Source organism: Ornithodoros turicata, chromosome 1, assembly GCF_037126465.1.
Source record: "Ornithodoros turicata isolate Travis chromosome 1, ASM3712646v1, whole genome shotgun sequence".
NCBI classification, from domain to species: Eukaryota; Metazoa; Arthropoda; class Arachnida; order Ixodida; family Argasidae; genus Ornithodoros; species Ornithodoros turicata.
Genome location: NC_088201.1, coordinates 74,756,199 through 74,828,287, shown reverse-complemented (window position 1 = coordinate 74,828,287; position 72,089 = coordinate 74,756,199). Strand labels below are relative to the sequence as shown.

At 46.4% G+C, this 72,089-nt stretch overlaps 1 protein-coding gene across 1 annotated transcript; it reads right to left on the bottom strand.

Moving 5' to 3' along the window:
- Positions 1–51,586: 51,586 nt before the first annotated feature.
- On the bottom strand, positions 51,587–57,903 carry LOC135373976 (uncharacterized). The gene is made up of 4 exons (XM_064607025.1): positions 57,822–57,903; positions 57,417–57,758; positions 54,640–54,811; positions 51,587–51,935 (listed from the first exon to the last, which is right to left on the bottom strand). The coding sequence occupies exons 1-4, from the start codon at positions 57,901–57,903 to the stop codon at positions 51,758–51,760; spliced, it is 774 nt and encodes a 257-aa protein (XP_064463095.1). The 3' UTR covers positions 51,587–51,757.
- Positions 57,904–72,089: the final 14,186 nt, after the last annotated feature.

The window sequence follows — 72,089 nt, the reverse complement described above, 5'->3', positions numbered from 1 at the left end:
GACATCATGCAATATCTGTGGGATGTCCCAGAACGACATTCGCGTTTCTATTTTATCGAGTAAATCACAGATGTCCTAGGTACGTCTGCAGGATATCGCGCTTTGGACATTTGAATGGAGGAAAAGCCTGGAGATCTCTTGGATACCCATGAAAGATCCAGTACACGAGATTTCGGGCACTGGTTGAACGTCACAGGAACGTCGCCAGGACGTTGACTGAAGATATGACATCTTGTTCCGACACCCGCATTTTTGTTCTGCTTAGAGCAAGCAAAAACCTCTGTAAACGTTAACTGGATGGGGGGAGCAAGCAAAATTGTTATATATTTCTATCGTTCGCGTGCTGCTAGCCGTGAAAGTATTTATCTATATTCGTAACGATCGCCAAGCAACAGTGGAATTTGATCAATTTTATAGCTCCACTCAGCAGCTAATCCCATTTTAGACAATAGCTTGAATTAAAAACACAGTATCTGGCATGAAGGAATGTGAGAAACGTCATTGGTTATACCATGTCTCTGCAGATTCACGGGTTAATTGCAGAGAAGCACATCCTGACCGTCACAGGTGTATCACGGCCCAAATACGTAACGAACTTGTCCCAACGGCCTTTGTTTCAGTATAAGCTCTGGGCATTGTCAGCATAAACTGTTGTGAATGCTCCCTTCAAATTCGCGTACGCGGTGGAGGGGACAAAAAGGGAGCCTGCTCTTCTTTTCAGGGTGGAAGCACGTGTGGTAGCATGGTCAGCCTTGGTGGACCGTACGTCAGAGTTTGGTCGAACGCTGGCCGGGCTTACTACATTCCCTGAATTTTTTACTTGTTGTTGATGTTCGAGGCATTTATTTCAACACGCTCACGTAAAAATTAACGTTGTACATAATACGTATGCAAATACATATATATTTACATACATATCAGAGTGGTGTTGTCATGTCAGATATGTACAACTAAAAGCAAGTGCATGTTTGGACCTGCTTGCATGATGTCCCACGTACGTCCATATATCCTAAAAAGACGTTCCCGGGATATTCGCAGGATCTACAAATGACAAAGAAGTGCTAGTCCACAGAACGTCTCGGGGATGTAGATGGGCTCTGTGGCAAAGTCCGTGGGATATCCTGTAGACGTTTTCTGGATATATATGGTTTGCTGGGAAACGACATGACAGAAATATCGCTTTGGTATTTGCATTCAGAGCAATTGGTACAAAGGCTTCGGAACACAGACGAGCAACGATATCTCGCAGCATGACGCACGGATTTGGATTGTTTCTGCATTTCTTTGTTCTTGTTGCACAATGATAGAAAGTACGCATGGTGAGACGTCTACATCAACATGGCATGAGCAGCATTGCACACTGCGAGAGGTGAAATAACTGAGCCGAAATTAACATTACTTTCATAACTGTGCGCTGAGAATAACGCTGACATATGCAGTGCTAGTGGCATGTTCGCAATTTACGTGGCATTTTTGTTACAGTAAATCAAGCAAAGATACAAACACTTCAGTTGCAGTTTCCATGTTTATTATCTGTGTTCATGAAAATCTGATTGTGCACTTCTGATGAACTAAAATAAAGACACCTTCTTCCTGTACTTGACAGGATTAAAAATATCAAGGAATTGTTAAGTCTCTTGTGAATGTAGGCAGAATCCATGACAGAGGTCATGATTGTGAATGGGCATCAACAAGAGAAGCTGCAGAAGTAGAGACTGACTTTAAAGGAACGCGAATTACAATGGATGCTGATAACTCAGTGTAGACAAAACATACTATGGAGCTGTAACATAATGCACTGTCTACTTGAACTCAAAATACAAGTAACACTTCCAGCAGAATAGTACAGTCAGAATAAACGTAAACAATATGTGTATTGTAAAATATGCACATCAAACGTTTCTAAGGAGAATCGCAAAGACAAGTACAATAAATACAACTGTCATTCTTTTCTAATTCTTTAAAATGTTTCCTGTGCGGTATAATGAACAGTGTTGAAATATGGCCTTTCAAGAAACTTAGCAAAATGTGGCATAATAGGGACAGGCAGATAATTACTGATATTGTGCACATCTCCCACGTCAAACAGTGGTAACAGCCAAGGGAAGGTACACAAAGTGAGAAATTTAAATAAGCCATCAGAACAACAAGAAGAGCAGGTGCACATCCCCTGACTTTACATGTGATGAGGCATTAAGCAAGTTAAGTTGAACTGAATCTAACTGTATGCCATAATTTGTGGAGTAGCAGCATAGCACACAGGCAAGTAAAGCACCTGTATATCGATATGTTGGCTGCATAAATGGTATGCTTAGCAGACACACGTTGTAAGAGATATATAGTCATGCCTCGTTAATATGGACACTTTCTTACCGGACGAAAGCCATCCATAAAGCAAATTCTCCATGTTATCGAATACCAAGGAAATAACAAAAACAACGATTGAGACTTATTGAAAAAATTCTAGGAAGGAGTGCCTGCTTGCAGGTATACTTGATTGCACATCGATTTTAGCTTAGCAAAACATCAGTAACACAAAGAGTCTGCTGCTCATCACCATGGTCCTCAAAGAAATGAACAACCATTTTCAGTCCTGTTTGAGCCAGAGCCTGACAACTTGCCTTCACAGCTGTACCAACTCTGTTCTCATAAGCTGCAAAGCTGCTGCACTATGCTTAAAGGTCAGCTACGCCGATTTCCCGATGTGTTGAAACGGTTGTGATATTCAGAACGAGCACATCCAACTGCCCCCGAAACGCACCTTCGTTTCTGAATTTTGTCTTCCTATTACGAAAATTAATTCATCAAAGAAACCAAAACAAGCCATGGGCGCAGCCATTTTTGTGACGTAGATGGGATAAACCTGCTCCATCTACGTAGATAGAGAATCGTGCGTCCGATTGGATGAAAGCTGAGGCTTTCTCTGACTTCCCTGGCGTCTTCTCCCGTTTGCGAGGTAATCCAGTTATGGCCGCCGGCTACGATGAGCGTTTCGTCCGAGGTAATCCCGAGAACTATTGAACGATGGAAACAACAACCGCGAACTCACCTCAACATCATTTTCGGCGTGATTATGTGCTCGAGAACTTCGCAGTTCAACCGTTCAGCTGCCATTCACGCCAACCCGTTTGCTGCTTTTACTACAAGTGCAGGAATGGGAGCTATTGAGCAACAACGTGAGACTTGGTGATCGTTTGAGCATATACCTGCAGAGGACTGGTCTTCAAAGAAAGAAGGCCGTATTTCTGCCCATGCACATCGTGCGATTGCCAGGCTTGTTACACGAGATACATATATTGTGCAGCATCATAGCGCGACTGCAATGAACGACTTAGGAATGTATCGTGACCACTCGAACTGCACTCGTTGAACCATTCGTCGGTTATATGAAAGTGCTCATTAGAGTTGCCCCGCGCAAAAAGTGTTGGATGTAGTTTTGTAGTGTGTTGTTTATCTCGTAGAGCGCATCGCGGCATGTAGGTCGAGAGCCCTTATACGTATTTTTTGCATGTTTACTTGAGTGTGCGCATTGTTCTATACCACACAGGCCATATTTCATTCATAATAGTTTCGGAAATCAACACGTACGGGTCGATCTCATATTGCTTTTGAGTTAGGCATAGTGTCTTCAGATCAGGGTATGTGTACCCTGTTTGCTGGGCCCAGCAGATGTTATTAAGGGTAGTGCAACATTTCCCACTTCTTGAACCATGCTAACATTGCCAGAATAAGGAACATTACACTGTGCTGTGTATTCCACACTCAGTTGTCTCGCGACGTAAACCCCCAATTATTATATTGGGTACTCCACATGTTCAACCAGTCAGCACTTCCCATATCCTATTTTTTTTAAACATGTGGTTAAAATTGCACAACTGCCACTCAAGTAACTTTGCCACGAAATTAGTCAGTGACAAAAGGTATATGTACTTTATCACAAATTTAATAACCTTAGTGGAAATGGTTGATGGTGTCCTCTGCCTTGTACGGTGTACTTCATAGCAAAATACACAATAGTCCAAATGTTTTCCTTGTCCACAAATGCCCTGTCAAAGCTGAAAGACTCTTATCAAAATGGGGAAGCGGGCTTGCTTGTCCAGAGAAACAAATATGAAACTGCAGTGCTCAACGTAAATAACTGCATGCTCAGCAACTAAGGCTGGTGATGCCGAAGACCTAATATTTCTAGGTCAAAAGGAACAAAGGAGAAAAGACCACTGCGGCATATTAGTGTTTTTCAAAGTATAACACCACAAAATTTGTGAGATTCAGTTGGTGTATTTAGTTATGTTGGTCACCTCCTGCACCAATTTTTAATAAGATTCAAATGCGTTGCTACCAACCAGGACCTAAGCCTGACCTATGATCTAATACTACTAATAGTATCTATCTATGACCTATATGGACCTTCACCATTAGTTTGGTCTAGGTTTCACACGTGGCTTCTAGTGAAATTCGAAGCTGCTCTGTAGAGCTGACAGGAGACTTGCAGAGTAGAGAATTTTTTATTTATATTTTCCAAAGAACATGTAAAAAACAATGTGCTGTACCAACTGTATTCAAAGAAATACAAATATACTTTGTTTTAGCTATGTGCATATTAGCAGATTACAGGTGACCGATGACAAACAATGGGCGTCAAGGGTGAGAACACAATACTACTACCACTGCAGGCACTGTCCTGAAATTCTAAGTCACCATTTGTCAGAAAGCAATGACCACGCACAGCCTAAGGATCATATTGAGCTCCTTCCATTATTCTTTTTATTGACAGCATGTTGGCTGCCATCCAGTGCATGAAAGTGACCCTTATCGTTGAAAGAACGGTTCAACGGCAAGCGAGCTGGTGATAGTGTCCATCATGGCGAGACCTGAAGAGGAGATACAAGAAGGGACATAAACACGCTATGTTGAGACATTGTGTATGTCCCTTCCTATCCCTCGTCAGGGTTTTTCGCTATGGACCTTCATGATGTTTCCTTCGGCAAACTTTACATATTTTTATGTAGAATTGTGAAGGTACAGCCAGGCGCTGTTAGCAAATCACACAGTACTTTTCTTGAATCAAGAATCCATAGAAGGTACACAGTCATCTTCAGCATTGCACACATCTATGGGACATGTTAATCACTTTGGAATGTCACAGACATGTCATGGAGGCCGGCACATGATTAGTGGTGCTGAACAGACAACTATTTGTCATAGTTTAGGCATAAAAAGCAGTTTTGTCACCTGCATGTTGAGACAGATGTATCTCTACATACTTTGCCATGACACAAATATATGAAGCAACAAATGTACCCTCTACTTTATTATGGTTATTAGTAAACACTGCCAAGAATGTGGGAACACAGTCTTGTACCGCCTACACTCTTCAAAATGACCTTCACACACGACACATTGTAGGTCAACGAGACTCCAGAATGATGTCCTCTCCCTCCCCATTGGCTGAAAACATTTTTATACTACTTTGCATAAGGGGAAGTTAGCACAAGAAACGTACACATTCCTTTTTTGAGCAAATCAGTATTCAGCGCGTTACCATACTGTGGTAGGCCTGCAGTGCATTACTTGGTACAGCACACACTGTAAAAAATTTCACCATAGAACATGTCCCCCATTCTAATGACAGTCTTCTCCAGTTTTTCAAACTGCCATTTCCCATAGTGCTTTATGGTATGACGCAGTATTTCTAAATCTTTGCTGTAGTTTACTGGTTGTAGCAGAAAAAGACACCACTGTTTCCGGTCACAGGACGCAAGCCATAAGTGCTATACAGAAACAGTACATGCTGCTCTCTAGCGGTTGTTAGTGTTTGGACATGGTATGGTGCATGCAGGGTAAATTCCATGGTTAAAATATCCGAACGTGAACAACTGTTAGATTACATGATGTAGAATGCTCTATAGTACAGTAAAACCTCCAAAGTCGGATACCTCCCTACCTCGGACAACCCCCATGATTTCATTGCACGGGCAGGCTCCCATTGAAACTACATGGGGACGAAATTCTCTATGTCGGACACCTCCCTATCTTGGAAGTAGGATAGGGTTTTCCCTGCAAAGTCGGACAAAACCCTGGCCCATTTACCTCAATGTCGGCCCATCTTTGCACCAAAAAGACCTAAAATGAGCCAGTGGCCTTGACTTTTTCCCCTTTTTCCCCCTATACTGGTCTCAGCATTTTGTTGCTGTAGTTTTTAGAGTCCAAAAACAAGTGCTGTCAGTCTACATTGTAATTCTTTACGTGAGCACTTGTCTTCAGTTTGTCTAGAGCCTTTGAACGAGTACTGCACCAAAGCTATGAGAAGTAGGCTGACGCTTCAGAGACAAGTCCTTGCTGCTCGAAAAGCTCCAGAGGTAATGCCATTGAGTAGAATCTGAACGGAATTGAATATACTAAAATCAGTAATATTTATCAGTGAAGAGTGGGTAGAGGTACCACTACCAGGCACCACCACCAGGTACCACTAACGACCTTAAATTGAAGAAGGGGGACATTTCTCACAGCTGTGATCTCTTTAATTTTTTGTTGCCGTCATATTCTGTAACTCGGACATCTATAAGTAGGAGACGCTTCGGCTGCACCGCGAGTGTCCAACATAGGAACGTTTCACTGTATTTATGTTCCGTGTCATGTGACCACAAACAATATATGCTTTTGCTCATGCTGCACAGCACAGGCGAATTGAGCTGCATGTGAGGATAATAACATGAAACCCGAGGCGCGGAGGAAAAGGCATGACTTTACGGTCTCTGTGTCAGTTGTTTCATGTTGTAATTGCGTACCACCTGGTCTGTACCTGAGAATAGGTTTGATGCATTGTACACGCACCATAGACATGCAGTATGTGGTGTGTTGTGATGGTAATGCCACTGCTAATCGAAGAATAATGCTCCAGGTGGATTGTTTCGGTACGATCTTGAACTATGCATACCAAGGGGTAGGGCATCTGCGTGACAGGTTTACCTGGAAATAAGAATGTAAATGTTAGCTGAAGTCATTGAATAATTAACATTATCAATATACTGCTGCAGATCATACCAACAATAGCACACAAGATGCTCCGATATGTTATGCAGGAATGTCTCTGTACTCACAATATTAGTACAGCAGCTACAGAAAGGCATAAAACAAGTTTTTGTATACATGATACCACTTGAATGCAACATAAGCTTCTGCTGCACCTGAGAAAAAGTATGTGCTGTTGCACACGTCAAACTGCTTGAACTGCCCTTGAGCGCTCTGGAAGAACACCTTATTTGTGACCAAAATACAACAGCTGAGCGAACATTGAATTTATACCTTACTCAAAATACACAAGATGTGCTGCCGTGCATATGATACGATGATACTGCTTTAATGTACTCTGAAAGCGCTGGTACCTCAGGCATGGTTGCTCTAAGCTAGCGAGCAACAGCAAGGGTATACGAACACAAGAAGTCGAGCACAAGTGATGGAATGCACTTGATTAATCAGAAAATGAAATGAAATGTCTCAGTACCAGGTGTAACTGTTCCGTCAACAAAAACAGATGAACTTTGAAGGGGCGTCTGGTTGGCACTGGTGACAGCCTTCAGCTTGAAACCCAGACGGTGATAGTTGAGACGTGGAGTGCAAGCTTTTCGGTGGTGCCAGAATGCCTGCGAAATCATTTAACAAATAAGGCAATTCCAAATCTGTACTGAGAATACACCCGCTGGGGCGTAATCTCTAAAGGATGAAGCAGTAACTGACAGATAGCGTATTTTTCTCTTCTACGTGATGCAATTTGCACCGCATGACTGACTTGTCTAACATTACGCGTCTTACCTTTATCTGCTGCCTAGTCCTGCCCCTGCAATCTCCTGCTGCAGATAAGGTTGGCACAGCATCCCGGACGAGACATCTTCGGCTTCTTGTGAAACAAGTTGCGCATTGCTTCCGTAACATTCGTATGAGCCAGATGAACAGCACTGCTTTCGAAGGTGGCACCGAGTCAGAGTTGTAACCGATTGTTGCAGTCAATAGATTTCTCTTTCGCCTTTCGGAAAATTGTGGTTTGAAACATTGGAACTGCATGCTAAAGTGTTCTTGCAGACGGGAGCAAAACGCTCACGCATTCTCGGCACGCAGCACAGAACACGAATCACACCAGGAAGTCTGTACTGGCCTAGCAAATGCTTTGCAGTCGAAGGAAGCAAAACCCACGTTCCTCGTGGGTTTAGTGAAGTCCAGAAATATACTGGCTCCCTAATAGCGAACTGTTGATCACTTCCCCAATGTGAATCTGCGCAGCAGACGGCTCGGCAGAAGAAACTGGCCGGCTTGGCGGAAGAAACCAAGCCAAAAGTCATGCCAAGCCGGAGCGCGGGCAGACCACAAATGTGTCGTCCACACAGGGTTTGCGGGCCACAAGACGGGATGTCAGTGAAACTAAAAATTCACTTTTTCGGAAAACCGTGACGAGTTTGGGATAACTATTTTGCATACATAATCAGTGTTCCCTTATGAACACATCGTGTGAGTCCATTCTGCAACACTCGAAAATCGGCGTAGCTGACCTTTAACTAAAGGCACAGCCTATTGCCAGTGGGTGAATCACTCGTGGATGTGTTAGGAACAGTTATGACGTTGTACTGGATTTTCCGGGCCCTTATTTTCACAAATAACCCTCATTCCTTTTACAGCCCTTGTGGACAGCTAAGAAGGAGAGGGCATACCTCCCTTTGTGCAACGGAACGTTCTACTTTCAACATTTCTCCTGTAGAATGCGCGTAGAGGCTTGTCCTCCATACCGATACCGTACATAATAATGTGACAAAAATACATGGACTACATAATGTTTGTACCTTGCTGGACTGTTCATTGTCCGAAAAGCGAGTTACCATATTAACGAGACAAAAATGCTTCGAAAAAAGTTCGGTCTTCACAAACATCGTCCATAAACAGATAAAATGGTTAAAAAGCAAGCGAGCTGGTGGCTAAGATCCATGACGAAAACCCGAGACTGGGAAAAAGACGAATCTTTTTTTTTTTTTTTGATTGCGTGTTAGCGCCGCGAAGCAACTGTGGCTATGAGCGACGTACAGATGTGGACAGACTTAGAGAGGACAGCAGGAAGGAGTGGGGGACAGGGGGGACATACATTAGTATGCGTCCTGGGCCGACTTCAGGGGGAACTGTGCCGACATTCGTCTGGAAAGTCTTCGGAAAACCCAGGGAAAACCTCAGACAGCACAGCCGGCGGTAGGATTCGAACCCACCACCTTCCAGTCTACAGCACGACCTTGGTTACCACCAACGAGCGGACGCCAAAGACGAATCACAGACGACACAACACAGTCTCTGACACAACACAAAGCTGTGTTTGAGACTTTGTGTTGTGTCGGTCTGTTTTTCGTCTTTTTCCCAGTCTCGGGTTTTCGTCATGGATCGTCCATAATTCGAGTTGTCTATATTAATCAGGCATGACTGTACATTACCAGGTGCAGAGAAGAATGGCATAAAAAATTTAGCTGATACTAATGAAATTATGGCTACTGCAGTGTCATGACCACAATTTTGACACCCACTGCAAAAAATGTACGTGTGTACAGGCATAATATTCTTAAAGTCCTAAAAGGCTGTTTTGCCCTTTTCTTGATGTATCAAGGAGCTGCTCGTGTGCACTTCCATTCCAGTACCTTGTATTATACTTCCAAGTACTGTACAGTTCAGCATTCAGTCATCTACGAAATTCATGATTGAAATACAAAACCTGAAAAATAGCAATAATTATCCTTGCATTTTAGAAGGAGCATGATAACGTGGCAGTCAATGCATGCGTAATTTCTCAATTTAGCTATCACGAGATGTTGACATGTAAATACAAGGTATATTTGTGATTATATATACATATATATTTGTGATATATTGTGATGTGCTTTGTGAGGTACTTGGCAGGTGCATACCATTGTAAAGGTTTGTTGAAGTACACAGCTACGCTCTTTACTTAATGGGCATTTGGAATAAATGCAGTGTCGCTGTAATTAAATTCACGTGGATAATTTCTTTCTTTGTATCGAACATTTCATTGTACTTTAAGGGGAAGTTGCAGGAAGAAGCTAAACAAAAGTGACATTAGTAAGTGTGACGGCAGTACTACCTTGGTCACACTGTGCTGGGAATTCAAATTATACAGGGCTGCTTTAAGTGGTGTACGTTGCCTATCATGGCAAATGAAAATAAGCACTTTGGTACAGAAGCTGGAAGTGACACTTGCACATATATGGCATGTATAAGACGTTTCAAGGGGGAATACACACTGTCGAAAAAATAAAAACAGAAACTTCACCATGGTAATGTAAGGTGGCCTACTTATGGAGGCTTTTACGTAGATTGAGTGACTGACATTTAGTGAACGTTCCGGTACATCGCTGTCGGGACTGTGCATGCTGTTCTACAACCTTTCTGTTCTGTGCCCTTACATAAAGTTCAATTCTTGCATTCGCAAACATTGTCCTAAACCTTCCAGCACAATGCAGACTACAGAAAGGCTCCTGCACAACATCCCCGAGCTCACTGAGCAAGAGTGCCCTTACACCACGTTTATAAATTATATTTTGAACACAACGTTGAAACTTTCCTTCAAGGTGCTTGTAGAAACTAAAAAATGCGTCTGAGGGCATGCACTTCGCTGGGGCAGTTGCATCCTTCTCCCTTAGATAAGAGAATATGCTGCTGGGACCAAGTTCTGCTCCTGCAGCCTTCAGCAAATTTGGGCAATTTTGACATTTCATTGCAGTTATAAAGGACTGAACCAGGCTTCCAGCAAATTCATACTGTGCATTCATCTCCGTAAGGTCTGCAGGCTCTTCAGGATGCTGCAGAATAGGCTCAGGACCAGTGTCTGCTTCTGAATGAGAGGTGGAACTTCCTGAAGGGCCTGCAGGAACCTCATGCGAGATTATGGAACGCACAGGAATGCGTCTGAGTTCGTTCAAAAGGGTTGTAGTGTCTGCCTCACAGTTCCCCCTGCCAGGAAGCTTGAGGAGCCTGCCAGATAGAGCACGCTTAAGCCCAGCAACGAACTGAAATGCATTTGGTGTCTCATTGCACCCACGAATTTGCCGGAATTCTCCAAACGAATTCTCTAAGGGGGTCCTGGTTCAGCCGCCTCGTTAACAGAAATTCAAATTCAAAGTTTGCCTGAGGGTCACCCACAGGCACAGTACGGCAGCGATAGTGATTTGCCATCCATTTACTGTTGGTGGCTGCCTATCACTATCAAACTTCCACCCAGCGATGCGCGTTGCAGCTGCCTCTAGGATCTGCTTGTGACCAGATGTAGCTCACAGTGCATATCGCATCTTTTTGTCATCACCCTATACAGTTGAAGAGCTGTTCGGGAGTCAAACAAAATGTCCATCTCCAGGAGGAAGTCTGATGTTGCAGCAGCTTCAGGGGACAGTGCTCCCATGCAAATGAAGGCTGCCATACCTGCAGATACGCTATCACTCAGAACTTGTGTTGCAAGCTTTACTCGCATGCGTTGAAAGACGGTGGGGTGAATGTGGCTGTGTGTGAATTTAGGTGCCAGCCTTAGTCTTAATGGGTTGGTGTTCTCATAGAACTCCCTGATGAAAGACCAACTAATCTTCTGCTTGTCATTCCCGATCTGGAGGTCATAACGAAGCAGAAGATTCCTTGTGGTCTTCATCAGGTGGGGGGGATCAAACATAAAGTATACTTTAGACTGATCAACACACACACACACACACAAAAAAAAAGGGTTTGTTGGTGAAACTTCCAACTTTCTAGCTAATGCACAGTTGCTCCAACCCTGGTCACACACAACCGCCTTCACAAAGATTTCTGCCGGATGGAGTCTGCGAATTACATCAAAAAGCAATGTTTCCAACGCCGCAGCAGGCGCTGTTGTCTTAGACAGGATGTATGAAAGGGGCTGCAACCAAGATTTTGAAATGCCAGCAAGCACATCCACAAGTGCTGAGTGTGCCAACTCATGCGATCTCTCTGTCCCAGTATCAGCATAGCCGTATACCATGTCGGAGCCTCTGTCATACAGGGGATGCTGCGTAATACTCATCTCATCAAACATTACAATGCAGGCTCGCTCCTTCAGTGTCGTGCCCTGGAGCCGTGTCTGCAGGGAGTCCAGGATTGCAGGCATAACTCCAGGTTGCACGGCTATATCCTGAAGCCAGTACTGGAGAGTCCGCTCAGTTGGCAACAGCAAGTACTTGCTAAAGTATCGGTATGTCTTTGGGCCTGCAAAATGTAGCTTCAGGGCAAAGCTCCTGTACTCAGGGGGGCCACCTCCTGCCAAATTTGCGCAAAGGCTGCAGGTACAGCACTGTGCAGAATATCTCAAGGGTCTCCTTTGGCAGATACCTTGAAGCAGCTTGGATTATTTGTGTGCGGAAGAGATCGCCGCACTGGTGTGATGTTCGGCGCTGCACTCTAAAGAGGCTCCTCCTTAAGCTCTGCCAGAGTCCTCGGTGTACGCTTACTGGGTGGCCTACCACCTTTATATAGGTGCGGAGGTGTGGACTCTGCAAGGAAACGTAGGACGGTGAAAGAATGTTCTAGTTTTATTGCATTAGGGACACATTTTTCAGTTGTTTCGAGCGAAGGAACAGGTATCACGAGGACATGCCTACAATCACTACATGACAAGCTTGATTTGGAAAATGAGTAATTTGGAGAGTTTATACAAAAACAACTAAGTGTTTCGAAGTGTATCAAGGGCATGCTTCCACTGAACCAAGCAAGAGTCAACTACAACGTGGCCACTTTCATCACTGTATTTCTTTTTAAATTCCGTGTTAGCACTGTGCTGACTTGAATGGGAACATTTCTCTGGGAAGTCTTCGGGAAAAACAGGGAAAACCTGAGACAGCACAGCCGGTGGTAAGATTCGGAGCCACCACATCCCAGTCTTCAACACGACCTCATCAGTGTACTGAAGGACACATTTGCCGCAAGGAGCTTTGAGCTTGCCCTAAGTTGCCTTGACAAAGTGAAATAAATAGGAAAGAGTTCCTCAAGACATTACTGCAGCTCAAAATGCAATGAGCAAACTTAAAATTTACCGGAAACAGTAAGTTAGTTACAGTAACGAGTAGAGATGGGACAAACTCCGAATTTTATGAATCCAAGGAAAGTTCTGCGAATCCATGCATCTCATGAATCTTTCAAATCCTTTCCTTAAAAGAGTTTAAAAAGAAAGAGAAACACCATGACGAAAAACCCGAGACTGGGAAAAAGACGAAAAACAGACGACACAACACAAAGTCTCAACACAGCTAAAGTTTAATCGACAACCGCACACTTTTAACACATCAGGTGGGGGAGGAGGGACAGTGCAAAACGCTCACCAAAGCAGGGCCGAAGGTCACAGACGCTTTTCTGACACAGTTCCCAGCCCCCAAAATTGACAACGTTTCTCTCAAAAGCCTCCGGCTGTGGTCGGTCTCCCTGGCCTTGACAGAGGTCTCATCCCATATGGGAGAACAATTAAAGCAAACTTTGAGATGCTTTGCCAATTCCGACGACTGGTCCTCATTTTTCACCTTCAAAGCGTGCTCCGGAGCCTGTCATTCAAGCAATGTTTCGTTTGGCCGATATAGCAAAAACTGCAAGCAAGAGGTATCTGATACACCACATTTGACTGGCATTGTACATAGCTATTTTTATGCGATTTACAGACTTTGTCACGCTTCTGGAAAGGACAGAGAGCATCAAGTCTCAAAACAGTTTTTAAACACAACCTGGACACCAAACTTTTTTGCTACAGCAAGGATGTTATGTGAGACAATGTGAAAATATGGGATCGCAACACGAATCTCATTATCAGTGACAAGTGGGACACAAGGGGAAATTAATCTAATGAAAACAGACTCAAAGGCGCGAAAAAGCATTGCATTAGAATAGCCTGCGAGCCGCAGACGATCACAGTGAAAGTTTAAAGAAATACACAACTGATGTACACATGACTTCCTCAAAGCGCTAGACAGGAGGCCCGTGACAACACCACATTTTACATTCTTTGAATGACAACTGCTAGCGGGTAAAAGTGGCTTAGGAACCAATTTTCCATACGACCAACACAAAGAAGGCGTTAGCAAGAGCCTCACATCAAGGAACTGTAGCACAGCATTGGTCGGGTGTTCAACAGTGAAGAACAACTCAGGGGATGTTGCTCTTATCAAACGCTCACAGGCGAAAATATCATCTTCGAAAGTAGAAAGCAACAGCAAATCGTCTACAAAGGGCTTAACAAGCAGTTGAGCACGGGGAACTGTCGCCAGATATGACGTAACAGCATTATCAATAGTAGACAAGTAAATCTCTGATAACACAGGTGCGATGGCCGAACCATTGCAAACCCCCGTTTTTTGAATGAACAGACCCTTATCAATGCGTACAGCAGTCGATCTCAGATAAAGTTCTAAAACACGTATGAAATCTGACACAGCAATGCCTGCTTTTGATTGGAAACGGACCAACTTGGATTCAATATATTTTTCCACATGTCACTTGGAGTATGGCTTTGGACGGCAGAGGCAGCGATCATCTCCCCATATTCCTCTCGTATTCCAAGTACGCGCCCGGAGCAGGCCACAGGATCGCTCGGTTGACCAATTGGCAGTCCTTTCGCAACCTGAGCAAGAAAGATGTGCAGGCGGGAATGACAGCAGAGAAAATTACTGATCTCATTGTGCGGTGCATAACGTCGTCCACCACGACTGCTAAGGTTGCTGCTGGTCGTGCAGGTACGAATCCAGTAGTGGAGCGTTTGCGTGCTTATAGGAGACGGGCGGAGCGAAAGGCTCGGCGATCTGGCCAACTCATGGATGTTCAGGATGCACGTCGTGCGAACGTAATGCTACAAAAGGCCCTGAAGGCCGTGGACGTACGTAGATGGCGGCAGTTCTGTGCGTCTCTGACCTCTTTTACCAGTACTGCGAAGGTATGGCGCGTTGCTCGAAGTCTCCGGGAAGCTCCTCCGGCGAAGAACCCCCTGCGATCTCTGTGTCTCTCGATTTCCAAGCCCGAGAAGGAAGTTGCATACGAATTTTGCAAGACCATAGCAGCGAGCTCCGAGGCAGCGAAATGCTCAGGCTTTCAGGAACATGTTGTGCAGCTACAGCACGCTATTAGCCAAGCTCCTCCATCATCGGACCCCGACATGGATGCAGACTTCACGATTGCAGAACTCAAGGCGGCCCTGGCGTTTTCTCGGAAAAAGTCGTCACCTGGTCCGGACTTGGTCACCTATGCTGCGCTCCGTAACCTGAATGACACCTGCCTTCTGGTTCTCTTAGAGATCTACAATAAATCATGGAGAGATGGACAAGTCCCTGCTCGGTGGAAGGAAGCCCTAGTGGTTCCCATACTGAAACCTGGAAAACACCCCTTGGACCTGACGTCTTTTCGGCCTGTCAGCCTTACCAGCTGCCTAGGCAAAGTCCTGGAGCGCATGGTGCTGCACAGGCTCGAGTGGTGGCTTGAGAGGAGATGTGTTTTCCCCCAGGAAATGTCAGGCTTCCGTAGGCATCGTAGTTCAATGGATTCGGTGATGGATTTGGTCTCTGCTGTTGAGGAAGCGAAAGCCCGGAGGCAAATCGTGATGGCTGTCTTCCTGGACGTCAAGCGGGCGTATGACACCGTAAGTCACCCCGGTGTTCTTCATGCGTTACTCCGGTCGCAAGTGCCTGGGAAAGCGCTTGCATGGCTTTCCGACTTCCTGAGCCAAAGGAAAATTTTTGTCAGAACAGGCGAGGGTGACACAGAAAAGACTGCTGTTCCGCAGGGTGTCCCGCAAGGAAGTGTCCTAAGCCCGTTGCTATTTAATATTGTCATGGTTGATCTCAAGGAATGCCTACCGAGGAGAGTAAATCTCTCCATATATGCGGACGATGTGTGCATCTGGACTGTCGGAAAGTCCCGGCCGGCAATTCAACACCGGTTGCAAAGAGCACTGGATGCCATCAACAACTTCTTCTTGAACGCGGGGATGGATATCTCCACCGAAAAAAGCGCTGTCCTTCCTTTTACTCGAAGAGAGATGCGGAGGTTCCAACTGCGGATTGAGGATTGCCCCCTCATACAAGTCAAGTTTCACAGGTTCCTGGGTGTTATCCTGGACCGCAACCTGTCGTGGCGAAGGCACATTGACTTCATCATCTCAAAGGCTCAGCGCTGGGGGAATGTGATTCGCCACTTTGCCGGCGTGCTCTGGGGCTGCACTGAGCGGGATCTTCTTGTGCTCCACAAAACTCTGGTTCGCGGCTCCCTGCTATACAGCTTGCCCGTATTGCACGGTATATCAGCCACGTCTGAACACAAGCTTCGGTGTACACTGGCACGCAGCCTGCGGACGTGCCTTGGTGTCCCGCGCAGCGCTGAGTCACGGATGGTGATAGCCGACGCCGGGGAAATACCCATCGATGTCCTCCGCCGAAGAGAAACCATCCGACACTACCTACGGTTGCTCGCTCACGACCGGCGTCATCCTCTGGTTCAAAAGCTACGTAGGCGGAAGAACAGTAAACGCTCGCTATGTGTTACAGCAACATCTGGAAACATACCTGGCTTCACTGTTGCCCCGACCGCCCCTTCAGTGGCACCATGGACACTGCCGAGCCCATCCCTCTCACACATCCCTGGCCTCCTGGGGCCGAAGAGCCAGATTCCCGTTTCGGTTCTCAAGCAGTCTACTTTGGAAATGATTGATACAAAGTACAGAGGCCGCACGGCTGTGTTCACAGATGGTTCGTCTACGTCGGATGGGTCCTCCGCTGCCTTTGTCATACCGGAGGAGTCACTATCATGTGGGTTCCGCCTGTCACATCGCACTTCGTCGACCTCTGTGGAGCTGTATGCCATCTTGTTATCTCTAAAATCTGTCTCCAAATACCCTCCCCGCTCCTGGGTGATATACACTGACTCAAAATCAGCCCTGCAATGTGTAGGAACCATGGGCATCCGCGGCTCGTTGGCCCCGGTGGTTGTTAGTATCCTGACGGCGCTCAAGGTTCTCGGCGAACAGGGACACCGGGTGACCCTACAGTGGGTCCCCGGTCACACCGGCATTCAGGGCAACGAAGAGGCAGATTTGGCGGCTGCTGCGGCCCACCGTATCTCCAGAGCCGTGCCCATTATCCTCTCCAACAGGGATAGGCGTTCCTACTTGTCTGCGTTGGTGTCACCCTTGGCCCGCCAGCAATGGCTGCATGACATCACTCAATGGTCGCTCCTCCATGCAGTGGACCCGTCATTATCATTTAGGATGCCAGGTGGCTTCCCTCGCAGCTTTACGACACTCGTGCGGCTTCTACGACTCAACGTCGCCTTCACCCCTCTGTTCCGTGTTAAGCTGGGTTACAGTAACACGGCCCTGTGCCTAGCTTGCCGCACCCCAGCTACGATCCCCCATATCATCGAGGACTGTGAGCGGTACACGTGTGAACGCCGGGTACTTCGACGCCAACTTGAACTCCTCGACCATAGACCATTCAGCCTGTCCAAAGTACTTGGCCCATGGAGCTCCCCTGCGCATCAGTGCCGGGATCTTCGCTCCCTTTTTGCTTTCATGCAAGCCACTGGACTCCTCGAAGAGCTCTAAACAGAACTCCGACCTGTCGTCGCTTCAATCTCACCATAATTCATCCTCTCATATTAACCACTGTGAAGTGGGGTAGGGTCCCGTGGCTACCACGGGGAAACATCCCATGTCATCATCACTTCTTAATTTATTGTTGTTGTTGTTGTTGTTGTTGTTGGATTCAAGAAGATCTCTTACTCTAGACAACAGAATGCCTTCATCTAGTGAATAGTAAAGGTCCTTAATATCCAGGGAGGCAGCAAAACATTTCTTCCCGTGAAATGACTTGAGGCTTTCAATGAGACATTCAGAATTCTTTAACACAATGCTGTTCCGCTCATGAACTAGAGACAAACAGTCCTGAATGAAACGAGACACTACCTTCTGCCAGGTACCATTTTCATTTACCACCAAACGTAGCGGCATGTCGATCTTATGATCCTTCAGCAAAAATTTCACAGATAGACTTCCAAGTTGAACAGCGCGAAGACTTTTAGCAGGGCGGTCATTTCATTCTCTCGGAAAATCTTACAAATAGAGTTCTTATTTTTCTCTAAGTCACCTGCAAACGGTTTCAGCAACTTATCAACCACTTGTAATTTCTTGGATTGAAATGACTCGGACGGAAGAACAGCAAATCTAGAAGACTTGTCAGTTTGTAGCAAACACAAATTCTTACTTTCCAACTCTCGGACGACTCCACTCACAGGCAAGGCACTACGTTTCAAAACATAAGAAGAAGGAGTGAGAACGTGAGAAAGTCGTTTTACAGCCTGGTCAGTGAAAGAGGAAACTCTCTGAGGGTCGTTAAGGACCGTAGACACCTTTAGGATGGACGCGGCAACGTCAAAGCGCGAAGGTTTCAAGTTTAAACAGAGCTTGGGACATTTCGACAAAACGCCAACTGCCGTAGAAGACAATTCACTATCACTAAGATTTACAATTGAATCCGCAGCTGGACGGCTTGGTCTCGAACAGCAATTATTGGCAACCAAGGTGTTCCGTAAAGAGGCAAACTTCCGAGAAAAGACAGAGTCTTTTAGGGTCACCCAACACGTATACAAAGGATTAAGACGATAGTTCATACCTAGCAATAAGGTCCACAAACTATCCGCTGAATCCCGCAGAAACTTCTCTTGCTCACTCAGAACAGTGCGATGCGAGGTAAGCGGGAACCGGAAAAAATGTTCCCGGAAAAAATGTCCCCGGAAGAAATGTCCCCGGAAAAAATGTTCCTGGAAGAAATGTCCCCTGGAAAAAATGTCCCCAGGAAAAAATGTCCCCTCGAGAAACATCCACTTTTAGTACGCCTGGAATTTTTGCGAAATCCCCGGTTGCGATATTGCAGGTCTTGAAGTCCTCGGGCTAAAAATAAATACTAAAATTCCTAACCACTTACTAAGTGTTTTTACTTGGAAAGCTCGACCTACCTTCACTTACGATTTCTCGTAGCGAATACACTACAATCAATTGTCACGTTCGTTGATACAACGTGCACACTTCGCTGGGATATTCTTATTTTGTTTCTTTCTTATACTAAGACGTATATCCTGCGTGACGTCGTACTGACTGAGGTGCAATCAGAAGGCCGGGATTTTGAGACTAGATTTTAGGCCTGATGACACAGCTATCTTTTCAGGTTTGAGGGAATTAACGTCTCCCTAGTATTTTTCTTCATCAACACCAACATCAACATATAAGCGGGACGTACTTTTATCTGTACCAGCCAGACTTGTGCCCGTTACTCGAAAAATGTAATTGATTACCGTTACCGTTACTTCTGTGGAAAAAGTAATTGATTACCATTACCAATTACTCAACTTCAAATGTAATTGAGTAACGAGTAGAAAAGTAACGCGTTACTTCGGTCGTTACTCTGCATTCACGCAAATTATAACCGTCTTTGTGTGCCTCAGAAAAAAAAAAAAAAAAGGTTTAACAGCGGAACAGCTGAAATAACAAGACAAACAAAAACACATAGGACAAGGAGATCTGACTGTACGCTCGGGAAGACGTTGACCCGATTGTGGAAGAGCATTGCTTGGAACTTCCCCATGACTCACTACACCCCCAAAACTTCAGGTACTATCACACTGGTGTAGGAAGAGATTAGGTAGAGAGACTCTGAAATTCCAGAGCGTTATTACAATGACCTCCGCTTGCTATAGTAGAACAGCCCAACAAAGGCTGATGGCACCAGAGGCTTGACTTGGGGCAGAACATCTGAAAGATAAGCTAATCTCGACCGGAAAAGTAATCAATTACTGAGTAATCGATTACTCAGAAAAGTAATTGATTACTCGAAAAATTACTTTGACACTAAAGTAACTGATTACTCGAAAAATTACTCGAAAAGGTAATTGATTACAAGTAACGCAATTACTAGGAACGCGTTACGCACAAGTCTGGTACCAGCTCGCGTGGAGTAGCGGTTTGGATGATCGCCTTTCACGTCGAGACTGGGAGGTGACACGGGTTCGAATCCTGTCACCAGGTGTGCTCTCTGAGGTTTTCCCTGGGTTTTCCGTCGGACTTTCCTGACGAATATTGGCACGCTTATCCCTAAAGTCGGTGCAAGACGCATACTAACTCCCTATCACCCTCCCTCCTGCTGTCCTCTGTCCACGCCTGTACACCGCGTACAGCAACAGTTGCTTCGCGGCGCTAACACGGAAAAACATTTTCTCTGCTAATTAGCACAAAAGTGAAGTGTCACACAAAGTAGTACGCCGTCCAGTTTCAACAAATCAGGAGAGAAGATGTCATTCGGAATGGCCAGGAGCATGTCAAGTTCTGTTTTAGAAGTGCGCAGATCGACGTGCAGGGTGATGTGTAAAAATAAAAATAAAATGTGTGTGTGTGTGAGGGGGAGCAACAAAATTGACAGGCAAAAATGTATTTCAATATGTCTAGCGGTGTTACATCTCGGGAGCCCCATGACTGTACAGGCCGCTTTGTTGCAAGACACAACGAAGTAAATTCACAAAAACTGACCCACAGCGACTCCCTAGGCAAAGAAATGCTATGTGTGAGTAATTTTAAAATGGAATTGAATACGAATAAATTAAGCGCCTCGTTTAATAACCGTAATTGGATACATATACAACATATATTGGAATACAAACATGTACGGTATATGTATGCCTAAATATAGCGCTTACTCTTTTTTCCCTACATGTGCCGGGGGGGGGGGTATATGTTTATTCACACAAAAAGGAGATGCCGGCCTTGCATGTGCAGCTTAATCGGGACTATTCAAATATATTCGGTTTAGTAGAAGCATCAATTCGACTTGGAACTCGAACATTGAATTCCATATTTGATTCGGAAATGGAATAGTATATACGATTACTTGATTTGGTGCTCAAAAATCCAACCGTTCACACCGTCCTAGTAGAAAATCAACGTCCGAAGTCAACCAGTCCACGCCTACCAAAAGTGAATTTTCCTCCGGGGACATTTTTTCCGGGGACATTTCTTCGAGGGAACATTTTTTCCGGGAACAATTTTTCCGGGGGCATTTTTTCCGGGGACATTTTTTCCGGGGACATTTCTTCCTGGACCCGAGGTAAGCAGCTTGCGTTGTCTATTCCAAGGCAGATCTTGAGACCTGTGTTATCAGAGATTTACTTGTCTACTGTTGATAATGCTGTTATGTCATATCTGGCGACAGTTCCCCGTGCTCAACTGCTTGTTAAGCGCTTTGTAGACGATTTGCTGTTGCTTTCTACTTTTGAAGATGATATTTCCGCCTGTGAGCGCTTGATAAGAGCAACATCTCCTGAGTTGTCCTTCACTGTTGACCACCCGACCAATGCTGTGCTACAGTTCCTTGATGTGAGGCTCTTGCTAACACCTTCTTTGTGTTGGTCGTATGGAAAATTGGTTCCTAAGCCACTTTTACCCGCTAGCAGTTGTCATTCAAAGAATGTAAAACGTGGTGTTGTCACGGGCCTCCTGTCTAGCGCTTTGAGGAAGTCATGTGTACATCAGTTGTGTATTTCTTTAAACTTTCAGTGTGGCCGTCTGCGGCTCGCAGGCTATTCTAACGCAATGCTTTTTCGCGCCTTTGAGTCTGTTTTCATTAGATTAATTTCCCCTTGTGTCCCACTTGTCACTGATAATGAGATTCGCGTTGCGATCCCATATTTTCACATTGTCTCACATAACATCCTTGCTGTAGCAAAAAAGTTTGGTGTCCAGGTTGTGTTTAAAAACTGTTTTAGGCTTGATGCTCTCTGTAAATAAAGTCTGTAAATCGCTTAAAAATAGCTATGTACAATGCCAGTCAAATGTGGTGTATCAGATACCTCTTGCTTGCGGTTTTTGCTATATCGGCCAAATGAAACGTTGCTTGAATGACAGGCTCCGGGAGCACGCTTTGAAGGTGAAAAATGAGGACCAGTCGTCGGAATTGGCAAAGCATCTCAAAGTTTGCTTTAATTGTTCTCCCATATGGGATGAGACCTTTTGTCAAGGCCAGGGAGACCGACCTCAGCCGGAGGCTTTTGAGAGAAACGTTGTTAATTTTGGGGGCTGGGAACTGTGTCAGCAAAGCGTCTGTGACCTTCGGCCCTGCTTTGGTGAGCCTTTTGCACTGTCCCTCCTCCCCGACCTGATGTGTTAAAAGTGTGCGGTTGTCGATTAAACTTTAGCTGTGTTTGAGACTTGGTGTTGTGTCGGTCTGTTTTTCGTCTTTTTCCCAGTCTCGGGTTTTTCGTCATGGATCTTAGCCACCAGCTCGCTTGCTTTTTAAGGGACGGTCTCGTACCCCCTGCCCCTTTCATAAAGTGCACCATTCGATTGCCCTTTGTTGAAAATGGAATACTGCTAATTTACCCGACAAAACACGCCGCAGTTATTAAATAACCGAATTAAATTGATAAATATTGCAGAGCACGCCACGATCTGTGTTGGCAACAATAAGAACGGCCACCTCGCCCTGCGGGTAAGTCCGTGATAGGATACAGAAATCGTCTGCTTTTGCGCGTGCTAGTGCATCGGCGTGAGCAGACGACTCTCAGAAGTTACTGGGCACCGCGGCAACTCTCGTACATTTTGTTTCAGTTCTCAGGTAAAAAACGCGCATTCAAAGTAGTGGCAAGCATGGTGGTTCAGAACAACTATGTTAATCCTCAGAAACAAGTTAAAAGTCGCAGAACAACCCCATCCACAATCACAAATCTGAAGTCGCTGGCCATCGGCGCTCGCGGTCGCATTACAGCTCCGACCAAAAATATATTACCCGCGCTTCCATTACACTCCCCGTTGTACACTAATCATGATTCTAAATGAAGTGTCGCTGACGACGTACATGGAGAAGGAGTACGTGTTTATTTAAAAACCGCATTAAATACTCGCGGAAAGAAAACACGTGACTTAGCTTCCACGTATCCGATTGTGCGCCACATTATGGGAGACCCCACAGTCAATGCTCGGACTACATTCTCCGCTTGCGGAGGTATACGCCTGAGTGTCCCTATTTCGAGAGCAAAAGGGATTACTCAAACCAAGGTGCTTCTGCAAGTTACAATTACCATGACAACGACGACGCACCCGCGGGCCGACGTCATACGTGACGTATGCATGAGAGAGGCGCAGCTTTCGTCGTCTGCTCCTACGGCACGTTTCGACAAATTCCTCGAAAACGACTTGGTTATTCCGAATGAAACTTTGACGGTTGTATGTGTACAGTACTCGTGAAACTAGTTTTGGCTAAGTTTCGGAATCGCCCCGGCTGCACGAGACCGTCCCTTTAACCATTTTATCTGTAAGAGAAACACTTCTACTGAAAACTGTTTTCAAACTGAATTTAATATATTTCTTTAATGGGGAAACAAAATTAAAAAGTTCACTTTCTGGTGAAAACATGCCCATATAGTTCCTAAAAGTAGCTTATGAAATATTTTACTGGTTTATTTAGTTTTCTTCTTTAGTCTCGGGCGTTTAAGCTATAAACAAGAAAACACTGCTGCATGTTTGAAATGGTTGCACATTTTTGTCCAAAAACATGAGCATTCTCACCTGCTCCTACTGCATTTTTCCCTATCAGCTATGACACATGATGTGATGAAGAGTTCACATGATGTGAAGAGAACGTTACTGTCGATGGGGGAGTATACAGACACAGGCTTTTGGCGGGCTCCGGAGGTGCCAAATTTAAAAACAAACAAACATGGTTGATGGATTTGAAAGATTCAGTACGGCGTTTTGGGCAGTGGGACTCTCATTCCGTAATCTCAAAATTCCTGACTAAGGTTTGCGGATTCTGTTAGCCCGTCCCTAGTGACGAGTCACCCCAACACTGGTTGCTTTGACATCTGAACCACTTTATACAATATGAAATCCACCCATGAATGTGACTATAACCGTAACATTGAACTCAAATCCCTATACCTCGAAGGTACCTCTGTGCAACGATCCACAGCTTATGAGCTATCCTATGGAGAATTATGACCTTCGACATAGCCATTAGACGGGGATACGTCTGGGGAGGCCTTAGAAACTCATCTGAGGAGGGACCAGCCACGGCAAAGGGGCCAAGGGAGGAGCCTGAGGGCGTCGGACTCCCTGGGGCCTGGAATGGGGGACTGTCACGCAGGAGCTGCTGGGGCTCGGGGGCTGCATGATTAGAATTAGGGTCAGACATACATCTCACCAAGGTGAAAGTTACGTGAAGAGAAAGGAAATAGGGGAAATGGCGTTCTAACGTGGCCGAGGCGAACCAGAGTTGCAATAGAAACTTACCTGAGGAGGGACTAGCCACGGCAAAGGGGCCAAGGGAGGAGCCTGAGGCTGTCGGACTCCCTGGGGCTGCATGATTACAAGTGGGATCAGATATATATCTCACCAAGGTAAAAGTTACTTTACCAAAGTGCGGCATGATTAAGGATGTATAGGCAGATATTTAATGTGTAAAGAAAAAGGGTTGTGGTGTGTTGGTTACGGGTGCACTAGTGTAACCTGTGAGCAGCTTGCAGTGGTCACATGTGTTAAGTGACTCTAGGAGTGTACAACAAGTTACCTCGTACCTCGTCTGAATGGTCTGGAGGCTGGCTGTGGAACAGTTGGGCAATCTAACTTTTTCAGCCATGTCCTCTGCTTGTTAGAAAATTCCTTATCCTCAAAGTGATCACTGCACAGACGCTTGTTGTGCAACTGATGTGGTGGCAGATGCAGGAATTCCAGTCTTTCGGAATAGTGTATCAACACTGATGCCCTGAAGTGAAAATAAATAAGTAGATAGATGAGTGATTTCATTTATGTTGCCTTTTGCGATTTCATTTACACATTTAGTGTACATCAATCACTTTTCTTATCTATCTTCTACCCATCAAAGTACCCGCCTTTGTAGAGGAGTGATACCTGAGTAATATCAGTCATTTACAGTTTTGGTTCAACTTCATACCAATCGGTTGGAAATGGAGGAGCAAAAAAGTGCGCACAGCTAGGTCACAAACAAGAGGTGTAAAAACAAGAAGTAGCTTCCTCCGCATTGTCTTGTAATGCGCTCGCCTCACATAATAGACCTTTTATTAGTGTTTTAACATTGAAGAGTATTAATACCCGACAACATTGGTTTTGTATCTACTGGGAGAGGTACTAAAAGCAAGGTCGAATTAAACTTGTGAATCTCCAATCACCCACGATTGCAGAACTAGATTGCAGTATCATGCCATTTCACGTCAACGCCGTGGACAGAAATGCAGTCACACTTGAAAATAGTTGTGTATTTTGAAACGAAATAAGAAATAAAAATCTAGCATCGCAGTTGCAAAATTATCCTGTTGCAGATTTACTCCGACTGTTTTGGGTTTCCGTTACAAAACACAACGACAAGCAAAAGTATACCACAAAATAAATGGAAACCTGTGCATTCTACTAAGCTGTCGGATGCACGGTGCTGTAAGGCAAGAAGTAATAGCAAATTACTTACCTGTCGAAAGACGGCCCTGTATGTATTTGTCCCTTCTGTGTTGTTCCAGCCTCAGAACATCAGTTCTTTCATGTACTTACCTGTCGTCTACCGGGAATCGGAAAAACGAGACTTTCGAGCATGTTGTATCATTCCTACACCACGAAGCTGAGCAGGATCGCCGCCCAGGCATAGTCCTTGGCGGCTGCGACTTTCGGAATACCCTGACAGAATCCGGCTGGCGATATTAAACCATCAATACATGAAACATGCTAATTGATAGACACCATAAAGTACCGTAAACCTCCCAAGAGCGACACGGCACAGTCGACGCGCCGTCGGACCGTCGGCGCCGTCGCCCGTTTGTGCGCGAACGCGCAAATTTGAAAACGGCCAATCGTCGCTCAGAAAACGGACTCATCATCTAGGGAACCAATCAGCAAGCACTAGCCACCGGATGTCGCCGTGACGTGAACTTTGTGACGTTCTCTAACGTACGATGACGCGAAACGCATGAAGCGCCTCATTTTATCCCGCAAACGAACTTCCGAGTTTCGGGCCCTTGGTTTCGGGCCTTTGCTGCGGCGGAGCGGGAGAGAGGGTTGAGTCAGACTCTCGAGCGCCACCAGATCATACCGGATGCTGTAAGAACTAGAGGAGGCACTCACTAGCAGTACGCACACTAGAGGGAGGCACCGTGACTCCTCACATCCCACCCGGCTGTGAAAGGCCAAGTCCTCTTGGTAAAGTCATTGTTAAAGGCAAAATACGAAAAAGGCAAAAAATGTTACAACTTTCTTAGTTTTGGCCTAAATAATTAGGAATTATCACAAGAGTTCATAGTCAGTTATAGGTGCAAAGGCATTCTGTGCACAGGAGTTGGGCGACGTGCCGGAACTGGCTGAGGATCGTCCTGCACTTGAGGACTTTGGATTACTTGCGATTCCTCTTCGTCTGCATTGAAATTGTCGTCTGTAGTTGGGTACTTGACGGACTTGGCATTGAAGAGTCATAGCTCACGAGAGGAACTGGGGGGAACATATTGTTTGAGTTCAGACACATGAACTGTTCTCGGCTGGCCCAAAGTGCGATTAGTGTTGCTGGATATTCGAAGGGCCCTAAACACGGTCTCTGTAGGTTGTTCAATCAGACGGTATATGCCCTTAAATCTTGGAGCTAACGTTTCGTTAGGAACAGGCTCCTGACCTGGGATCCACACGAAGTCTCCTATCGAAAATTGTGTGTGCGGTGGGACCTGTCGTAGATCTTCTTACGTGTCTGTTGAGCTACCTCTGTATTCGATGCAGTTTCGGATCTCTCAGACTATAGATCGATAAGGCGATCTGTTAGGGCCGGCTGCTGTGGCGTTCGATGTTGCTGTAGAGGGATCTTTGGGATGTAGCCAAACAGAAGTTCAAACGGGGAGAACTTTGTGCTTGCATTCGTTGCAGTGTTAACAGTGAAGGCAGCCTCGTGTAGTTTGGTGTCCCATGGTGTGGGCTGTAGAGCACATATCTTGCGAAGGGTTGTGACTAGCGTCGCGTTACTTCTTACTACAAGGTCATTTCCTTCGAGTCTGTAGGCAGTAGAATAATAGAGCTCAACACCATGAAGGTGCATAAATCTTCTGAACTGTGAAGACTCGAAACATGACCCATGATCAGACAAACAGTGGTCGGGGGTACCATAAGTGTAGAAGATGTGGTGTAGATGTCTGATGACTTCACTCGTTGCTGTAGAAGCTACTGCTGCTGGCACAGTGTAACGTGTAGCAAAATCAATAACGTTGCGAATGTAACGTACAACTCCTGAAGGAGGCATGGTGATGTGATCCATAGCTATACTTGAAAAAGCAATGTCCGTGATCGGCATTTGTCCTAAGAGTCCAACGTTGCGTGACGTGGGCCGGTTGAATTGTTGGCAGATCTTGCAAGACTGAACGTAGCCATGCACTGCAAGTGACATGTTAGGCCACCAATAGCGGTCTTGGATTTTTGTAAGCGTTCGTTGAACACCAAAATGTCCTGCATTGTCATGCATAGCTTGGAGGGTGGAGGGCCGCATTGCAATGAGAACGACAAGGGTTAGCTGCCCGGAAGAAGTGCGTCGATAAAGGATATCGTTGAGTACCACAAAGGTGCTTGGGCATCATCCTCTGAGGCCTGCTGAATGTGTTCAAGGCATTCGGAGTCTTCATGTTGGAAGTCTCGCAACGATTGCTCCGACTGTGTTATGGCACATGAAACTCGCGGAAGATGATCAGCCACGACGTTTTGACGACCTGGGCGATGCTGGACATTAAAATCAAATTCGACAAGATCCATAAGGATTGTCGTGAAACGACGAGACGGTCTCACATTCTTCGTAAGGCAAGCAACAGTCCAGTTATCAGTGATGAGCGTGAATTTCTTGCCAAGAAGATAATGACGAAATTTGACGGTGATGGTCCAGTGAACAGCTATGCACTCCCAAACGTTGCTGTGCAACTTGCGTTCGTCTGGGGTAAGACTTCTGCTGGCGTACTCGATTACGACTTCCTTGTTATTCTGTGTCTGTGACAAAACTGCACCAACTGCGGTTCCTGAGGCGTCAGTTGTGACAGCTGTAGGCGCATCTGTTTGGAAGTGTCCCAAGAGTGGACCTTGAGTGGGGGCAGAACGGAGGGTCTGGTATGCGTGTTTACACTCTTCTGTCCAGATGGAGTCTTTGGATTTGACTAAGGCTTGAAGGGGTGCAGCAATCTTAGAAAAGCCAGGTATAGGAGGGGTGCATTGACGTGCGCTGGTTCACCAGAAAGAAGGAAAAAGCACGGGTAAAACTATGGTGTGACGTCATATGCACGCCACCTATAAACCTGCGATAAAAATTTGCTGTCTGAACCCAGGAAAGAACTTCTTTCTGGTTCCGTGGAGGCGGAATTCGTAGCATTGCTTGTACTCGGTCGGGATCTGGTTGTTTTCCGTCACTGGAGATAACGAATCTCAAAAACGTGATGCTGGGCAGGGCGAAGTAGCACTTGTGTAGTGATACTTTCAGTCCGTTGGTGTGAAGAAGAGAAAGGGCTTCGTTGAACAAACTCTTAAACGCATTGAAGGTGTCTGCATAAACAAGGATATCATCCAAGTAAGTGCGGATCCCATATTTGCCTACTTGTGGCTGAAAGTCGTTAAAAATGGTCTACATGATACGTTGAAAGGTTGCAGGGGCATTCTTTAGTCCAAATGGCATACGCGTCCACATAAATGTGCCGTGATGAGTGATGAAGGCAGTTTTCTCGTAATCTTCGGGGCGGAGGCTCACTTGCCAATAAGCACTTTTTAGATCCAATGTAGCGAAGAAATCACAGCAAGCGATATCCTGGATGATGTCGTCTGCATGCGGTAGAGGTTGAACAACGGTAATTGTGCATTTGTTCAATGGGACATAGTTACCACAGAGGCACTTTTTGCTCCCTTTAGTGACAACCACGACCGGTAATGCCCATGGTCCTGCGGCGTGTCCTATGATTCTTTGCTGTAGTAGTTTCTTAGTCTGGACCTCCAGAAATCTTCTTTCCACGGGAGCATACCTGTAAGGCCTGCGGCTATACAGTGTAGTATGGGGCAACAGGTCAATGCGGTGCTGTATGCCTTTGTAATGGGCAATGTCGTCTTCATGGCGGGCGAAGACAGAGTGGTGCGTTGCCACGATTGAATTACTTCAGACCTTTCGCTCTGTGACACCTGCGGTTCTGGTGGCTGGTGGAAGTTCTTCGTGTATTGTGACTGGGATAACACTGTTGGGTAATACTGGCTGTAGAAGATCAATGTTACTCTCAGGATGGCATGGAGGGGGCTCTTGGTGAAAGACTCGCCAAGGTGGCTCCTGGTCAGAAGGCACTGGGTCGACTTGGGGGCAGTCCTTGGGCATGGGATTGTCAACAGCATAAGCTAGGCGTGAACCTACAAGGACGACAGCATTCGCCATGCGAGGTGTAATCTTACAAGAAGCTTGGACGGTGACACCGGAGAAGGTGTGTTGCAAATACGTGCACCTTGGTGGTTGGAAGACCAAACGTGTTTTGGCAGCTTCAAACCAGTTTTCACCTATTATAAGTGGCAGAATGTTGTTGATGAGCACAGGAGCTTTGACTAGAGCAGAGACAGTTCCAATAGCTATCTCAAGATGCGCCGTGCCTACTGGTAGGACTGAAGAACCGCCAACTGCGTTGAGTGGTGGCTGTTCCCATGGGTGAATCACATATGGCGGGAGAATAGACTGGGAAACTATAGTCAGCTTGGAGCCAGTGTCTGGGAAGGCATCGTATTTTCCAACGCCGGTGATGTTTGCTTCAAAAAAAGTTGAGAGCCGTCAAGGGTATTAGGTGTGCTGTGGAGAGCTACAGGGTTTGACGGGTATGATTGGCTTACTGGCGGCTGTGCTTGTGATGATTGACTGACACGCATTGGGCACTTGGATGCCAAATGTCCAAGTCTTTTACATTTGTAACACATGGCCTCTGTGAGGTCTTGTCCACTTCGAATTGCTGGGGCACCATACTGTTCAGATATTTGTCGGTATCTGTCCTCTTGCTGAGGTGTCGGCAAGTCAGATATACGCTGACGACGGTTGGCCGTATTGTTGGACTTGGGCGTATGTGTTGATCCAAACGCAGGTGAAGTGCTACGTTGAGCAGTGTTATACGTGGCAGTGGGAGTTACTTGTGGTTGTGCTGCATTTGGCGGTGACTGGAATGCAGTGCTGTCTACTCGCTTATGAGACGATGGGCGGTCACTTTAGCTTGCCACTCAATGAGGGTCAAGCCGTCTCTGAATTGTGTTTGGAATGCGGACTTCCACGACTGCCAGTCATGATACCTTTTTCCCAGGGCATCATTCCAATTACGAGCAGTTCCACGTAACTTGCTGATGCGAACTTGTAACTTGCGAACTTGTAACTTGCTTCGAGGAGTGTTTGCGGTTGTCGTCAAAGAAAGCAATGCACTGTGAGAGGTCTGGCAGGGTGGTTACTTGAAGTGCCGTTAGCATTAGGTGTCAGTAAGGACTGGGAGGACATTGATGGCGTGTGTGATGCAACTTGTTCCTCGAACATACCCGAATCAGCTGCGTAGGGCTGCAATGCAGACTGACGTGTGGGTGTCATCGTCTTTTCAGGTTGAGTGGATGCTGCGGGGGCTGGGCTTTGGGAAATCCAACCTGTGCGATGTTGTTGGATGTGCTCAAATAGTCGATGTGTGGGTGCACTTCGGCGCCCACGATGGCATAGTCCCCTACGACGAAGGTCTTGTCGCAACGCTTCGTCTGCGAGTTCATCCAGCTGAGCGATATCTGTCACGGCGTCCCAATTAAAAAGGGATGCCATTGTGATGCGGGGAAAGGCGATGGCAAAAGAGCGCCGGCTGGAGTTTTGCAGAGGAGTAGCACGTACAGGCGCCTAACAGCGGCAGTGCTCCGTTACTACCCTCCTCCGGTGAGGAGGGTGCGAGGAAGCCAGGAGACAAGGAGGGGGCAACGGTGGGAGCTAAAGCCGTTGAGACTCCATCTTGAGCATCGGCTAAAGAGATGTTTTCCTGGTCCCAGTTACTTCTGATGGAAGGCTTGCTTGAAATGCTTGCTTGGCGATCATTCTTGGTGAATGCCACGCTTGAACAGGGCTGGGCTGAGCTTGGCAATCAGTCAGAAAGCTCGAGTTGCTGGGGCAACAGAATTAGGATGGTCGACTGCGCCATGTGAATGATGTATGGGATGGGAAGGGATGAGGTGATGATGGAGATGATGATGGAATGAAGAGGCAGCGTGGACAAGGATGGATTACATGATGGATTACGTTTATTATGAGAAGATACAACCGTCGGCAGTGGTGCCGGGTGATCAACTAACTAGCGGCCAGCGGAGCGGGAGAGAGGGTTGAGTCAGACTCTCGAGCGCCACCAGATCATACCGGATGCTGTAAGAACTAGAGGAGGCACTGACTACCAGTACGCACACTAGAGGGAGGCACCATGACTCCTCACATTGCAACAGGCGAAGAAGCAAGCGGGAACCTAGACTCGTCTTCCATTTTGAGACGCCGCTGCGCCATCTATATTTCACTGGAGTCGCGAATATGTATCTCGTGTAACAAGCCTGGCAATCGCACGATGTGCATGGGCAGAAATGCGGTCTTCTTTCTTTGAAGACCAGTCCTCTGCAGGTATATGCTCAAACGACCACCAAGTCTCACGTTGTTGCTCAATCACTCCCATTCCTGCACTTATAGTAAAAGCAGCAAACGGATCGACATGAATGGCAGCTGAACGGTAGAACTGTGAAGTTCTCGAGCACATAATCAGAATTTCACGCCGAAAATGTTGTTGAGGTGAGTTCGCAGTTGTTGTTTCCATCGTTCAATAGTTCTCGGGATTACCTCTGACGAAACGCTCATCGTAGCCGGCGGCCATAACTGGATTTCCTCGCAAACGAGAAAAGACGCCAGGGAAGTCGGAGAAAGCCTCAGCCTCCAATCAGAAGCACGATTATCTATCTACGTAGATGAAGCAGGTTTTTCCCATCTACGTCACAAAAATGGCTGCGCCAATGGCTTGTTTTGGTTTCTTTGATTAATTAATTTTCGAAATACGAAGACAAAATTGCGAAGCGAAAGTGCGTTTCGGGGGCAGTTGGATGTGCTTGTTCTGAATATCACAACCGTTTTAACACATCGGGAAATCGACGTCGCTGACCTTTAATGATAGTGCGTTTGGTTTGTTGACTGTCGTTAAACTTGGCTGCAGAGTTAATGCGTCTGGGAACGAGACGCTGCGCTCTCAGCCAATTGCGAAGCAGGAGGAGAATCATGTGGAATGCCGCTTGTTTTGGAAGCAGACGACGAGGCGTTGACGATGGAGAAAATGTATCGCGCTTCTCGGCCCAGCATGACCGATATGAAATGATGTTGCAGTTCATGATCGAGCGATTTATTCAGGGACATTTTGTCGCCGTCCCACACGCAATTAAACAGGCAAAAGGAGTCGACAGAATTAGTCGCGATATTAAATTCCAGCGAAGGAGTTCTCAGGACAGTTGACAAGTGGAGAAATGTAAACTTTAGGCAGACCTTTGTCTATTGAGCTGATAACCTGTATCTGCAATATGATAGTGAAGTGTAGCCTCCGCTGTGAAGCAGTTTCACGAAAGACGTCTCATTCGATACAAACGCGATCTCAACACCGGTGCCAACTGTGGTGGTGTTCATAGAAGCCACGCGAAGTAACTTGCAGCTATCGTCGTTCCCGCGAGTGACACTGTCGCCTACGGGCGGCGCGTTTGGAGCGAAGGGAATACGAAATTGTCATCGCTAGCGTTACGTTGCGTCACATACCCGTGCGCTCGCTCCCGAACGACACCTTCGCGCTACCGACAGGGGTCGGAATAATGTCCCTGGGCCGGAAAGCGGTCTATCTGGCCAGCAGATGAGCGTTTATTCTAGTGGGCTCGTTCGCTACCAAAACACGAGGCCCTCCGGCGCGGATGCCTCTTCCCCCTTTTTGCGCTCACGAAGTGCGTAGTTCTGGTTTCGCTTCATTTGCATTCCAAAGTTTGGCAATCTACATATATATCAAAGTGCGTGCTCGTTTCACAATTTTTGAGAAAGAGGGTGCATTCAAATAATGGTCGCCTCCAGTTCTGCTGTCTCGCATTTTCGCGAAAACATCTAATTAAAAAGTTAAGTAACGGATTCCAGTAATTAGTCGTCCAGTAGTTACATGCTCTTTCCCATATAACATCCGCATGGGCGCTTAACCCGCCCGTAAAAATGGCATCAGTGCTGCACTCACAGCTTTTTAAAAATCTGTACTGAATAAAAAAAGCACCCTATATAAATTCTGCTGGCAGCCATAGATCTCTCTTGGTGTAGCCCGTCCTTGTGTGCTTGTACCGAGCGAACCTACTAATCTTCAAACTAGAGGAAACAATTTAGACACACATTCACCTTGGAAGTTATCACAGGCAGACTGGAATTTCTTTCATCAGGAGAAAACAGGTCTCTTGCAGTCTTCCTCTCAGGGCATGGGTGTCGGTGCCAGCAATTTTATTACAGACACAGTGTGCCATCCAGTCCATTCCAGAAACGTCCCATCGTATCCCCAAGCGTCCTAAACCTTGGTGGACGAATGACTGCGAGGGGACACGCAAAGAACAAAACAGGGTATGAGGTATCTTCCGAAAGTTAGACACACCAACGAATTTTCTTGCCTTCACAAAGCAGGCGCCAAGGCTATGTGGACAAGGCGACAGGCAAAATGAGACCTCGGAGTAACGTCGTTTATAATAATCATGATACTTTTATTTACACACATTGGTACTGGCAAAAAGCTGCCAAAAAAGTGGCACGGTATAACTTCGCCAGTCATCCTGGCGGTTACCGGGTACAGGTAAGCATCCCAATGAAGGCTACTGAGGGATGCTTGCATGTTGTCTGTGGTGGGTAGTTCTCTTAGACTGCCCAAATCCCAGAGCAAGAAGGACTGCACAGCCCTCCCTCTCCTGGGCCACCATCATCTCCTCCTCCCTCTTTCACCTTTCCCTCTTCTCTCTCCCCGGGTGCACTGAGCCGTCTATCCCGAGCAGGCTCACCGCACCTTCCCCCCTTGACGAGGCCAGGCACCCTTGGTGCATGCGACAATAAATCGGAAGTACAAAGTACTTCTTCTACATGATGTACTTCTCCAGTACTCCTCAGTCTGCATAGGTAGTTGCCCTACTTGTTGACAGTCTGTTTTGCGCAGCCAATTATCAACAATCCAAATCCTAGTCCAAGGACCGGCGCACGTGGCAGAGTTCCGCTCGTTGACAACCTAGCCAGTGGAGACACCACGAAGACTGAACGTCCATATTTCTGCAAAGTATGCAGCATGATCTCTTGCAGTTCTGTAAATAACGCTAAACCTATCAGGATATTTCGCCGATATTTCAGTGTTGACTACTGACACTAACCTAATATGGCGGCAACAATACACATCATCACAAATACAAAATGCAGAATAGTATCACATTGGATTTTAGGGCGAGGCCAATCCTCTTTTTGAAGCGTGATGTGGGCAAACATTGCGCATGTCCCATCCTACAGTTGGCAATAAAATAGTATCGCAAGCCGAAACTACTGATGGCGGTGGCGCTTCTGAAAGAGCTCGCTGTTGTCGGCCTCACAGAAGTGGGCAACGTCACGACCAACGCTCTTGAGGAATGTGCGTCCTTTGCCGACTTCTAAGGCAATTGTGCTGACATATGTTTGACGGCGCCGAAACTACTGATTTTTTGGCGTAATATATCGTAGACCAATCAGCATTGAGAGTGATATTGGACGGTATAGCTATGAGTCAGTCAGTGGTGTCGACACCATCACCCCTACAACGTACACGAAATATCATATATTGTTCCTGGTGTACCGTCCATGTCAGCATCCCAGACAGAACAAATCGATCCCGTGGGCGTCCCCTGGAAGTCCTGAGTCTGATGCTTGGACGTCCCATGAATGGGGTCTAGCGGGGGAGATAAATTTCATGTTCAATAAATTTCTTCAAACTACAAAATTGATTTGGCACAGCGAGTACGATATGTACGTAAATGCTGCAGTAGCAAACAAATTAACTTTTTGCTGGGTCCCAGGCCATGTTTGGCACACCCGGCAATCTCAGCGAGCAGACAGAGCTGCTGATCGCGGCTCTTGACTATGACGTTAGGCCTTTCGAGGTCCCGTGTAAAGATTTAAGATCGCAGCTAAAAAAATTAATTAATGGGAGTGTGGCAAAACCCATGGGAGATGGGTCGGATGTGGCCAGGGATCAAGCAATGTTGTGAGAGAGAGGGGGCGCATTTACAATTTCCTTCCGAGCTGTGTTTTTTTTTTCTGTTCTTTTTTTCTTGCGGGGCAGGGGTCGGATTCACAAACGCGATCGTAAGTTACGCTAAGATGCGCTAAGACGTCGTAGCCTGCGACGCGCGTACGACGGCGTCGTAAGCGCGATTCACAAAGCTATCGTAGTGGAGAGGGTACCCCCTTTGACGAGGAAGAGGAAGTTGCTCGCTTCCTGTCACGTGCATCTCCGAGAGAAACCACTGATCTCTATCTATAAAGGCTGGATGGCGCATGGGAGAGGGGCTCGCGGGGGAGAGGCGTGCATTCGGGCCGCCATGTTGGGAGGCCCTAAAGCGCAGTGTGCGCCCATAGAAAACAATGGGAGGCAACGGAGATTGTGAGTATTTATAGCGCTGCAGGCGTTGATCGTTGCTTGTCATCACACAATTTTGTAAGGTGCCAGTATACCGATGTATCCTAACAGTGTTTCACAGGTGTCCTGCCATTCGATTCTTAATTACGTTATGTTTTGCATTCCGAAACCGGACCGTCACAGCAGTGCAGCGCTGGGGATTGTACTACAGTACGTTTCCCAGCCAATATTTCAACAAGAAACGATGTGAGGTTAACAACCACCATGTATGTAATATCCCGTGCTGCGTTCTGGACAAAAATTGTCCCATAAAGAACGGTCCGGGAAAGGATATACTCGCATGGTAGAAAGAGATCGTTCTGTAGAATCACAGCCGTTGTTTTAGCCGTGTATCGGTTTCGTATGATTTATATCAAGCACCGCCGCAGAAAGTGTCTTTTAGTGAACGACTGCGGTGCTTTGCCTCGCACATATGGACACACCGAAGCAGCCCAAAAACGTTGTGAGCGTGATCTAATTGCTTCACGCAATTAGAACACGCTCGTTAGGACAGTTAATCAGGTAGTGATGTAAGCTTAATCAATTAAGTTACTTAAAAGTGGTAACACCTCCTTGAGACGCAAGATTTACCTTTTTTTGAAGTACAGCCCTTCTATGTATGTTTGTTTCTTCATTCATTTGTTCTGATTATTTGCAGGCGCGGTTGTGCCAAACTGAATGTCCTTCTCGAGTACTCACATGCTTTTGCTGAATACAACTGCAGCGTGAGCAAAGCTGCTTAGGAACGGGGGCCTGCTATCCAGTGCTCACTTTGTCATGCTTGTTATGTGGAGCACGTATGGTCTGCAACAGGATAATTGCAGCAGGACGATTTGGAGCTTGAAATAGTTGTGATTTTGTCATATTGGCCCTCGTGTACCCCGTCTGTGAAACGTAAACAAAAAAAATCTAACACGATATGCTTTTGTAAAGAAGGTCACTGATGGTGAGTAAAGAGAATATACAAGTTCAAGTTTATTCAACATTTTATATCAAGTTTATACAACATCAAGTTTATTAAAGTTATTTCTTGCACTTATGCGTTTCAGGATACAATGAACGTGCAGGGAGGTCACAAAAGACTACATTTATTGTTTATGACCTTGCTACAATGACAATATATATTTTAGGAATGACAATGGACAGGTACTCTCTCTAAATTTGTAGCACTCAATTTTAGGTTAGAATGAGCAATGAATAGCAACTTCCCTCCTGGTATTTTCTTATATATGATGAATTTTGAATTTAATGTGATCAAATATGTGTTAATATAATAGTATATATAAGAATATAATACGTGATAAATGAATGTGATCAACAGTAGATGTAAACAACACCAGTAGCCAGAGAAGTGCATTCTCAAGAAATAATTTTCTTCTTATAGCATATATGTGCATGCCTATTAACTGAAACAATTATCACGGTTCTCACGGTTTTAATTTCTGAGAGTGTACTGTAGAGACGGCTTAGATCTACAACAGTTAATACAAGGTATTATATACTGTGAATACATTTAAAAATCCCATGTGACACATACTTTCTGGAGGTGCTGTGGTAATCAAAGTTTGTGGGCATTACGCAGGTTCTGCACCCATTTCTTGAGTATGTCGAGGCAGCTGTGAAGTAACCTGCATTGATGATGATTATTCCAATTTTTATGGTGCATCGACAACAAAGGAAATAATACATTAGAACATTGGTTTGGGTGCAACCAGTTAAAAATGAATATGTTGTTTAATAAATGCATTGGACAAATGTTAAAACATCAGTTTAAAACATGGTTTACAATCCCTGTATCTTCTAAAAATTAAAAAGATGAAAAACTATTCTAAAAAGAATATCGGGAACTCTTCTAAAAAGAATTATAATCTCTAATTATTATATTGCTGGGTGAAGGAGCCTAAAGTGTAAGGTGTGTTTCTGATGTGAACATGTAAGAAAATATGCAAAACTGAGAGAGGCTAACCACAGTGCGTGCACTGAGGTTGTTCCTTCCTGTAAAGTAGAAACCAGTGGATGAGGAACGTGATACTTACCTGTACACCCAGCCGTATCACACTACACAGATTATTCACTGGGTAGCCCTCATGACGAAACCTGTATTGAGAGACCACTTTTGCCTTAAAAACTGCTTCAAATAGCACGACACGCTACAAATTATTACTATCGTAACAAGCTGACGATACAGCTCAGACAAAGGCGTTATTCAAGTCGCGCCACACCATCGTTACGTAGGATTCTTTGTCACAAATCAAACCAAGGCACAAAACAATACCAATACATGAAAAAAGGTGACAATCGTGGTCTCATTATGACGTAATACCGAACTTGTGCGTGAAGGTAATTCAAAGAAATGAATGTGGCACTTGCTTCCGCAGAGAACACCGTGTACCATGCTAGCAATGCATGCAAAAAAGCGCTCGAGTGCTCGCACATATATTGATGACAACTTTACCTGTGTAGTGTAACGTGTTCTTTCAAGCATATTATGCACTCAAACTGTATTTGCCGCCGGGTAAAATGCAAGTGTGCTCGATTGAACGTCGGAAGACCGATCAAGCAACCTGCATCCAGTGCTCGTTTTGGACAAAAAAACACTTCATAATGGTCAACTAAATATACAGAATGGAAGCCTATTTATTCTTTGATGAAGAGTGACTCACCTGTATAAATTTAGGCCCTGTAACCTTGCCAGTACGGTTGGTACGACCGTAATTGCAAGAAGTTGCCATGATCGCTGCGGCGACTGTTGTGAGCACCGTAAGATGGCGGCCGGTTTCTTCACGCTCGCGCTCCCTATCCGCGATCCAGCCTTTTACAATCGAGATCAGTGAGAGAAACAGCCAAAGGGTGCGAGACTATGTTTTCGCTATGGTAACGATGACGAAAATTTGTAATCGCACCAATAAGTGTCGTGCCGTTAGAAGAAGACGAAGTTGTTCGTCCCCAAATGTTTTGTTACTGCACGTGCTCTCGGTCTTTCGGTAGCCATAATGGATGCCATGCAATCACAGGCGAAACGCGTTCGATGACACAGCAAATATATTCCCAGTATGTTCGTCTCGGGGAGGGGGTGGGTGAGGGTGTTTTGTAAACGGTGTGTAGCACTCAGTTTTGCAGCTTTTATGGCTTCTTTTCCCTTTCTTGCACACAATTTGGAGGTTTGTTGGGGGTGTCTTAGCGGGGTGTAGGGGATGCTTGAAAAATCCCTGCGACCCGATTTTACGGAGCACAAAGTTGAAGCATTTGTTGAAGGTTACCAAGTAAAAAAGTGCCTCAATGTCACTTCGGGGATGGTCTCGAAGGTTCTGTGGCAAAGTGCAATGCATTCGCGCGTATTACGGAGTCTTTGTTTCCCGTCTCCAAGTCCACCGCTGCCAAATAACGCCGCCATCTTTCTTCGTAAGACTGCTCGGGAGCTCACGCAGGATTCCGCCGTAAGCTGCGAAGATTTTGCGACGCGCGCCCTTCGTGAATCTACACTTCGTCGTAACTTTCCCGTACGACGGAGTTACGAAAGATTCCGTCGCACGAGCTCTTTGTGAATCCGGCCCCAGATAGAGGGGCATGGCAACAACTAGAATAAAACGCACAAAGGAAAATGGAAGACGCATTTCCATATGTGGCGACGTTACTGTGTGTGGCGACAGTGGCGACGTTACTGTAGTTCGTTATAGCTATAAATATAGATGGGATTCACCGGCGACACCAATTAGCACCAGGCAGGCCACCCTTGTTTCCTGTGGGGGTTCCTCATAAATGAAAGGTGATCGCGAGGTATTATATGCGAATATGGGGAAAAGGCTGCACGTCTGCCTACCATCCCCAATCTAATATTTATGACTCTGTTGTGTGCCAGACGTGCGGTTCAAAAGACGACAGTCTGGGCACCAACGCCAATGGTGCTCATTGCACGCCACCAGCATGCCCATTTAAGACTACTGAGTGCCACCGCTGTAAAAAGAAGGGACACCTTGCAAAGATGTGCTTGTCAGACTCACGACAACCAAGACCGCGAGCACATGGTCGGACGAATCTTATTACAACAGAAGGGGTGACCTCAGAGGCAAGCCTTAACCTGCTTGGAATACACAGTGTCGACTCCCAGACAACGCCACGTCCATGGATTATCACCACTCGTTGGATGGACATCCCGGTCGACATGGACGTTGACACAGGTTCGTCCGTTACGTTGATACCTGCTAGCACGTACAGGAAACATCAGGCCTCCTGGCCAACGTTATTGCCATGGCAAGCAAGTTATCATGCTACATGGGTCAGCTACCAGTGATGGGCGTTCTAAAATGGAAGTCACTTACCGACGCCGGACGACAACAGCTTCGCTCTACGTCGTTGATCGCGAGGGCCCAAGCCTCTATGTGGTCGTGACGTCATTGTAGCGCTGGATCTGCTTACCGTCAACGTGAATGCCGTTAACAGCGAAGGCAAGGTGGCCAATCTCAAGCAGGAATTCAAATCAAGATCTCTTCCGTATGTAATGCGGAACTTGATCGGCTGTGCGAAGCGGGAGTGCTCACGCCGGTGACCCATTTCGAATGGGCAACACCTATTGTGTCCGTCATGAAGAAAGATGGCACAGTAAGGATATGCGGCGATTTCAAGGTTATACGCTGGACGAAGACTGTGATGTTGAACAATACCCCCTTCCGAAGATTCAATACATGTTTGCTTCACTTAGTGGAGCGGAGTGCTTTTCGAAATTGGACTTACGCGACGCATACCAGCAGATTCCACTTGATGAAGGCTCACAAAAAGTCGCGGTAATAAACACACATGGAAGCCTGTAGAACTACAAGCGTCTATTCTATGGCATCGCTTCTGCACACGCGATCTTCCAGCGACAGATAGAATCCTTGCTGAGAGAAATTCTTTGAACGCAAGTGTTCCTCGTTGACATCCTGATAGGAGAACGGGAGGCGAACTTCGGAGAAACCCCGCGCAAAGTACTCCAGCGTCTACAGGGCAACGGTGTTCGCATGAGGGAAGACAAATGTGAGTTTCACAAGTAGGAAATTTCGTACATGGGACATGGCATTGATAAAAGAGGACCTCGCCCCGAAGAAAAGAAGCTGAGGGCAATAGTAGAAGCGCCAGCGCCGAATGACGTGCAAGAATTGAGATCTTTCTTGGGACTGCTTACTTACTACCGCAGCTTCATTCCTATCATGTCTTCCTTGCTCACAACCTTGTATGACCTACTGAAAAATGATTTCGTCTGGAAATGGGATAATGTCCAAGAAGAAGCATTCGCAAAGGCGAAAGATGTGTTGGTAAGTTCTGGATCTCTAACACATTTTGATCCGTCCCGAGAACTTCAGCTTGAGGGCGACGCATCACCATACGGAATAGCAGCAGTTCTATCACACCGTATCGATGAGCAAGACAGACCAATTGCGTTCAGGTCGAGAACTCTAACGGCTGCAGAACAAAACTACCCCCACCTGGAGAAGGAAGCATTGGCAGTTGTTTTCGGAGTCAAGCGATTCAAAGACTACCTGTGTGGACGATAGTTCATTCTCCGGACGGACCACAAACCGTTGGTAGGACTCTAGGGCTAAAACCGTTGGTAGGGCTATATCATCCACGGCAGCCAGCAGAATTCAACGATGGGCGTTGACACTGAGCGCCTACAATTACCAAATTGAATATAAACCTGGACGTCAAAACGGCAATGCGGATGCACTAAGCCGCCTTCCCATAGAAAGAACTGCAACTGAGGGAGAACTCGCAAATTCAGAAGCGGTATGTTCTATCCAAATCGTGGAGGAGGGGCCACTATCAGCGAAGCAGCTAGCCGACTTGACAAGCCAAGATGCTATACCTTGTCAGCACTCAAGGATGCCATGCAGCGGGGATGGCCACATACGCTGCAAGACAAGGCATTGCAACCATATTGGTCTCGAAGAGATGAGCTCTCGACGGACCAAGGACTGATCATGTGGGGAAGGAGGATAATCATCCCAGCAAAAGCACGCCATGCATTGCTACTGGAACTCCACTCTACACACTTTGGAATGGCAACAATGAAAGCAGTAGCAAGATCATTATTCTGGTGGCCCGGAATAGATGGCGACATCGAAAGCACGGCACGTCACTGTTTGGAGTGTCAGCAGGCACAGCCAATGCCACCAGCAAAGGAACCTCTGTCCTGCGCTCTTAAAAAAAAAACTTCACGGCATAGCACGGTCCTAGCCAACCATGATCTCGAATGATCTCGTTATCTGCCCTCATTTGTTGAAAACGGGAGGTGTACGCCTTTTTTGTGACAATTATGAACAGCATAAGTGTCACAGAAAAGGCGTACGCCTCCTGTTTTCAACAAATCAGGGCAGATAACGATATCATTCGAGATCATGGTTGGATAAGAGCGTGCTATGCGGTGAAGTTCATTTTTAAAAGTGTGGCCATCGACAACTATAAGATTGTCATGCGTGCATATTGATTATGCAGGGCCAATCGAGGGAATGATGCTACTCATCATAGTTCACAGTTTCTCACGTTGGATCGAAGCAATTCCGCTTAAGAATGCTTCGTCTGAGCAAACCGTAAAAGAATTTCGCAGTCTATTTGCACATTTTGGAATTCCACACTGCGTAGTGTCAGACAATGGCACGCCATTCACAGGAAAACCATTCCAGGATTTTGTGAATGCTAATGGGATACGACATATTCGTACAACCCCACACCACCTGCAGTCAAACGGACTAGTAGAAAGGGTGGTACGCACGGTGAAGGATGCGTTGAAATGAAGACGACTGGGGATTTGCGCACAAATGTGGACCGCTGGTTGCATTCATACCGTCGATCTCCAAACACTGTGTCCGGTAAATCGCCTTCGGAAATGCTACTTGGGAAATGCGGTACAACATCAGGTCACGATTGGACCTCATCAGCGTCCGAGAACTTCAGAATGAAGCTATCTCAAAACCTGACCAGGGACGGCCAAGTCCAGAAAAAGGTTCGAGTTTGGAAACAGGTGTGCTCCAGCCAGGGAATCACGTGTTTGCTCGAAATTACGGGCGAGGACAAAAATGGATTCCTGGAGTGGTACAGTACCAAAAAGCATCCCGGATGGCTGTTGTAAAAACGGCGGTCGGAGACATGACGCGCCACACCGACCAACTGCGCCGACGAAGTGCGTCGCGGATCGCCACAGAGGATGACACCGGGATGTCGGATGTGGAAGCTCACAACCCGACTGTCCTGACTTCGGTTCTTCCACCTAGAAGATTAGGACGATGCAGGAGGTCACCACTACGCTACGGACAACCGGTGACATACTACAGGGGGAGGAGTGTTGTGTGCCAGACGTGCAGATTAAAAGACGACAGCCTCGGCACCCACGCCAATGGTGCATTCCACACGGAGGGGCCCACATTTGGGGCGCCCATAACATCGGGTCAGAGTGCACCTCCGCTGTCGGGATGGACTCTCACCTCGCTAGGCAGTCGGTTTCCTTCGAGCATCGGAGCAACTCGCTCGTACTCGACATGTAGCCCTATTGATTAGTATTAAATGTGTCATGTTGCTATAACCCACTCGGATACACTTTAGTACTGTATGTGCAATGATGGAAAGTAACTGTTCTGAGGCTGGAACTAACAAACAGATGAACACAACACAAGCCTAAATGTACCTTAGAACATGAACAATTGAAATAGGGCGGTCGTCAAAAAACGCCCGCCGCTGTCTGGCTTTTTCAACGACTGCCATATTTCAACAGAACCATGCATTCCTCTCTAGATTGGGTTAGGGTTCGCCTCCACTGCCGTCAAGGGCTTTCGACGCTCCTATAGTTGAACATAAATACTAGTACGGCCAACGCTCATTTTATGAGCACGGGTGGCGCTTCAAAAACCTGTTAACGTAACGAGACAATAATGATGATATGGAATGAGCAGAGGACTATATGCCTCATTCTGTGATGAACCAAAATGTAGATGTCCATAAATGAAGGTTTTGTAAATTGTAAGCTGGCTATATTTCGTACACTGAGGTACTGACTGCCACTTTTCTACGCCAGTCTTTCAAATGCCTCCGAACCGGAATCATGTGGGACATACAGCACGGTGGATGCTGCTTATGACCCGGTCAGCGTGGAACAGCAAATTCAGCGGTTCAGCAAATGGTGGATTGCGGAATTATGAAAGCTTTCAGGACTTAGGAGGAAGAGGAAGTCCTAAGGACCATTGCAGGAGTTTCCCGCCTCTGTATAAGAAATCCTGAGAGACATCCTGCTCTGTTCAATACCATGCTTAACCGCAGACGCAGTCAAGGTCTGCAGCAACAAGTCTTCCTCATGAAGTTAAAGCTAAGCCTTTCCTACTGTGCACTTGCCGTCTTGTTTCCAGTCCAGAGGACCACATGCTCAAGGTACTTCGTTGAGGTTCTGGACAATTTACACAAAGCAACGAGCACATAGATACATTTGCCAGCTATACAGGGTGTCCCACAAAACGTGTCATTGAATTTTAATAAAAAAAAAACTACTCCACGTAGAATCATGCGGTCAACGGCATTTGTTCTTACTAGATTTTTGCCACCTCCTGATGTGCATGCCAAGTTTAATTATGTAAATTTTTGGGAGCTGAACTCGGGAATTTGCCAAGGAAACGCCACTTTTTTACCCCACCATTGTGAAGAGCGTGCGGAATTTACTCAAATGAATGATAATTGACAGGAATATTGATGAGCTATCTATCAGAAAAAATAGCCGAAAATCATGCTCTACAGGGCTTGCAGAGGATAGCGCGCAACGGATTTTTCAGCGAAATAATTGTCTGTCCGGCGAAAGGAGGCTGCCAACCCACCCCAGACAGGCGTGGTAGAAGAAGATAACACAGACATAGCTTAACGCGTGCGGCTTCGGCTGGGACCATACCTTCCCTCTCCCAGTTTCAGGAGCTGTCACTTCTACTATCACTTTGGGGGCTGGGTTTCAAACCTCCTTTCGTCGCACTGAAAGCGATTGCGCTCAAAAAGTCCTCGCGCGTTATACTCAAGTGCCCCGAGAAGCATGATATTCGGTTATTTTTCCCGAGAGGATAGATCCTGAACATCACTGTCAATTATCATTCATTTGATAAATTCGATACGCTCTTCATGTTGGTGGGGTAAAAAAGTGACCTTTACTTGGCAAATTTCTGAGTTCACTTCGCAAAAATTTACGTATATGACATTTAGGTTACATGACATGCACATCAGGAGGTGGCAAAAATCTAGTAAGAACAAATGCCGTTTACCGCATGATTCTAGGTGGCGTAGTTTTTTAATTAGAATTCAATGACACGTTTTCTGGGACACCCTGTATAGCGGGCCAATATATCTATGTGCTCGTTGAAGCGTTGCACTGACTGCTTTCCTATAGGAAGTGCGTTGTGCTGCACCAAGTGCACCCCATGAAAAGGGGGATCACTCTGGCTTACACTTCGCAAAATAAACTTCGAGAATAAACTCCTCAATATAAATCACGAAAAAATCCAAGGTGTAAAGATAAAGCCGTAAAAACCAACTTTTGCGATACAAACGCTTCAGATTCCAACTTTCAAAATAAATCGTCTCTGATTGGTCGACAGGCACGACAGCCTCAGAGCAGCGAAGGCTTTTAGCTCCCGCGTCTCAAAATAGTCCCCCCGCAGGGTGTACCGGGTGACACAAACCCGCCATTGTTGTAACTACCCTCAAGCGGGTGCTTTTGGCAAAACTGCCATCTTGTCCTGGTCGCACGTCATAGGATACGTCATTTTGAGGTCATGTGACCGTGTTTACATGTCGTTTTGCAGCTTACCGACATATTTCCGTCGTCATAACGCCAAGAGATGGACGTATTTTGCCACCGTAAACTATGCGGTACTTATTCCGCAACATAGTAGCTAGCCCATTTCCCTTTAGTTTAAGTACATCGCATCGGCTCAGTGAGTCTTAACCCGCGGTCGTCATCGCATCTTTGGAAGTCGTCAACAGTACGAGGCCTTATGTGCAAAACTGCGCGTTTGATTGCGAGATTATCGGATAAAAATAATTACCGTGATCGAAAAACATCCAAAACGTTGCGCAGAAACAACAACCGCATTGTTTACAAAGGGTTTGCCCGCCGATCACGGGCGCCGCCATCTTTAAGGTCACGTGCCCCTTGACGTTTGCTGTGACGTGCGACCAGGACCTGTCCAGGATGCATTGCGTTCGCCCGGTTCGCCACGATTGTTCCTTGAGGATTAGTGCGCCAGTATGTGTTACAATCTTGCCTGTCTGCTCCCTGGATTTACTGACAGCAACTGCCTCCGTTTTACGGCGCTATGACATCGCACTTGTGCACACGTCTCCCTTTGTTAGCATCTCCCCTGCCATATGAGAATCCAGTTTTCTCGTTGACTTGATTTTGCGAGGCTGTTGACTTGCCGATAATCTCATTGATCTAATGCAACCGTTTCTTGTTCACTGTAGCCAAGTTCATGATGTCCCTACTCTCCCCTATACTCTCTACAATATTATTCCTGTAAAATAATAGTAGTCCACCGGCCTCGGTGGCTCAGTCGGTAGCGTGTTCGCCTTCTGATCCCGAGATCGCGGGTTCGAACCCGGCCGAGGACGCCAGCAACTTGGTGGCAGGGTACAAGTTGCTTAGTCACGCCGTCTTCCGCGAGGGACGTTAAATACGGGGTTCCGTGTGATGAGCTTTCATCGCACGTTAAAGAACCCTCAGGTGGGCAAAAGCAATCCACAGACCGACCGCTGTGGCGTCGCTCATGATCTCAGTTGTCTCGCGACGTAAACACCCAATTATTATTATTAACACACACTGGGTACACTTTGATACAAATTGTTTCTTGTAACGCAGTGGGCAGTTGATCTCCGTGACTTTCTACGGTATTGCCTGGGTTACACTTTGGGAGGCTACCTTTGTTACCTGACGGTGTGCTGCCTTCTGAATTGAGTCTATGCCTGCCAGAATTGTCTCTATCCTTGCACACTTATGGTACAAACCAAGCTGCTTCTTGGATGGCCTGTTCCGAGCTTGCTCTTTACCTGTGCATGATCTGTAATTTTCGTCATGAACACATAGCACAGCTACCACACGTTTGCAGCGACCACTGGGCACGGCTTTACACGAAAACATCCCACGTTTGAAGGTTGCAGTCCCCTACTGAACCTAACAGTAGACGAAAATAAATATAGTAGCGTAGAGTTGACGAAACACGGACAACTACATAGAATCGCCTTAGGCGCCCCTATTGAAAAAAAGCGACATCAGGTCTGATGTGATTTGGGACACTGTCTTGATGCTAACACCAGCTGATGTTAACATCCGAGCCGCCCTGATGCTGATGTTAGCATCAAGACAGTGTCCCAAATCACATCAGATCTGATGTTAACATCATAGCTGCTCTGATGATGATGTTAACATCAGAGCTGTCTTGATGCTGATTTTGACATGAGAGCTGCATTGATGCTGCTTATGGCAATTTTGAAAATGCTGCAGTCTTTGTTTCCTGAAATGTTCTGCAAAGAAAGCCCCTCATGCCTGCGGTATATGAGTATATGAGTACCGACAAGAACCCTCACGAAACAGGAGATATCAGCAACAAATCACTTTATTCACCACTCCAGAGTACGTACCTATTAACGCATATCCATTTATCATCAACATACCTGAGCGTTGAACTCACGGGGGCACAAAATTGGTAATGATCGAACGGTGAACAACAACGCAAAAGAGCACACCTAGGTCCTCATTTCCGGTCCAACTTGTCCGTGTTCCGAAAAAGCACTTTTAAGCGTTGTTGTCATGTCGAGCAAGAGTCCCTACCACATTTGAACACGGTGCTTGCGTTTCTCTTGCTGGAGGCCGCTGCGTCATACACGCTGAACCTGCAAGAAATATCGTTCCAGAAAATACGATGGCAGGATACCTATATGTACAGTAGTGTAGAGTGTAGAGATTCGCAGGATCGTCTGCACAAAGCATACAGTCGACTTCACTTAGCGTTCTATCTCCCTGTCGTTGTGCACATCCCTGCAAACAGAGTAAAACGGACAATGAGAATGCATGGCGCAGTCGAACATATTACTCACAGTTATATTAAAGCCTGAAACGGCAATAATCTTGAAGGCGAAGAACGACTTGGCTTCACATCCAAGGCAGCGTCTTCACTCTTTGACATGTCAAACGAGACCGACTGGACTGCTCGCGGATAGAAGAAACGCTCCCACTTACGGACAGTTGCAATATCAGACGGGTTGCAAGAACGACAGCATCAGGTGAGAACAACAATACAAAGCCTCTAAAACGCTTTAGACTTGCTGGAACGCTCGCAATTACGCGAACTACACGCGGCGACGAGAAACGACCAGTCCTCCTCAGGTAACCGAGGATGCGGCTGTAGAGTATGTACCACTGCGCCAATCTACAACGTTGCAAGCTCATTGGCCCAGACTGCGTGTGCGCTCCGATTGGTCGACAACGTTTTGAAATCGCATTTTGTACGCGCGCATGTGTGTGCAGCGTCCCGGCGGCCGTTTCAGCGGTTTCAGCATAGTTTCGAAATAGCTCGCATCGGTCGGCACGGCGTCCGTCCTCTTGTGTTCCGTGTTTCGGAGATGTCAATCGGCAGAACAGTTTGTGATTCTACGCGTGTTGTGCTGTTCCTGGACACGACTATTATCCCACGTACACCGTGTATTCACACGAGCGACATTCCCCCGGAAGCGGAAGATGCGAAAAGCGTCATAGCTTTCTGCTGTCACGTGAGCGCGAGCGCTCAACGTCGTGTCTTCACGTACACTGCTAACCGTGGGGAATATCCTGCTACACAGCCACAAGATATTCCGTAGCAGACGACAGAAAAACACGATGACGGTGTCGTCTGCTAAATGTGCAGTACGCCACTCCCAATATTCCGCACGGTGTGAATGCTCACATAACACGGGGCGGAACTTCGTCACTGTAAGCAGCATTTTTGCTTTTTCTTCCACTAGAATATTCCGTGAGGATGTCGCTCGTGTGAATACACGGACAGTCTATCAACTACGGAACTGGAATGCTTCGTGGGCTGGTGCGGTTGGAGCGTGAAGAACGCGTTCGGGCGCCGTCGGATTTTGAGGCCTGACAGCAAGGACAGGATTACGATTACGTGCCACACAAGCGCCTTTTCCGCTCTGCAAACAACGAAAGAAGATGCTCATCATAAAATCGGCCGGCAAGGCGTCCTCTTGTTTCGGTGATGTCAATCGACAGAACAGTTTGTAGAAGTGTTCGCTGGTTTATTCATGCGTCGATGTGATTCAACGTGTGTTGTGCTGTTCCTGGACACGACTATTATCCCACGAACAGTCTATCAACTCCGGAACTGGAATGCTTCGTGAGGGAGTGTGAAGAACACGCGCGGGCCCCGTCGGATTTCGAGAGCTGTGTTCGTTTTGCTTCAAGTTCGAACTTAGTTAGAGTGCGTGAGCAACGCAGTGGACTTTGTATTCACAGTGCATCCATGTATCAGATCTCTGAATCAGTGCTTTGTGTCAAATAAATATTTCTTTTAGCCAAAAGAAGCTTCAGTTATTTTGAATATCGGGTAACTGCGGTAGGCGTGAAATCCGGTAGAAGTCGATGGTAGCCAGAACGGGTCGAAAGGTCAGCCAAAGTTAAGGCTCCTGATTGGCCGACTGGCATTGCATAATTTCTACAACGTTGCACTCTCATTGGTCGTGTGCCCAGTGTTGTGTGAATTATCTCAAACTATGGGCTCTATGGGGAGATGTTGGAGCCTGAAACGACCGTTAGAGCAGCCAAAGCGAACCCAACAAAAACAGCGCATGCGCGACAGGTAGCACTGGCTGGTGGCATGGAGAACAAGCGACGACGCGCGGGCGCGGGCGAGCGCGAGTAGCCTGTGTTGGAATGGGCATGGAGCCAACATCTCCCGCAATGGCTTGGCGGACGAAATATGACGACGGTAGAATCGTACTATCTGATGAGATTGTGGCCGTTCCAGGATCTTTCAGGAAATGCTGCTGTTTTCATAAGAACCACTGAATGTTGTGTTTGAAGCAAAATTGCAACATGAGATTGGCCAAAGCTAAACTATTAGTTAGTTATGATTGTCAACAGAGCGGCAGTGCAATCTGACAGAGAGAGATCGATGAAATCAAAAAACAGAAAAAAAAGCACTCACTGTGTTGCCGACCCTTTCTCTAGTGTTCTTTCTTTTTTTTTTCTTTTTTTTTTGTTATAATCAAAGAAAGCAAGGTTAAATGCTACATTTTTTCGTGACTGTGTGCGATCGTGTACATCACAGGTTCCTTATGTGCCATGAATCTACTTAAAAGCTACTGATGCTGTCACTGCATCACATCTTTCTGATGTGACATCAAGCGACATGGTGTTCGCCTGACGCTAGCATCAAAGCGTATCTGAGAGCCCTGATGCTAGCATTAAGAGCATGAAGAATTCTTGATGTGACACGAGAAAGTTCTGATGCTTCTTGATGTCACATAAAAAAATCTTGATATGACATCAAGAATCATCAAGAAACATCAGAATTTTCTGATGTTCATTTTCAATAGGGGGAGACGCACACAAAAATGCGTTTGTGCGTTTTATCGCCCGCTTTGCATATTCAACGCGCGTGCTGCGGACGCGAAAAGAGAGACGCATATGTCATGTATAGTATTGAAAGTGCCACATCATCTAGTGACACAGAAAATACAGGTGTATACGCATTTATAATGACGTCGTATGCGGGCTTGGATACACTTGTTTGAGGCATACGCCTGCCGGCGATAGTTATGTCATCTTTAATACGGCATGTAACCTCTTCATAGAGCAGTTTCCTTTATGAAAACCGCTGGTCGAAAATCATTTTGCGCTAAAATTACTCAAGGTAAGCCCACGGAAACCTCGAGACGCGATCCCGAAGATGGTATACCTAGGCAGCAAAAGCGACAAGCGCCTGCGACGAATTTGCAAGATTTATCCGGTAGGAGGACTGTCAGCAGCGCCCAAGTAGGCCATGCAAATGGCCTTATATCGCCCACCGAAGGAAAATGCACAGGGCGTAGTTTACAAAATTCCATGCGCCAAATGCAGCACACCACATATCCGCGAGACAGAGAACTTCTCCGAAACGCTACGGCAACATAAGAATGATGTACGGAAGTCGAACCTCGAACGAAGCGCTCTCCCTGAATTCTGTCAAGTTCGCGACCATCCTATTGACTTTCAAAACGGCGAGTTTGAGAGTAATCCGATTAAAATATTTTTGTAGAATACTGGATATTTAGTCCACACGTGAAAACTTTAACCGATCTGTTGAAGTGTTACTCAGCATATACGTCGGCGGCCTCCGTCGCGTGACTGAAAAACAACCCGACGAATCACGATGGTCGAACCACGACAAGAACGCTGGTGCCAACGGCCACTACAGTCACCCCTGAGTAAGAAGCTGAACTGGTTCCCAAACATTGGGTACCCCCTTCCATGTACCTTATGTGGAGATTTTCGTTACTATTATTTTTACCCAACCAGACACACTTGCGCAACTAATGTTCGTCCAAGGACGTAGTGGTGGTCAGGTATAATATCAAGTACCAAAAATACATGCATCACCTTCCCTTTGGCAAAGCAGTTGTACGTGAGAACCCAACTATGACTGAAATGGTTGGCATAACAGCAGGTACAGACGTGTATATATGGTCCTGCCATTAAAGTAACAAGAAGTACAGCTGCTTAGGTGCATCTTTGGTTGGGCTACCAAAATAGTGAAATAGCGAAGTTTGTTGAATGGACGATGTCTAGGACACAAGGGCGTACTTTAACAACCCGGTTTATTGATGAGAAATGTGAACTTGTAGTGGAGTTGTAACGAGTACGTAAGTAAATAAGCGAGTAACTTGAGTTGAAAAGAACATACCGATATGTAGAGGCAGCGAAGCAAAGTAATAATCGATAACAAAATCATCCACTAGCACAACAAGTCAGCAAAGGTTATAAAAACAACTCTAAAGGCGTAATGGACGGCAAGTCAATTGACGGGGCTTCGATGATACCATTGGTCGCGTTGTGGCGTCCGTCAAAGGAATGGCAGACATTCGTATGCCAGAAGCCGTGCATCAATTTCTCTTTGGTAGCTGCAGCGATGGATGTAGCGGACATCCCAAGGCACCTGTAGCATGTAAGATCGGTTACAATTAGAAAGGTGCCGCTCATCGCTTCGCGGCGGTAACACGGAATCAAAAACTATATAACAACACTCGTCTACTTATCAGGCTACTCAAGTTTTAGCAAACATTACGTGCTGTGTCACATTCAGCTCAGTCCAGTACATGATTGCACCTCAGCACAAAGAAGTCGGACTAGATGCTTCACAACCTGTTAACCAACCCACAGCATATGAGTGGTCATCAAAGATTCATAAGTTTGCGAATACGTGTGACGCATCCTTAGAATCGTTTATTCAAAGCTGAGTGCATGCGTGCCTATGTGTGCAGCAGTGGCGTAGCCGCGGGTGGATGGATCCAACTACCACGGGCCCACCCACGGAAGTCGTGCAAATTCAATGAGAACCATATATATGTGCGTGTGTGTGGGGGGGGGGGGGGAGGAGCCAGGGAGATCCAGCGTGACAACTGCGAAAGTTCTTGCTGCTGCAGGCGTCTACCTGTCTAAGCAGCATTCTTGAATAGTTCAAATGTCATGATGCAGCGTCGCCGGCCATGACATCCTATATGTATAATTGCATTTTTAACGTTCAGACATTCTAGATTTTCATCGCTCATCTTGCTGTATGCGCAGGTATGTGTGTTGACGCAACCTGTATCCTGGGGAGTGGGCCGTACAACGCCCCCCCCCCCCCACACACACACCTTAGAGGTCTGGCTATGCCACTGGTGTGTCGTGTCTTCCACTCTCTCGTTTTCAACGCCCACATAAACGTTCTCGTGAAGCACAACCATACGTGCAGTTGTTACTGCGCTGTTCGGGTGTGTCTTCGTCTGGTTTTTGTGCTTTTAATTTCATGATGTCCTACGAACAGGTCCAATTCGATGTTGTATGCACAAGTACGTGCTTCATGATTACTGAAGCTTCACTAGTTTGCTTTTTCGCACCTGTTTCCTTACGTACTTTGCGCCGCCTCAACGCATTCCTCAGCCATGAATTGTCTACGTGGTAAATCGCAGTGCTTCTAGACACAGAGCTGGCACAATTCGCTGTCATTTCATTTACGTTATTTCTTGTTCTGTCTCTCGCATTTCATGCAATATGTATCTTGTACTACAGTGTTTTCATATTTTATTGCTTCGATTCAATTGTTTTTGCCATTGCCATCGTATGACGCGTTCTGTGCCTCATTATCAATTTATAATGTACATCCAGCAGGGGTCCCTGTGCCTTTGCAAAAAAAGGACAAACAACTGAGCGCAGTTAACTTAATTTCTAAACCCTGCAACGGAAGACGATAGGACGGAAACGCTGTTTGTAAAGCTGTCAATATTACTTGAACTCGTAAACAGAAACCCTTTGTCAAATGTCAAAAAAGGAAAGGGGGTAATTGTGGCCGCTGTCCAGAAGCTGCATAATAGTGATATCAGTCATTGTGGCGGAGTTATACCCACTGGTCGACTACCACCTGACTAATCTAGTCGGAAACAGTGCGATACTAGCGCGGGTACTGATTCCAGGAATATCAAGCCCTCTGACAGCGTGGTACCACAACGTAGTGAGTGGGGCGGTGCTTTCCCCCTATTTTTTCACTATTAGAAACTCTTCCCTCGGGCACCTCGTGCCATGTGTACCTAACAGCGCAATAATTGAAGTATTTCAAATTACCCGCATGCATCTTAAGACATGTATTAGTCATATAACAAGAGACGTTGGGCTAGTTGCTATACATACAAATCATGGAACGTGCACAAAAGACAAGGACGAAGGATGGCCGCCGGCGTTGTCCCCATCCTTCGTCCTTGGCTTTTGTGTGCATTCCATGATGTCGTATCGTGTAAAGTGGGGCTACTTGAAGACGGGTGCAAGTTGAGGACAGTTTGGGTTTTCCGCGTGGCAATTTCTTGGCAATAATTTTTTCTCGTCTGTGACACAGGGTGAGCACAGTCGTTGTCTGGGCTTTGAAGTGACGTGCTGACGTTCTGCACGTGGCTTTTTACAAAGGCGTCAGACGCTGTTTTGCAGATGTGGTCGAGGTAAAATGGGCCTTTTTTGTCCCATTTGTAACTTTCGCGAGCACTGACTTCCAGTTTGCTCACTTCTGCTCCTCGGCTAATAAAATATGACCTCGCCGTTATGTTGCTGTGTCACTGCCCTGTGTTTCCATGTGCATTACTCGTGGCTGACCATTTCGGCTGGCCGAAAAGAAAAGACAAATTTGAAACCCGGCATTAATTTTTGATGTCCTCAACTTATCCATAGGGTAGGGTAAGTTAAGTCTCCCAATGAGTCAGAAGAAAAACATTTGGAATGTGACGACGTGCGTGCTATGTGAAGGAATACGCACTAAGGAATTATTAAATAAGAAATAGCGAGCCGTCCTTCCTGGCCGACTTTTCCTGTCAAAATAAATAGATTCCCCCACCTCTATTCTCATTAATGTATTATGCATTAAAAGGAACGAGAGAAAGGAACGAAGGAAAACGCAATTTTGCCTGCATATAGTTTTTTTCTTTTTTGTCCTGTAAAGCAGCAGTATTAGTAGCGCAGAAAAGGACCACGCTATCCGATATTGTATTTAACCAGAGTACATTTCCGCCAACAATTTAAAGTGCAGTAGTGTACCACTTTGAAGCAGCTGCAGTCCTAGTGAATATAGCGGGAGCGCTGTTACGTATACAGCATTGCTTTGTGGTAAGGGTACTCACGTTCCAGTGTGTTCACATGTTGTCTGCCTTTGCGCTTTCCTAATATCAGCAATGAGGGGTTCCAAGTCAAAAGCCTTGGCTACATAGCTCTGGTAGAAGGAGAACTTGCAGAGATCTTCCGAAGAGAGAACTGATGAAAGGATTTTCCAGTCCAGAGGGGTTCGCGGAACGGCTGTTATAAAATGATACCCGCATTTTATACGAGAGCTCGTAGGACAAATGATAAATTCAGGTGACACTGGTGCAAAGTATGACGCTACATACTGACATTCTTCTGCGATGCACTTTCTACTGATTGCGCTCGACAAGGGATTTATTCTTGTAGAACGCGCTGGACTAATACTTCTTGTAGGACAGGACGCATGCGGCCTCTCTACGCTTAAAGATGCTGCATGTGATTCCTCGTAATAAGTTACTGTTAATTGTACGCGATAATAATCGACACAATTGTCACAACTGACAAGCAGGGGTCGGAACCGGAACTGAACCGTAACCGAAAACCGCAAAAAACCGTTATTTTTTGCCGAACCGAACCCGAACCAAACCGTAAACATTTTTTCTCTCTCCTTGAACGAACCGGAACTGAACCGAAAAAATATGATGCGGTAACCGGTTCGCGAGACGGCAAAAACGCCTATACTTTCCTCTCGGCTGCCGCGCATAAGCTCTCTGCATCGCTCGGAATCTTGCCGAAATTATAGAACAGACAAATTAATAAACTAAGAACTGGTTAGTCCATGTACGTCCTACAGCTTCACCTTCAAAAGGTTCATGACATCTCTGTACATTTTTGTAACTCGATGTGTAAAAAAAGATGAGCTACACGACAGCTACATTTTGTATTATTGCATCGGCGGCTTCCTTTCATTCAGCACCGCAGTGTGAAGGCGGCATAAATTTTAATAGTTCACAGTGACATCCACAAGCAACGCAGACCTCTAGCGACGAAGGGAAAGAGGCTGGCGTGTTGTCCAGAGCATGGAGGAAGGGAACACAGGAGCGGTCTCCCGCCCTCTTTTCAACGGGGAGCGTGCTGGCCTGCGAATGGGACTCTGAGATACTCCTATCTACCACGTGACCGCTTTCTTCCGTTTTCTTGAGAAATTGGCGATAGCCTTTTGCAATGGAGTTCAATGGTACGCTGTGCGTCATTTCCCAGCATTTTTCAGTACAGTAAAGGATGATCTGCCGTGAACTGCATGGTTCTCTCTCGAGGGAGTAAGATGTAGGAACCAGGAGCAAGACGTCGCCGGAACCTGATATTACCTCTCACATGTGATACACTAATTAGCATAGATAGAGAAGTTACTCGTCTCGTTACGAGTTAAGTTACTGTATGAAAAATGTAACTAAGGTAATATTCAAGTTCTTCAGCCTGAAATGTAACTCGCAGTTCCTTAGAAACAAGAACGAGTTACTTCGAAGTTACTTCGGACACAAAATAGCACTACGCAGCTGCTGGGCGTGTGAGCAGTTGAGTTCAACGTTCAGCTTTCTGCGGAGGAGTGCAACACGCTTAGATCGTCCAACAATTCGAACGCTTTGCATGTTAGTCCCTGTGGGCGCACAATGGTTCAGCTTCATTTCAGTGGCAGCTGTTACTTTGACAAAGTTACCTGAAAAAGAAACAAGTCCCTCTTAAAGTTACCACGGCATAATAGGGTTCCGGGTTTTATTTCTGGGCTTTACCGGAGGATATTTTTCGGAGTTTATTGGTTTTTCGAAGAACGAAGTTTTTCGGTGTGCATGATTTACAGCTCAGTTAATATCCGACATTTGGAGAAAACTTGACGGCGCACGGACGGTTGTGCAACGAAAACGCAACACTAAAGACCACAAGCTTAAAAATACATTTCGTACGACGCACACTGAAGTGTTCCGCAATTCCAAATGCACCCTTTCCGTGTACTGTGGTCACTGTTATAGCAGTGCTTACATACGACAACCTCTACATTGAGATCTCGGGATGATGTGAACTCATCGAAATCAGAGTACTCCTTGACGTAGTCCCAATGCAGCTTTCTTTTGCGTCCCATCTTCTCGTCAGCATTGCAACTAGTTGTCCTTCCAAAAAGATCACTCCGTATGACATCGGTTCGATGCTCATTTTAGTGCTTAGGTCAATGCAGGACAAGGATAGAGGGAAACAGACTGGGGAAAAACACGGGCTGTGAATCCTCAAAGTGGTCGGTATGACCGCGAAAGAAAACGCTAGGTCGCGGAGACCATTATCAGGTTCCGGCGGGGCCGGTATGCGAGGTCATGCAGAAAAAACCCAGGACACAAAAGGAGGCCAAGAACAATAACACGGTTATCCGAAAAAAAAACATCTGCCAAGAGGAGTTTTTCGTATTAATCCGAATTGCTTAAAATTTCACCGGGCTATATGTTTTTCGGATTTTTTCGGATAAATCCGATAACCCGGAACTCTAGTACAAGTTACTAACAATAGGAACTTAGTTACAGTAGCGATTTACCTCGAACTCTGCTGATTAGTATAACAGACGTAAACCGGTTCGAACCGATAAACATCGGTTCAAACCTTTATTTTAGCTGCGCTGAACCCGAACCGAACCGATAACCCTGAACCGGAACTTGAACCGAACCCCAAAAAATAACGGTTCCGAGCCCTGCTGACAAGTGTGAATACTCATTGCTCCGGAGAGTGCTTTCAGTATGTTGAGGGGGGCGCCGACACCTGCCTTACGTGTACATTTTTCTGAATATGACGGGCTATTCACACCACAATGAGGAACTGTATCAATATATTCATTTACCGGGAGTACGTAGTAACGTCACCGAGTGGTCCGTTGTTGTGCTGGTCGTCGTCGTGGTGGTTGTGAGAGTTATTCCAGACGTTATCGTTGTAACCGTTACGGTTATTGTTGTCACGACCCTGGTGATGGTCAACGTAGTGTCGTTTCCAGAAGTGGTGAAGTTGCTGATTGTGTCCGTCGTCGTAAGCATACGCTGTGTTGCCGGTGAGTATACAGTGTCGGGCGATGGATCATGCGATTGATCCCCGTGTGCTTCGTTGCCTTCTCCATATTCTTCCCAGTTGTCACCACTCTCGTCCACCGTGTAGGCGTCACTCATCCATGAGTATCGGATTGCCACGGCTAAAAAAGGAAACGCGCATTTCTTTCAGATATAGACGCTTACGCTTGTCGTGAAACACGTACCGAGCCCGATTGCAGCAACGAGACAGACAAACATGAGAAGGTAGTCTCCAAGGGTGCCCGCTTCAGATTCTCTGCGAATCATTTTGTATATTAGGGCGGAAAACCAATGAGCATGAATGTGTTATGCAGAGCATGAATATCAATGCGGAGGATTTGTGTTATTCAGTACCAGATGACTCCCTGTTCAAAACAGTTGAAAAGCAGAAAAAAGGGACAAAAGGTGGTTGTGTCCCACAACGATAAATGCCCATCTACTACCTACCGTGGTTTTACATGAAGCCAAGGCACATATTCACAAGAGAGGCATTTGAGTAGTAATAGTAGCTAACTCTAAAGCATCATGCTAATAAAGACATTTGCATCATTTAAGCTGTGCTACTAGGTTTCAGTACTTGTTGTTGCTAGCTCTGTGACATAATTATAAAAGATACCCTTATTTTGAAGATAAATTTCGCAGTCATGTACATGACGATTTCACTTTTTACAAGAAGGAACGGCCATGATGTAAAATACACGACGTACTAGTTGTTAAAAAAACAGCTTCTGGGCATAAGCTATACGTCCGAGCAACCCACATGCAGCAAGTTACAATTCCTAGACCTCCACATGGCTCAAGGAAGTAACCATGTGTGTTGGGAACACAGATTTAGGGCCAAGGAAGGGTAGCTGCCATATCATTTTGCTAAAGGCAAAAATGCTTGAGGCACAACCTGTCCATGCAGGGTGTAAATCAGCTTCCACGGACAGATAGACAGATTGTGTAAGAGAGGCTACCCTAAGACATCAAACAGCAACTTTATTTGAATGATGATGAGTGAGGAGTTTCATCGCCAGGGGTGATGCTCGCAGGACACCATCACGAGTGTCCTGGAAAGGCTTTCAGGTAACGCGAACGGTTTTCGGCCACGGAGAGCGCTGTCACACAACAGGTGTAGGCCAGTCGCCCTTCCTTACGTCCACAGGTTAATCCGCAATCGAACAAGGTTGCACCAGCTCCCGTGGCATAGTGGTTAGGATGATCGCTTTCCACGCTGAGACTGGGAGGTGACACGGATTCGAATCCTGTCACCGGCTGTTCTGTCTGTGGTTTTCCCTGGGTTTTCCGAAGACTTTCCAGGCGAATGTCGGCATAGTTCCCCCTGAAGTCGGCCCAGGACGCATACGGGAACCGGAAAAAATGTTCCCGGAAAAAATGCCCCCTGAGAAACATGCACTTTTGGTACGCGTAGAATTTTTGCGAAATCCCCGGTTGTGATATTGCCGGCCTTGAAGTCCTCGGATTCAAAATAAATACGAAAATATCTAACCACTTATTAAGTGTTTTTACTTGGAAAGCTTGGGCCACTTTCACTGATGATTTCGCGTAGAGAATACACTGCAATCAATTGTCACGTTTGTTGATACAACGTGCACGCTTGGCTGGGATATTCTTATTTTGTTTCTTGCTTCTTGTACTAAAAAGTATATCCTGCATGACGTCACACTGACTCGTGTGCAGTCAGAACGCCGGGATTTTGCGACTGTAGATTTTAGGCCTGATGACACAGCTATCCTTTCAGGTTTGAGGGAATTAAAGGCCGGACGTACATTTTTCTGTACCAGCTCGCGTGGAGTAGCGGTTAGAATGATCGCCTTCACGCCGAGACTGGGACGCGGCGCGGGTTCGAATCCCTGTGCCGGCTGTGCTGTCTGAGGTTTTTCCTGGGTTTTCCATCGGACTTTCCTGACGAATGTCGGCAAACCTAGCCCTGAAGTCGGTCCTGGACGCATACTAACCCCCTGTCACCCTGCTGTCCTCTGTCCACGCCTGTACACCGCGTACAGCAAGAGTTGCTTCGCGGCGCTAACACGGAAAAACATGCGTTGGGTCTCGGGAGCCCCATGACTGTACAGGCCCCTTTATTGCAAGACACAACGAAGTAAATTCACCAAAACTGACCCTGGTCACCCGCAGCGACTCCCTAGGCAAAGAAATGCTACGTGTGAACAGTAATTTTAAAACGGAATTGAATACGAATAAATTAAGCGACTCGTCGAATAACCGTAATTGGATACATATACAGCATATATTGGAATATAAACATGTACGGTATGCGTAAGTATAGCGCTTACTCTGTTCTATGCCCTCCATGAGCCGACTATTCGAATATATTCGGTTTAGAAGAAATTCGATTTGGAATTCGAACATTGAATTTCATATTTGATTCGGAAATGGAATATGATATACGATTACTCGCTTCGGTGCTCAAAAATCCAAATATTCATACCGTCCTAGTAAAAAGTCGACGTCCGAAGTCAACCAGGCCACGCGTACCAAAAGTGAATTTTCCTCAGGGGACATTTTTTCCGGGGACATTTCTTCCAGGGGACATTTTTTCCGGGAACAATTTTTCCGGCGGCATTTCTTCCGGGGACATTTTTTCCGGGGACATTTCTTCCTGGACCCGGACTCATACTAACCCCCCTGTCCCCTACTCCTTCCCTGCTGTCCTCTCTCCATATGTCCACATCTCTACGCCGCTCATAGCCACAGTTGCTCCGCGGCGCTACCACGGAATTAAAAGAAGAAGGTTGCGAAAGAAGTTCGATATTCATATTGTCATTGCCGCTCCCGTTAAGTTAGGCAATCTGCGCGCTGAGTATGCAAGCCTAACCAAATCTCAGGTGCCAAATCTCTCAGACGAAGTGCGTTGTTGAGAGCCAAAATCATGCAGTAAGCAACATTTCATTCAGTTGTGGTCAAGGATATGTTGGCCGAGTGTAGAGGTGCGGAAATGTCATGCTTAACAAGCCGCCACGTGACTACAGGAAAGGCACCCGGTCTGGTCACCTACCAATACATTGCCGCTGCAAGCAACCGTTGAAACATCCCACAAAATACACACGAAGAGATAATAAGAGGCTCATCTGGTCGCGAAGGTCGGCAGGAGCAGATGTATTTAGGACGCTCCAGTAGGTTTCAGGGTCTACCAAAGATTTCACTCCGCCGCTAAGTCTTAACGGTCAAGGTTGAACGTTGCTGATAAGGTACATAAACGTTTGCATGATTTGGATAAACTTCAGGTGTACGTTCAAGTTCACGGGCCCTGTTTTGGCGCTAATTCCCACCGGCGGCTTCCCGCAAATTGACAATCCCCTCCCCACCCATCCATGCTTACAAGAGTTGATGCAACGCTTGCGTTCCGGATGTCACGAAACACCTCTCGTCAAGACGCTGCATTAATTCATCGGATTCAACTCAGTGTGGCTTTTACAGCTCAGCAGCGCTACCGCTCACTAGTTCACTAACCCAGATTCCGTCACTGTGGTGACCTGGAACATCTAGAGCACATTCTTCTTGATTGCCCACAGTACCACCGTACCCCAACAACCCCTTCCGGGTTTCTCAATCAACTAACACTCGCCCCCTCTGTCAAAATTACTTTGTCCATGGCCGAATCCAGCCCACCAACGCTCTGCCCTCAAAGCTCTTCTGACGTTTCTGGACACTCTGAGACTTCGGTCATCACTGTGAGGCGACTCATTATTCAAATTCCCACATCACCACCAGCAATGGGGTAGAGTATCGCACCCGACGATGAAACTCCCAATAGTGTCACAAAATGAAGTTGTTGTTCACCTACTAGGCGAAAATGTTCCAGATGTTTCAAGCACGTACAGAATGAGCGCCCGATACAATCAGTCATATTGAATTATAGTTATACAAGATGGACACTTCTGGAGGCCGAAAATGTCAACCTCTGGTACTATTTGTGTTGACTTGATTTTATACTTACTCTTCTTCTGCAAACAAAGAGCGACAGCTATAAGCAAAACAAGAAGTCTCCGCTATCCTGTACACGCAGGGACAAAATGGTTAACACATCGCATTGAATGACGACAGCGTCATTTTTAGGTATTGCCATTGCGTGAACCTGGTGTTATTCACCAAAAATAAATAACCAGTATTACGCAAGTACGAGGCAGTTTCAACTGGAATTAACAAAAACAAACTGATGGATGTTAGTCAAAGGTGAAACAAGAAATTCAGTAAGAAATAGAACAGCTCTCTCTACAAGTGCTTGTCAGGCACCTCTCTCGCGAGAACATTCCGTAACTTTGCCTAATTAACTAAAAACACTGCACTGGGTACTGCTTTTCGATGACTGTGCTATACTACGCACAACGTCCATATAGCGCTGGGTTGTGCGTGGTCTAGCGCTTGAAAAATGTGGATTCTGCTAGTTTCATAAATAAAGAAGATTATCTACTTGAGATCTTGCTTCGCCATATAAATGAAACGAACGTCTATTTGCGGAACGTCTATTTGTGGTAGTTGGTCCAATCCGTTTACACCTAGGTCTCCTGAGCAGTTTTTCTGGCGTATTGAGTACAATAGCGTGGGCTACTGAAGTGAGACGCACCCACTGGTAGTCTCTAGGAACACTTGGGTATGATTTATGTGAAAGCCATTAGCGTGGCCTCTGAAGTATGATGGCTATTCCTTCTTCTCCAAAGGAAACGCAAAGCATGGTACTTTGAACTCGCTAGAACCGTATGTTCGTAGGAGATTAGCTTTGATATCTGCCCCATAGACTTCTACAGTTTCCAAAAGCGCCTTGTAGATCGCCTCACACCCAGCTAGGAAAGGGTGTCCTCTGCCGCGCATCACCGTATTTTCCTACGAGATTAGCTTTGGTAACTACCCCACGGACTTCTGAAGTTCCGAAAAGCGCCTTACAGATCGCCTCACGCCCATCTAGGAACGGGTGTCCTCTACCACGCAATCACTGTATGTCCCTACGAGATTAGCTTTGATAACTACCCCACAGACGTCTAACGTTTCCAAAAGCGCCTTGTACATCGTCTCATGCCCAACTAGGAACGGGTATCCCCTGTTACGCAGTCACCGTATGTTCATACGAGATTAGCTTTAATAACTACCCCATAGACTTCTAAAAGCGCCTAGTAGATCGCCTCACGCCAAACTAGGAACGGGGGTGCTCTGCCACGCGATCACCGTATGTTCCTACGAGATTAGCTTTCATAACTACCCCACAGACTTCTATGGGAAGGGAGTTGCCTCAGGACAGAAGCCGCCGATATTTCGAACAGAGACTGTTCTTCTTCTGGGCACCGTCCTCATCATTGGCATGGTATTTAAAGGGTTAGGTGTGACGTGTTTAAAGGTTTAAAGGTTCATGCGAATTGTGGGTCAACAGCCCGGAGGGAAGAAAGGTTCCGTACGGGTTTTTACGGCCGGAGTGAATGGCTGCTTTGTTAGAGTGTGGAGGGGATTATGTGAACGTAGTGATCTAGGCTACAGACCGGTTACAGAAAAATGGAAGGTTCACGAGCACGTGGATGAAACGGGACAACAGGCAAGAATTGGCAAGCATAGCGAAAGATAAGGAGGTTAGTGGTTACGTGGGGAAAAATTCCAGAACCAGCAAAGGGTTTTTTTTTTTTTTTTTGCCCTTGCTGGTTCTGGAATTTTTCCCCACGTAACCACTAACCTCCTTATCTTTCGCTATGCTTGCCAATTCTTGCCTGTTGTCCCGTTTCATCCACGTGCTCGTGAACCTTCCATTTTTCTGTAACCGGTCTGTAGCCTAGATCACTACGTTCACATAATCCCCTCCACACTCTAACAAAGCAGCCATTCACTCCGGCCGTAAAAACCCGTACGGAACCTTTCTTCCCTCCGGGCTGTTGACCCACAATTCGCATGAACCTTTAAACCTTTAAACACGTCACACCTAACCCTTTAAATACCATGCCAATGATGAGGACGGTGCCCAGAAGAAGAACAGTCTCTGTTCGAAATATCGGCGGCTTCTGTCCTGAGGCAACTCCCTTCCTACATTCTACCGGTTCGCTGGATTTCTACCCATCTACCACAGACTTCTATAGTTTCCAAAAGCGCCTTGTAACTCGCCTCACCCCCAACCAGGAACGGGTGTCCTCTGCCACGCAATCACCGTATGTTCCTACGTGGTTAGCTTTGCTACCTACCCCACAAACTTCTAAAAGCACCTTGTATTCCGCCTTTCCGCGCCTCATTCGCCTTAATGGAATTGTCTGCCCACTGCATTCACGACAACTCATTCGCCGACTAAACGCCTACTCTCACTTCTATTGCTAGCGCAGAGTTTCAATTTTTGATTTCATGAAACCACTTTCAACTGCACAGCACAATATGATTTGATAAATTGAGCTTCCTTAAGCATCTTTTGACAAATGAAGTCACAAGTGGTCAGAAATTTCCATCAGCAGTAACAAAAGAATTTGAGGTGCCGCCATATTGCTCGTTTTGCATTCGGCCGCGGTTTGGCAAATCCACGTTATTAAAATACGTTAGAACTGTTGTACACGAAGACTCACTTGATATCATTATATTTTAGAATATTACACACACTTCATCGGTTACCACTGTTTTCCTGTTTCTAAACTGCATAAGTCACTCGTATAATTTTTTTGTTAGCGAGGCTGTGTCGACATCATTGCGTTTAATGTCATTATAAAATGACGTGTGGCACGAGCTTCGTAAATATGTCATTCGAGACCCGAAAGCCGTTACACGATAATGTCATTTTTCGTCCCCTTGCGGATCGCAATGATGATGATGATTGGAGTTTTAATGGCTGCAATGGCATAAATTTAACAGGGCTCTAAAAAGCTCGTAGAGGGTAGATTAAGCATAACATAGATATTACTGACGTGTGAATAAGATGTGTAAGCTGGGTACGAGAGTCTAATCTACCCAAAATATGCTTTTGACCAATCGAAAAGTAGCATCATTGCCAACGTACCTCATGCGCCAACCAACTTATCGTTCCTCACTGAATCTGCCAGCGAGCTACGCACGCCATCTGACTGTTCGGTGCTTTCTAATTAAACAGCCATATCGTTTAATATAACCTTTCTTTCTTTGGGTAGCATTTTCATTCTTTTAGAGGGGGGAGGGGAGGCAGGAGAACGGCACTGTACGACATGATATTGGAAATACGCACGTGGTGGGCGCCGTTCCTCCGCAACATGGTGTGGCGGCGCTGTAAGAGAGAAGTCAGGTTAAAGCTTCCTTAAATATATTTTGACGAATGAAGTCGCAACCTGTCAGAACGTTCGATCAGCAATAATTCCGTAGTAGTTCATGTAGCTTATGAATTTTAAAAATAGTGAGTGTGTTTAAAAGTTAACTAATACGTGGAAGTGAAAGAAGTCCATGCAGACACGCCCTCGTTTATCTGGACATCTGGAGAGTCGTCCCTCTTCGTCCGGATAACGAATTTCCGGATAAGCGAATAAGATAATCTTTCAGGGAACCCCGGAAATTTAGGTTACTCCTTTATTGGCCCAGAAGAAAGAAAACAAGGAAACGATTGACCCCGGGTATCCGTTACCACAAAAAGTCATGCAATGGGGGCTGCCTCAAATTTGTAGGCGTGACAGAAGTTTGACAGGCGTGACAGAAGTTTGTTCACTGGGGATGCTTTCGGACGGCCTGAACACTAGACGTTGACATGTGAATTTCTTGTGCTCAGTGGATACAGGACATCCCTTTCGCTTCCTCTCAGAGCATGGGTGTCGGTGCCAGCAATTTTATTACAGACACAGTGTGCCATCCAGTCCATTCCAGAAACGTCCCATCGTATCCCCAAGCGTCCTAAACCTTGGTGGACGAATGACTGCGAGGGGACACGCAAAGAACAAAACAGGGTATGAGGTATCTTCCGAAAGTTAGACACACCAACGAATTTTCTTGCCTTCACAAAGCAGGCGCCAAGGCTATGTGGACAAGGCGACAGGCAAAATGAGACCTCGGAGTAACGTCGTTTATAATAATCATGATACTTTTATTTACACACATTGGTACTGGCAAAAAGCTGCCAAAAAGGTGGCACGGTATAACTTCGCCAGTCATCCTTGCGGTTACCGTGGTAGAGGTAATGTTCCCAATGAAGGCTACTGAGGGATGCTTGCATGTTGTCTGTGGTGGGTAGTTCTCTTAGACTGCCCAAATCCCAGAGCAAGAAGGACTGCACAGCCCTCCCTCTCCTGGGCCACCATCATCTCCTCCTCCCTCTTTCACCCTTCCCTCTTCTCTCTCCCCGGGTGCACCGAGCCGTCTATCCCGAGCAGGCTGACCGCACCTTCCCCTTTTGACGAGGCCAGGCACCCTTGGTGCATGCGACAATGAATCGGAAGTACAAAGTACTTCTTCTACATGATGTACTTCTCCAGTACTCCTCTGTCTGCATAGGTAGTTGCCCTACTTATTGACAGTCTATTTTGCGCAGCCAATTATCAACAATCCAAATCCTAGTCCAAGGACCGGCGCACGTGGCAGAGTTCCGCTCGTTGACAACCTAGCCAGTGGAGACACCACGAAGACTGAACGTCCATATTTCTGCAAAGTATGCAGCATGATCTCTTGCAGTTCTGTAAATAACGCTAAACCTATCAGGATATTTCGCCGATACTTCAGTGTTGACTACTGACACTAACCTAATATGGCGGCAACAATACACATCATCACAAATACAAAATGCAGAATAGTATCACATTGGATTTTAGGGCGAGGCCAATCCTCTTTTTGAAGCGTGATGTGGGCAAGCATTGCGCATGTCCCATCCTACAGTTGGCAATAAAATAGTATCACAAGCCGAAACTACTGATGGCGGTGGCGCTTCTGAAAGAGCTCGCTGTTGTCGGCCTCACAGAAGTGGGCAACGTCACGACCAACGCTCTTGAGGAATGTGCGTCCTTTGCCGACTTCTAAGGCAATTGTGCTGACATATGTTTGACGGCGCCGAAACTACTGATTTTTTGGCGTAATATATCGTAGACCAATCAGCATTGAGAGTGATATTGGACGGTATAGCTATGAGTCAGTCAGTGGTGTCGACACCATCACCCCTACAACGTACACGAAATATCATATATTGTTCCTGGTGTACCGTCCATGTCAGCATCCCAGACAGAACAAATCGATCCCGTGGGCGTCCCCTGGAAGTCCTTAGTCTGATGCTTGGACGTCCCATGAATAGGGTCTAGCGGGGGAAATAAATTTCATGTTCAATAAATTTCTTCAAACTACAAAATTGATTTGGCACAGCGAGTACGATATGTACGTAGATGCTGCAGTAGCAAACAAATTAACTTTTTGCTGGGTCCTAGGCCATGTTTGGCACACCCGGCAATCTCAGCGAGCAGACAGAGCTGCTGATCGCGGCTCTTGACTATGACGTTAGGCCTTTCGAGGTCCCGTGTAAAGATTTAAGATCGCAGCTAAAAAAATTAATTAATGGGAATGTGGCAAAACCCATGGGAGATGGGTCGGATGTGGCCAGGGATCAAGCAATGTTGTGAGAGAGAGAGGGCGCATTTACAATTTCCTTCCGAGCTGTGTTTTTTTTTTCTGTTCTTTTTTTTCTTGCGGGGCAGATACAGGGGCATAGCAACAACTAGAATAAAACGCACAAAGGAAAATGGAAGACGCATTTCCATATGTGGTCACAGTAGTTGTTGCCATGCATATTAGTACAGGTTGGTCTACTTAGTGGCGACGTTACTGTAGTTCGTTATAGCTATAAATATAGATGGGATTCACCGGCGACACCAATTAGCACCAGGCAGGCCACCCTTGTTTCCTGTGGGGGTTCCTCATAAATGGAAGGTGATCGCGAGGTATTATATGCGAATATGGGGAAAAGGCTGCACGTCTGCCTACCATCCCCAATCTAATATTTATGACTCTGTTGTGTGCCAGACGTGCGGTTCAAAAGACGAGTCTCGGCACCAACGCCAATGGTGCTCATTGCACGCCACCAGCATGCCCATTTAAGGCTACTGAGTGCCACCGCTGTAAAAAGAAGGGAAACCTTGCAAAGATGTGCTTGTCAGACTCACGACAACCAAGACCGCGAGCACATGGTCGGACGAATCTTATTACAACAGAAGGGGTGACCTCAGAGGCAAGCCTTAACCTGCTTGGAATACACAGTGTCGACTCCCAGACAACGCCACGTCCATGGATTATCACCACTCGTTGGATGGACATCCCGGTCGACATGGACGTTGACACAGGTTCGTCCGTTACGTTGATACCTGCTAGCACGTACAGGAAACATCAGGCCTCCTGGCCAACGTTATTGCCATGGCAAGCAAGTTATCATGCTACATGGGTCAGCTACCAGTGATGGGCGTTCTAAAATGGAAGTCATTTACCGACGCCGGACGACAACAGCTTCGCTCTACGTCGTTGATCGCGCGGGCCCAAGCCTATATGTGGTCGTGACGTCATTGTAGCGTTGGATCTGCTTACCGTCAACCTGAATGCCGTTAACAGCGAAGGCAAGGTGGCCAATCTCAAGCAGGAATTCAAATCAAGATCTCTTCCGTATGTAATGCGCGACAAAGTGTCAGCGGAACTTGATCGGCTGTGCGAAGCGGGATTGCTCACGCCGGTGACCCATTCCGAATGGGCAACACCTATTGTGTCCGTCATGAAGAAAGATGGCACAGTAAGGATATGCGGCGATTTCAAGGTTATACGCTGGGCGAAGACTGTGATGTTGAACAATACCCCCTTCCGAAGATTCAATACATGTTTGCTTCACTTAGTAGAGCGGAGTGCTTTTCGAAATTGGACTTACGCGACGCATACCAGCAGATTCCACTTGATGAAGACTCACAAAAAGTCGCGGTAATAAACACACATGGAAGCCTGTAGAACTACAAGCGTCTATTCTATGGCATCGCTTCTGCACACGCGATCTTCCAGCGACAGATAGAATCCTTGCTGAGAGAAATTCCTTGAACGCAAGTGTTCCTCGTTGACATGCTGATAGGAGAACGGGAGGCGAACTTCGGAGAAACCCCGCGCAAAGTACTCCAGCGTCTACAGGACAACGGTGTTCGCATGAGGGAAGACAAATGTGAGTTTCACAAGTCGGAAATTTCGTACATGGGACATGGCATTGACAAAAGAGGACCTCACCCCGAAGAAAAGAAGCTGAGGGCAATAGTAGAAGCGCCAGCGCCGAATGACGTGCAAGAATTGAGATCTTTCTTGGGACTGCTTGCTTACTACCGCAGCTTCATTCCTATCATGTCTTCCTTGCTCACAACCTTGTATGACCTACTGAAAAATGATTTCGTCTGGAAATGGGATAATGTCCAAGAAGAAGCATTCGAAAGATGTGTTGGTAAGTTCTGGATCTCTAACACATTTTGATCCGTCCCGAGAACTTCAGCTTGAGGGCGACGCATCACCATACGGAATAGCAGCAGTTCTATCACACCGCATCGATGAGCAAGACAGACCAATTGCGTTCAGGTCGAGAACTCTAACGGCGGCAGAACAAAACTACTCCCACCTGGAGAAGGAAGCATTGGCACTTGTTTTCGGAGTCAAGCGATTCAAAGACTACCTGTGGGGACGACAGTTCATTCTCCGGACGGACCACAAACCGTTGGTAGGACTCTAGGGCTAAAACCGTTGGTAGGGCTATATCATCCACGGCAGCCAGCAGAATTCAACGATGGGCGTTGACACTGAGCGCCTACAATTACCAAATTGAATATAAACCTGGACGTCAAAACGGCAATGCGGATGCACTAAGCCGCCTTCCCATAGAAAGAACTGCAACTGAGGGAGAACTCGCAAATTCAGAAGCGGTATGTTCTATCCAAATCGTGGAGGAGGGGCCACTATCAGCGAAGCAGCTAGCCGACTTGACAAGCCAAGATGCTATACCTTGTCAGCACTCAAGGATGCCATGCAGCGGGGATGGCCACATACGCTGCAAGACAAGGCATTGCAACCATATTGGTCTCGAAGAGATGAGCTCTCGACGGACCAAGGACTGATCACGTGGGGAAGGAGGATAATCATCCCAGCAAAAGCACGCCATGCATTGCTACTGGAACTCCACTCTACACACTTTGGAATGGCAACAATGAAAGCAGTAGCAAGATCACTATTCTGGTGGCCCGGAATAGATGGCGACATCGAAAGCACGGCACGTCACTGTTTGGAGTGTCAGCAGGCACAGCCAATGCCACCAGCAAAGGAACCTCTGTCCTGCGCTCTTAAAAAAAAAACTTCACGGCATAGCACGGTCCTAGCCAACCATGATCTCGAATGATCTCGTTATCTGCCCTCATTTGTTGAAAACGGGAGGTGTACGCCTTTTTTGTGACAATTATGAACAGCATAAGTGTCACAGAAAAGGCGTACGCCTCCTGTTTTCAACAAATCAGGGCAGATAACGATATCATTCGAGTTCATGGTTGGATAAGAGCGTGCTATGCGGTGAAGTTCATTTTTAAAAGTGTGGCCATCGACAACTATAAGATTGTCATGCGTGCATATTGATTATGCAGGGCCAATCGAGGGAATGATGCTACTCATCATAGTTCACAGTTTCTCACGTTGGATCGAAGCAATTCCGCTTAAGAATGCTTCGTCTGAGCAAACCGTAAAAGAATTTCGCAGTCTATTTGCACATTTTGGAATTCCACACTGCGTAGTGTCAGACAATGGCACGCCATTCACAGGAAAACCATTCCAGGATTTTGTGAATGCTAATGGGATACGACATATTCGTACAACCCCACACCACCTGCAGTCAAACGGACTAGTAGAAAGGGTGGTGCGCACGGTGAAGGATGCGTTGAAATGAAGACGACTGGGGATTTGCGCAAAAATGTGGACCGCTGGTTGCATTCATACCGTCGATCTCCAAACACTGTGTCCGGTAAATCGCCTTCGGAAATGCTACTTGGGAAATGCGGTACAACATCAGGTCACGATTGGACCTCATCAGCGTCCGAGAACTTCAGAATGAAGCTATCTCAAAACCTGACCAGGGACGGCCAAGTCCAAAAAAAGGTTCGAGTTTGGAAACAGGTGTGCTCCAGCCAGGGAATCACGTGTTTGCTCGAAATTACGGGCGAGGACAAAAATGGATTCCTGGAGTGGTACAGTACCAAAAAGCATCCCGGATGGCTGTTGTAAAAACGGCGGTCGGAGACATGACGCGCCACACCGACCAACTGCGCCGACGAAGTGCGTCGCGGATCGCCACAGAGGATGACACCGAGATGTCGGATGTGGAAGCTCACAACCTGACTGTCCTGACTTCGGTTCTTCCACCTAGAAGATTAGGACGATGCAGGAGGTCACCACTACGCTACGGACAACCGGTGACATACTACAGGGGGAGGAGTCAGACGTGCAGATTAAAAGGCGACAGCCTCGGCACCCACGCCAATGGTGCATTCCACACGGAGGGGCCCACATTTGGGGCGCCCATAACATGGGGTCAGAGTGCACCTCCGCTGTCGGGATGGACTCTCACCTCGCTAGGAGGAGGAGGAGGAGTGTCGTTGGGAGGAACCCGAGAGGTCTGCCTGCCTGATTAGGCGGCATGTTTCTCGGGAAGGGAAAGGTGGTGGAGAGGAGGAGAGGAAAGGGTGAATTGGAAGACCGAGCGGAATCCGCTCGGGGGGAGGATAGCTGCGTCCATGGGCCGACTTGAGGGGAACTGTGCCGGCATACGCCTATTACACATCTGAGGGAAACCCAGGAAAAACCCCAGACGGCACAGCCGGCCCGCGGATTCGAACCGCGGACCTCCCAGTCTCCAAGCGCACGCGTTACCGCTGCGCCACCGGAGCTGGTCCTCGCTAGGCAGTCGGTTTTCTTCGAGCATCGGAGCAACTCGCTCGTACTCGACATGTAGCCCTATTGATTAGTATTAAATGTGTCATGTTGCTATAACCCACTCGGATACACTTTAGTACTGTATGTGCAATGATGGAAAGTAACTGTTCTGAGGCTGGAACTAACAAACAGATGAACACAACACAAGCCTAAATGTACCTTAGAACATGAACAATTGAAATAGGGCGGTCGTCAAAAAACGCCCGCCGCTGTCTGGCTTTTTCAACGACTGCCATATTTCAACAGAACCATGCATTCCTCTCTAGATTGGGTTAGGGTTCGCCTCCACTGCCGTCAAGGGCTTTCGACGCTCCTATAGTTGAACATAAATACTAGTACGGCCAACGCTCATGAGCACGGGTGGCGCTTCAAAAACCTGTTAACGTAACGAGACAATAATGATGATATGGAATGAGCAGAGGACTATATGCCTCATTCTGTGATGAACCAAAATGTAGATGTCCATAAATGAAGGTTTTGTAAATTGTAAGCTGGCTATATTTCGTACACTGAGGTACTGACTGCCACTTTTCTACGCCAGTCTTTCAAATGCCTCC

Coding starts and splice junctions, on each gene's coding strand:
- LOC135373976 (XM_064607025.1), bottom strand. CDS start 57,903: ATGATTCGCAGAGAATCTGAAGCGGGCACCCTTGGAGACTACCTTCTC. Junction 57,759..57,821: donor CGTTGCTGCAATCGGGCTCG/GTACGTGTTTCA, acceptor TTCCTTTTTTAG/CCGTGGCAATCCGATACTCA. Junction 54,812..57,416: donor GACGTTACTACGTACTCCCG/GTAAATGAATAT, acceptor ATTTTATAACAG/CCGTTCCGCGAACCCCTCTG.